Source organism: Cydia fagiglandana, chromosome 7, assembly GCF_963556715.1.
Source record: "Cydia fagiglandana chromosome 7, ilCydFagi1.1, whole genome shotgun sequence".
In the NCBI taxonomy this organism is placed as follows: domain Eukaryota; kingdom Metazoa; phylum Arthropoda; class Insecta; order Lepidoptera; family Tortricidae; genus Cydia; species Cydia fagiglandana.
Window position 1 is genome coordinate 2,286,376 of NC_085938.1, and position 72,089 is coordinate 2,358,464.

Consider the following 72,089-nt stretch of genomic DNA (forward strand, 5'->3'; position numbering starts at 1 on the left):
AGAGACCTCATCAACCACGGTGGGGATGTGCTTTACGAAACTCAAATGCCCAACAGAAGACACATGGATCCCACCAACCACGGTGGGGATGTCCTTTACGAAACTCAAATGCCCAACAGAAGACACACGGGTCCCACCAACCACAGAGACCTCACCAACCACGGTGGGGATGTCCTTTACGAAACTCAAATGCCCAACAGAAGACACACGGGTCCCACCAACCACAGAGACCTCACCAACCACGGTGGGGATGTCCTTTACGAAAGTCAAATGCCCAACAGAAGCCGCACAGATGCCACCAACCACAGAGGCGTCACCAACCACGGTGGGGATGTCCTTTACGAAAGTCAAATGCCCAACAGAAGACACACGGGTCCCACCAACCACAGAGGCCTCACCAACCACGGTGGGGATGTCCTTTACGAAAGTCAAATGCCCAACAGAAGATACACGGGTCCCACCAACCACAGAGGCGGCACCAACCACGCTGGGGATATCCTTTACGAAAGTCAAATGCCCAACAGAAGACACACAGGTCCCACCAACCACAGAGGCCACGCCAACCACGGTGGGGATGTCCTTTACGAAAGTCAAATGCCCAACAGAAGACACACGGGTCCCACCAACCACAGAGGCGGCACCAACCACGGTGGGGATGTCCTTTACGAAACTCAAATGCCCAACAGAAGACACACAGGTCCCACCAACCACAGAGGCCTCACCAACCACGGTGGGGATGTCCTTTACGAAACTCAAATGCCCAACAGAAGACACACGGGTCCCACCAACCACAGAGGCGTCACCAATCACGGTGGGGATGTCCTTAACGAAACTCAAATGCCCAACAGAAGACACACAGGTCCCACCAACCATAGAAGCCCCACCAACCACAGAGGTCCCACCTACCACAGAGGCCCCACCGACCACAGAGACCTCACCGACCACAGAGGCCCCACCGACCACAGAGGCCCCACCGACCACAGAGACCCCCCTGTACACAGAAGTCCCACCGACTACAGACGCCCTGTCGACCAAGGATGAGATGACAGACCCCATTAAAGCAGGTATTATAGACGCCATTGTTCACAAAATGTCTCTGTCCTAGTCGGTCATTTAAAAAAATTACAACTATATAGTTATACTTCTTCTTCTTCCTGAGCGAGTATGCGCCCCCTGTTGGGCATACGCCTCTCCAAATCCTCCAAGCAGCCCGATTTGCTGCTTCTCTCCTCCAGAGTGGGCATGCAATATTTTTAATGTCATCCTCCCATCTTGTTGGAGGTCTGTGATCTGGTCTTTTTGAACGCGGCCTCCACGCTAGGATAAGCTTGCTCCATCTACTATCATCTCTGCAACATATGTGCCCGGCCCAGGCCCATTTCAGAGTAGCAATCCGTCGACCGATGTCTACTACTATGGTCCGTCGCCGGATCTCCTCGTTTCGGATTCTATCGCAGAGAGATACGAGTATATTGAGCACACCGCGTTCCATCGCTCTTTGTGCAACTTCATTCCGCACATCGTTAGTCCACGTCTCGCGATCGTAGGTCATGGCTGACAGGCAGTACGCACGGGTTAAACACCTCTTCAGTAAAGAGAATAGAGTATATAGAGGCGGATTGTCCTCGTTTTCTTCAGTGATTGTGATATTTTGGCCTGAAACACATTCTTTATTTTACCAAAGGCAGCCCAGCCCATTTCTATCCTCCGGCTGATCTCCGCGATCATCGAGTCCGCCCCAAGCCAAATTTCCTGTAAAAAGAGGTAATGGTATTCTGTCACTTGTTCTAGAGGCTGTGGGTATCCAATACGGCTTTGGGATAAGTCTAGTGTTGTCATAACTTTTGTTTTATCCATATCCATTTCCAACCCAACACTTAGCGACGCGGCATACAGTTCCTCCGGCATATGTTGTAGGTCCTGTGCATTTTTGGACATGATGACCAGACATAAGAATCCGCGGGGCAAATTGTGAATTAAGACTTTATGTTTGTGCACTTATGGTACTAATTACAACAAAATACCGTTTTAAAACAGCCAAAATTTTGTTGTAATTAGTACCTACCATAAGTGCCAAATGTAAAGTTTTAATTCACAATTTGCCCCGCGGATTCCTAATATGTCTGATGATGACGATGTCAACGACATATCGGAGATGATTGAGGCGTACGCCGTTGACATTTATACCTCTATCAGAGGTTGAGGGTTTTTAAAATGTTTTCCAAAGCACTTGTAAACGACTTTGGCGAGATTACGCCTCCTTGACGCAGTCCTCTCCTAATTGGGATAGGATCTGTATTCTCCTTGAGCTGGACTGTCATAGTCACTTGGCCGGTTTTTCTATAGTATTGCCTACATAGTCTAATAAAACATGGTCTTCTCTTCCCAGAGTGACACAAGCTTACGTCACAATAACATTGCCACTTTGTATAGCGCTATTCGCTATTCAAAGTGGCAATTCGCTAGCGCTGGTCGAAAGAGAGTACCAGTCGGAGTATGTTATTATACCATGTATTGCCTATTAGTTTTACCTATTACCAATAGGTAAAACTAACCCGGGACCCGGGTATGACCTTAAACTACGTCCAGGACCCGGGTATGTCCTTAAACCACGTCCAAGACCACCGGTGGACGGGCAGCAGCGTCCCTCAAATTCGGTGTACTCGACTGCGATCGCCAACCCGCCTGCCAAGCGTGGCGATTATGGCATTCACTCCCCAAAAAAGGGGAGGCCTATGTTCAGCAGTGGATGTCTTATGGCTGAGATGATGATGATGATGATTACCAATACATTTTTTTTTCAGAAGAACCACGGAAATTGTCATTTGCCAAGTACATCAGTAATTTAGTCAGCAAAAAACTCAAGTGCAGTAAGTAAAAACTATACTTCTCATCAAACAGAACCCCTATTGTAAATTTCATTCTATAGCATGACGAGCGTTCGCGTTATGTCTATTTTTGTATGGGATTTTGAACAGCGTGCCAAGCAGGACGTTTTGGACACTCAAAATCCCATACAAAATACTTAACGCAAACGCGTACGCCACGTCACGCTGTCGAATACTATACAGTAGGCTCTACTGAGTAGGATAATATGACTTAATAATAATAGGTAAGATCATTGTCGACATAGTCGTGTCAGCGAACGGTCTCATAGCGAAGAGTCTCGACCAACACCTAGAGCGACTCTCGCTGGGTGGTTGGATCAAGGGTCAGATGCAGAAGGCGGTAATTTTGGACACGGCGCCTATATAAATATAATATAAATATAATATAAATAAATATAAATATTATAGGACATTCTTACACAGATTGACTAAGTCCCACAGTAAGCTCAAGAAGGCTTGTGTTGTGGGTACTCAGACAACGATATATCGACGCTTATCATGAATAGTGGCACAACTCAAAATGAAATCCTATTGCATTTAATATTCTATCTTTTACTGGTAAGATTTAAAATCGAACGGCATTTAATTTTGTTTTATGCCACTATTCATGATAAGCAACGATATATAATATACAAATACTTAAATACATAGAAAACACCCATGACTCAGGAACAAATATCTGTATCATCATACAAATAAATGCCCTTACTGGGATTCAACCCAGGACCATCGGCTTCGCAGGCAGGGTCACTACCCACTAGGCCAGACCGGTCGTCATATATAGTTAGGCACCCTAGGTTAGGTTTTTTATAATGTGTTTATTTTTATTGTTTTTTATGTGCTTTTGTATTTTACTTTTATATTCATGTTATTTATAAATCAATCATAAGACCTGTCGTCATGTATGGATCAGAGTGTTGGGCCCTAAAGGTGACGGATGAAAAGAGATTGCATGTAGCGGAGATGAGAATGTTAAGATGGATGTGTGGCGTGACGAGAATGGATAGGATAAGGAATGAGTATATAAGAGCAAGCCTGAAAGTTGCACCCATAACAGAAAAAGTAAGGGCAAATCGCCTAGCGTGGTAATAACAAACAAACCACCATATTGAAATTGTCTCTGAATTATGAATTTACTAAGTGACTTCTGTTTACATAGATAGCAAGTTCCATAGAATGACACTTTAATAATCAATTAATCATTGTGTTTTAACCCAATTTTCTGTAAACGCAGTGATAACAATGATCGAAGAAACGCCTTTCCAAGAGTTATTTAGGGGCCTGAATGACGATCCGGAGTATGACGACACGTGCTGCCAGACGTCTGGCAACGTCGTCGCCATCAAGGGCACTGAGGAGCCCCAAACCCTGAAGCCCCCTGTTCAAGTCAACCGAGTTTTGGGTAAGTACAGTCGCCATCAGATATATCGGAGCGGTCAAGGTGCAAAATATCTCAACACGCGCTCTAACGCTGCTGCGTCTTACGTAAGCGAACAACTCGCGAACGCGACGCGGCGCGGCGCGGCGGGCCCAAGGCGTTCGCGTTCGCAACGAGATCGCCCGCGTAGGACACTTAGGTATCAAAGGATTGATTCACCCCGCGTCGCATCGCGTTCGCGTGTTGTTTACCTTCGTAGTACGCTACGTAACGCTTTGACCATAATAGAGGCGTATGGCGTGTGGTGTTCAGAGGTGTAAACAGGGCCGCATCGGACGCAACGGATTTTAGCGTAGAAGTGTGTTAATAGGCGGAGCGCCGGGATGGAAGGGTTGTTTCACCAAACACAGTATACGGGTTAATAGATGTAATATCTCCAAGCTTGTACACTCTAATCCTCCCCAATACTTGCTATTCTATCATTATATATAATTATTCTACGTGACAGAAGAGGAAATCCCTTATCGGGTGGAGGCGCTGCACAGACGTGCCAATATGAGTGTTTGCCTATAGCAAGTGCGTCCACAATAAGTGCACTGAGGCCCTGTGGATGTCATTTTAAACTTCAAAAAATTTGTAACCTAGGTACTGTAGCGGTGAAATGATTTGTGTTTTGGTTTCAGTTACTCTACCTCGTCTGCCGGAAGCAAATACTTACAGACACCTACCCAATGCCATTTCAATATGGCGCACCTCACTCTGCGCCACGCGTACGATAGAAGAGAGCGAAACCAGCTGCGAGTCCGCTAACACCTGGTGTGTTGAAGTGGGACAGAGCAACCGCAACAGCGAGAGCAGCTGTGGCTCCCCCCAAACTTTGTGTGTTAGAGTGGGACAGAGCAGGGTCGACCGCGTCTTCAGCGTGACGAACATTAGCAGCGGAAAGGAAATGGAGAGACTGAGATTGGCGTATTTTTTGTTAACGGCGATGGAAGGGCGAGTTAGGAGGGTCAATATATGTAAGGGTTATAGGGGGAGTTTTCATGATTTTTTGAATAATCAATAATTGAAAACCTGATTCTCACAGATCCTGGTGTTTTTGGGCTCATTCAACCCCGAATCGCTAGCATATTCAATCGCGGCGTAGCACGGTCGCGTTTTTATCCCTTGTCACCATGCTACCCTCCTAAGCTAAAAAGCGGTATTTGTATAAAATTTTAATTGAAGATACGTCCCGTCCTTTTAGCTTAGGAGGGAAGGACGTATTTTCAATGAAAATTTTATGCAAATACCGCTTTTTAGCTTAGGAGGGCAGCATGTCTGTCGCGTTCTAACAAGTACGTAAGTGCGAAAGGGACGATAAAAATGGAACCGTGCTGCGCCCGCTCATATACTTACATAGGGACCTATTTAAAAAAAAATATAGGTACTTTCCACTACGTCACGTAGGTTACAGTCAACTGTAAAAATATGGGTAGGTATAGACAACTTAATCAAAAAAATGTCTCATAGTTCTTAATTCACAAGAGTCATGGGACATATTTTTAAGATGATTTGTACACAGTTCATTTTTACAGTTGTCGTACATACAGATGAAAGTTTTTTTTTGTACACTAAAACGTAACGTAATGGAATGGACATTTCGGGACATTTTTTTAATGGTAGGTTGGAGAATGCTGTCATTTCTGAGTAGAATGAGCCAATGTCCCGATGTGAAAGAATCAGATTTTCAATATTTATTTTAGAAAATGCGCGCGACTTGTTACGATAAACGTACCTAATATAGAAAACTATTGTTACCAGGATACCAGAATGCCGCTTCATAATCAATTGAGCTAAAGTAAGAACGCTGAGCAAGAAGAATTTCGTACATTGACACACCATTTCCTGCCTCTATCTCGTTTAATTATGCGGTCCCGCCCAAGATGCCGGCGGTCAATGCCACTGTGCGAGCAGTATAGCAATATAATTTATGCGCGTGTGATAGATATAGGAAATGTACGTTCTCCGTGCTTAGCGTCCTTACTTAACCGAGTCAAAATCAAGCAAAGTATGTAGCTTATAGGTAGGCAATTTGGTGATAAATATTATTGTTTATATGGTTACCTGTTTATACTTAATTGTGTACAAAGCAAGTTTTACTGTCTGGATTATAATTAAATTACTGTAATTGATACATTCATAATCATAATAATCATTTATTCATCATCATCATCATCTCAGCCATAAGACGTCCACTGCTGAACATAGGCCTCCCCCTTGGACCTCCATACGTGCCGGTTGGAAGCGACCCGCATCCAGCGTCTTCCGGCCTTAACAAGGTCGTCTGTCCATCTTGTGGGTGGACGTCCTACGCAGCGCTTGCTAGTCCGAGGTCCGTGGTGATGGTGGTTTATTCTTTACATCCATGGTATTTTACAAAGGTGTATTTTACATTTCACCCGTATTATATATATTATGTATAATTCAGTAAATATTTACATACTCGTAGTTAAGGTTGTAACGATAATAAATTATTATTGAACTAGTCGCAATTTTCATGTTTTTTTTCCCTCGTAAATGATGACTCAAAACACAGGCTTAAATTTTTTCACCACACCAGCTCGGAAAAGTATACTTTGTACTTCAAAAACTAATAGCAAAGTTGCATTTTATTCACATGTGAGGCAAAGTAATCAAATGCAAATTTTGAGTTGTTTTCTTATGTTTGCTGGTAGAATTGACTTTTAAATGATGATTTTGGATGATAAATATTTAATAACATTCATTTGGATTTGATTTTGTTTGATATTTTACATTTAATATTTGCTTCGGGTTGGTGTGGTGAAAAATTTTGTGTTTCACTCGGGGACAAATTTTGTTTAACCCTCGTGCTTTGAAACCCTCGCAACGCTCAAGATTCCATTTTTTGAATACTTCGCTTGCTCGGGTATCAATATTCGCACGAGCGGTTAAACAACAACTTTGCCCCCTTGTGAAACAAATAACTATTAACTAATACGAGCCATATTCTACGTAGTGACTACTTATATAGGTCATACTGGACAACTTTTATTATGGGGCCAATGCCAAATTGCAAAAAAATTGGCTGTTTCATACATCCCGGCTGTTTATCTCTTTCACACTTTTATTTCATAGGTACTCAGACGCACATTATTAATTCATACATACAAAACATCCTCCAGACTGAGCATAGTCGCGCTACCCCCTCTCATCATCATCAAACATCATCAACATTTATTCAGCAAATAGGCCACAAGGGCACTTTTACACGTCAACATTGAATTTACATAAAAGCAAAAATAATAACATCAACAATTTTATAAAATAAAACTAACAATTCAATCTAACGTATTACAATTACTAAGAGATGTATATGGTCTCTTAATGTCGAATTACATACAAAATACAGATAAAAAAACACACAAAAAAAATCTATAATATTTAGAGGTGTAAATGTCTCTAGGTGTCAGAACTATAAGATTATATAGTTTATCAAGTTATCCTTAGAGATGTATAAGGTCTCCAAGAGTCAATATCCTGTATAATTAATACATTCATTAAAAGAAAAGAAACATACGAGAACAGAATGAGGCGTCTCACTGTAATTAATTAATAAAAGTTACTAAGTATAATAGCTCGTGTTAGCTTAACAGACCACCAGACTCTGCCACGCATACGGTAATTTTACTCTATGTTCGAGTCGAAAGTGTCTGTGTGACGTCCGTGTCTTTGAACGGACCAATCACGGCACGGGACTTCGCTCACCTCGTCCCGCGCACCCCCGCATTTTTGGCATCATCGGTTGCATGAAATAATTGCTCTAAACTCGGTCTAGAGAATTCCTAGTCTATGATACATACACATATGTGACGTCCCACGGGTAAAAGTACCTTATGGCGGTTGGCGCTTACGTATGTAATGTGTGTGTGTGTGTTGGTATTAATGTCGGCGGCAGATCGTAAAATCGGGCATATCGAGATATTCCTAGGCATATCATGAAACGCCGCCATTTCATGATCTGACTAAGATTTGCCCAGGCATATCACGATCTGCCTTATAAAAGAGGCGGCAGATCGATCAGAGCATTGGCATTCGTTGATATTCCTAGCTTCATACCGGGCGTATCGTAAAATAACCTCGTGAGGATTGCACGATATGGCTGGTGTTCTCTAGGCATATCATGAAATGCCGGCGTTTCATGATCTGCCTAGGTATATCATTCTGTGAGGTTGCACGATATGGCTGGTGTTCGCTAGGCATATCATGAAATGCCGGCGTTTCATGATCTGCCTAGGAATATCACCCTGTGAGGTTTGCACGATATGGCTGGTGTTCGCTAGGCATATCATGAAATACCGGAGTTTCATGATCTGCCTAGGAATATCACCCCTTGTTGCAAAACGACGCGGTTTTGGAATGAGGTGCAATGCTAATTCACAACATTCAGGATCGAGCATAAATATCTATACTCGCCGTTAATAAACGGTACAACACGATTAAATAACCAAAGGATATCACGAACTGGACTGACCTGATACTGCAGCAATGGCGGAATCCTCTCGATGCCACTAGTTCTTTTTTTACGTTCAGCACCTTCTCCTCTTTCACACGCCGGCCGGCGGTACGTTAAACAGTCTTAGGCCTTTTGTCACGCACGATATATCACTAAAACACTTAGTTTTGGAGGCTTAATACATATAATGTGATTTAAATCGATAGCGGTCGATCCGCATGCCGCGGCGTCTCGCTAGTTCTCTTTTTCGCCAACAGAGGCGCTACTGAGGCTCGTCCTGAGCGTGCCGCCCGAGAGTTTTGGACGATCCTATTGGCTAAAATGTCAATATTGTATCGTTGTGAAGTGCGTTTTGGCTTTGCATCGATAAACGGTAGAAGCGCGCAGAAATTTGATTAATTACTTAAAAACTAAACATTAAGAACGGAACACCCCTTGAGGCTTGCACGATATGGCTGGTGTTCGCTAGGCAGATCATGAAATGCCGGCGTTTCATGATTTACCTAGGAATATCACCCCTTCAGGTTTACACGATATGGCTGGAGTTCGCTAGGCATATCATGAAATGCCGGCGTTTCATGATCTGCCTAGGAATATCACCCCTTGAGGTTTGCACGATATGGCTGGTGTTCGCTAGGAAGATCATGAAATGCCGGCGTTTCATGATCTGCCTAGGAATATCACCCCTTGAGGTTTGCACGATATGGCTGGTGTTCGCTAGGAAGATCATGAAATGCCGGCGTTTCATGATCTGCCTAGGAATATCACACCCTACTTATTAGATATGCCTAAACGTAGCCAGGCAAATCGTCAAACGTTGAGGTTTGAACGATATGGCTGGTAGTCGTTAGTCTGATCATGAAATGGCGGCGTTTCATGATATGCCTAGGAATATCTCGATATGCCCGATTTTACGATCTGCCGCCGACATTAACACCGCTCCAATATTATTGCGGCGCTATGCGACGTAAGCGCCAGCCGCCATAAGGTACCTTTTGCCGTGGAACGTCACATGTTTGGGGCCCAATACATTCCACGACTCTTCTCTTTCCATGCAGACTCTACATCTTTAGAGTCAGGAAAAGATAAGTCTGCAACAATTTTGTAAGCGCACAAAGTGCAAGTTATTTTAAACGTCAAACTTCTATGAAATGATGACGCAAAAATAACACTTGCACTGCGTGTGCTATCAAAATCGTTGCAGACTTATCTTGATCTTGATATCTTGATGCCTATTTTTTAACATGTTGAAAATGAAATAACGTTTTTTTACTTATTTGATACACTTTATTTAACAGTATTTTTTTTTATTTACGTGATGAAGCGTAAAAAACAATAACTATATTAGAGTTAGACCATAAAAAGTCTGCAGCGATTTTGATAGCCCACGCAGTGCAAGTGTCATTTTAAACATCAAACTTCTATGAAATTATGACGTATAAATAACACTTACACTGAGTGGGCTATCAAATCCGCTGCAGACTTTTATTGGTGCGACTATACTTGCCAATTACAATATGACTTTTGAAGTTATTATAATGTATTTACATTGCTGAAGAAAAATATTTTACATCATAGAATACAACATCTCTAAATATATGTACAAAGTAATAAAAATTGCATCTTATAACTAAAATAACAAAAACATTATTATTTAGTCTAAATATCTAAAGTCAGATCAAGACAACTCTGCAACGATTTTGATATCACACGCAGTGCAAGTGTTATTTACACGTAATAATTTTAAAGTTTGACGTTTAAAATAACACTTGCACTGCGTGTGCCGTCAAAATCGTTGCAGACTTGTCTTGGTCTAACTAAAATCTTTTGTTCTTGCAATAAGTAATTCAATCAAATGTTCAAAACAAAACTAATACTTAGTATATGATGGTTGCGCTTTATTATGTTATTTATAACAATTTAAATGCGAGAATGATACATGACACGACAGATATAAAAGTGCAACCACAATGTTTTTTTACATTATTCAAAGATTACAAGACTTATCTAGAAATAAATATATTGCGTTGTAACAATGACCGTACATTTATATATAACTAGCGACCCGGCACGGCTTCACACGGGTTACACGAAACCTTAACAAATTACGGGTATCGTCTTGGGTCGTCCCATTCTTTTTTCGTCAAGTTATTAAATTAGTCCTATTCTGTTTTCGTCACCCATTCTACATTCGTCACAATCGTCGGTGGCTTTCAATGTAGAATGAGTGACGAAAGCAGAATAGGACTAATTTAAGAACTTGACGAAAAACGAATGGGACGACCCAAGACGATACCAAATTACACACCTAAACCTTCCGCAAGAATCTATTATTTATAATTCAGGCGGCATGTACATGGAATGTGAAAATTTTATGATTACTGTTCATAACAGCCCTTTGGCACGTTTTGGGTGCGGAACCCTAAAAATAGTATCAGTTATCATACTACTTAATTCCGTTACTCGATGCTTGATGTCGACTGCGAAAATAATACATATTCGTTCTGGTACCAAAACGGATGCACTCTATTCTTACTATATTTCTCTATGTGTATGGAGTATTGCAGCCACCTGTGGGATGGCTCAGCTAAATACCAACTTTCCGCTTTGGACTCAGTGGAGCGCAGAGCCAGGAGGATGATTGGCGACAAGAAGCTAACGGCTAAGCTTCAGTCTTTGGCCCATCGGCGGAAAGTCGCCAGCCTGTCGGTATTCTACTTCGGGGAGTGTGCCCAAGAGCTACACGAGCTCATTCCGCCGTCCCCATTCTACCATCGGACTTTTAGACGCACGGCTGGTCTCCATCCTTACTTGGTAGATATTCCACCAATTCGCACGAAGCGCTTTGCTTCTTCTTTCCTTATGCGTACTGCCAGGGAATGGAATTCCTTGCCGGCGTCTATATTTCCGTGTTCTTGTAACCCGGCAACCTTCAAATCAAGAGTGAACAGGCACCTTCTGCGCGAGCTCGCTCCATCGTAGGCCACGTCTACCCCTCCGCTAGTCTGTGGCCATGAGTACCTAAGCCCATACATAAAAAAATAAAATAATGTCGGAGGTATCAAAAGCTCATTATCTCTTTATTGGCCTCAGTAATAATCCGATGCTGTGACTCACCGTTGGGATCACTAAATTTATATGAGGCGTTGGGGGCAACACTATAGGTGAAAATGGTGGGCGGCCAACGGGTTAAGCTGTCAACTTCGTGAATCCTCACGTATAATAAGTATGTGATTCCTCTATAGTTACAGGCATTCGTATGCTACGGTGTCCATTTACCATCAGCATTCAGCTTTTAGCCGTTGTCTTGCCATAAATTTGTCCACCTCCAAGCAAGATGTTTCCTTTTATTGACTAGTCCATTTCATCTGAAATTAAAGCAATGTTTATATTAGATTACACCAGAGTTATTGATAGCCTCCAGCCATACAAATGAAAAATCCAGAATTTGCCACTGAAATTTGAACCTTTAGCGCAGGGAATAGAGTTGATTTTGGTTTTGTTTGAAAATTGAACGAAACAAAAATGCGACTCTGTTCCAATTGAATATGATTAAAATTTCATCGAACTGAATAATGGTGAATCAATTTTTTCTTGTTACTAGTTGCCATGGTTACGGTCTCCTGGGTCACTCTTAACTAATTATTTCGTATTTAAATGCACCAAATTTGAATTTTTTGGTAGTTATAAGGCCTTTCCATAACGGGACATCTACAAAGCACGTTTGTAGAGCATGGCACAGCAGCTCTTCTAAGAAACTATGCTAATATTGTCTCCTGACTGATGGGACAGAATAACAACAAGAAATAGTTGATCGACCCATGAGTACTATATGAGGATAGTACACTTGGAGGATATAACCGAACGGAGTAGCCATTAACAGGCGTTCCCCTCTGTTGAAAATAGGCGGCCAATGGTCATACACATTGTATGGACTGACGTTTATCTGTAATGTCTACTTTTACGTTACGTATACATTTGACGTGCCCCTCGGGGCTATTCATAAATTACGTCATTTCAAATTAAGGGGGGGGGGGGTCTGGACATCGGATGACGGTAGCATGAAGTAGGAGGAAATGGGGTCATTTGAAGCATGATTTTTGGATGTTTATAGGGGGGGCGGGTCAAAAATCGTCGATGACGTAATTTATGGACAGCCCCCCCCCCCCCCCCGCGCAAAAATCGGCAGACTGTTTTGTACAGAAAATTACAGACAAGGCGTCTCCGTTTGGTCATATGAGTCATATCCTCTAAAGTAGATGTGTAAAGTTTAAGAAAAAATGTATCTCCGAGTTTTAAAACCGAAATAGACGGCGCTATATTCATGTTTCGTATCCATGTAAGGTCCACCATAGTAAAAAATCTATTTTGAATTTGAAACTTGTTTCTTTTAAATGCTCACCTCACTTTAAACACCTTGGTGTAAACACGTGCACAAGCGAGTCCCACCCACAATCGGCTATTTGGTGCGGCCGCAGCGAGCTCCAGTCCAATCCGTAAGTAAACTCCGAGTGGTGCCGGATCGTTTCCAAGGGGTCACAGCCTCTCTTCAGGTCCCATATCCTGTAATAAACACAGTCACAGAATAAATAGTAGAACTAGGTACAGAAGAACAGGTACAGAAGGTAGGCACAGAAGGTTCGTCTGTTACGATTAGGACAGATATGGCCGCTAGGTGGCGACAGCGCCACGCGCGACTTATGGCTAGCCACCAAAATTGGTGTGCAAAGACATATGTAACTTCGTATAAGATGAACAAAGTCTAAGATTTTTCTTACGTGCCTCGGAAATCAAGAAAGTCATTCCCGGATAGATGACGCACACAGCTTTAGCCTATTCTCGGCTAGATGGCGTGACAGTTTCATATTTAACAATTTTAACACATAGATATCAGTGAATGAACATGGGTCAAAATGATATAAAAATAATAAAATAATTTATATCCATTATATATTCATTTTTTTGATAATTTTATACGTGTTTATTTTGAGTTACAGTCGTGTGTCGATAGATGGCAGTAAATTTACAGTGACTACAACATTTACTATGACAGGACCCCTCTATACTATCTATTCTTTTTGTTGGTGTGGGACGGATGTACTTGTAGCTACCTGTTGCAAAGCGACGAAATCGCGGAGTGAGCCACGCCTGACACAGTTAACTTATTTAACAAGAAGTTATCAGTTAATGGAAAATTTCTATCTAAATCTTCGAGCAACACCGAGAAGGGAGACGACATTCGTACTCTTTCCCCTCTGCCAAAGCATAGGTATAACTGTACCTATGGCGATGCGTGTAGTGGCTCATCCGTACACAAAAAGAGATCGAGGTTTGCAAGATTTGAAGAAAATAAATTATACACCTAAACCTTCCTCAAGAATCACTCTAATGATATGATAGGTGAGTGAGGTTGATGGTATCATCTTGGGTCATCCCATTCGTTTTTCGTCAAGCTCTTAAATTAGTCCTATTCTGCTTTCGTCACTCATTCTACATTGGAAGCCACCGACGATTGTGATAAATATAGAATGAGTGACGAAAGCAGAATAGGACTAATTTAAGAACTTGACGAAAAACGAATGGGACGACCCAAGACGATACCAGGTTGATAGGTGTAAACCGCACGCAAAATTTGTTCAGCAGTTTTCGAGTTATCGCGAACATACTACACACAAACGGACAGACGCGGCGGGGGACTTTGTTTTATATTATAAGGTGTAGTAGTGATATCTATAATATCTACAATCTACATACCTTGTGGTGAAATCGTACGACACCCCCGCTATGACGGACGGCGCATGCGGGGAGAACTGCACTCTTCTCACTGCACACTCGCATCCTGGAAATAGTTATTTGTTTCACTCGGGGGCAAAGTTGTTGTTTAACCGCTCGTGCTATTATTTATACCCGAGCAGGCGAAAGATTACATAATTGAACCACGAGCGTAGCGAGTGGTTCGAGAAATGGAATCTTGAGCGTTGCGAGGGTTTCAAAGCACGAGGGTTAAACAAAATTTGCCCCCGAGTGAAACACAAAATTTTTCACCGCACCAACCCGAAGCAAACATTAAATGTAAAATATCAAACACAACCAAACCAAATCAAATCCAAATGAATGTTATTAAATATTTATCATTCCAAATCATCATTTAAAAGTAAATTCAACCAGGAAACATAAGATAACAACTCAAAATTTGCATTTGATTACTTTGCCTCACATGTGAATAAAATGCAACTTTGCTATCAGTTTTTGAAGCGCAAAGTAAGCCTTTCTGAGCTGGTGTGGTGAAAATTATATTTACATAGTATTTAGACAATGCTTGTATTTAGACGCCGGTATTAGACAATAAACGGTCTCACTCTCATTGACTCACTCATTAAAGCAAAATGTGAGACGCAATACACATTGGACAAAGATATTGGACAGATAGAATACCCCCCCTTAGTTACCTTTTAAAGTAAACATGGGTGACGTGAGCCTCCTGAGATCCCAGCCTCTGACCAGTCCATCGGAACCCGCGGTAGCGATGGCGTGTGTCTCTATCCTGCTCCAATCGCACGACAACACCTGAAACAACAATATTACGTTGATATCAGATTAATTTAATGTATCAATGATTGTAAAGTCGGTGCCCGAATATAAGTATCTATACAGTACTATAGTTCGTTTTTAGGGTTCCGTACCCAAAGGGTAAAACGGGACCCTATTACTAAGACTTCGCTGTCCGTCCGTCCGTCTGTACGTCTGTCTGTCACCAGGCTGTATCTCACGAACCATGATAGCTAGACAGTTGAAATTTTTACAGATGATGTATTTCTGTTGCCGCTATAACAACAAATACTGAAAACAGAATAAAATAAAGATTTAAATGGGGCTCCCATACAACAAACGTAATTTTTGACCAAAGTTAAGCAACGTCGGGAGGGGTCAGTACTTGGATGGGTGACCGTTTTTTATTTTGTTTTTTTTTTCATTATGGTACGGAACCCTTCGTGCGCGAGTCCGACTCGCACTTGCCCGGTTTTTTTTAGCATTAGAAAGAAGCTCGTGGAAGTAAGCTTGTGGTTCTAAATCCGGCACTTTTAGCGGTAATAATTTGAAGTAAATTATATGTATTAACCATGCTACATTAGATAATTCAGTAATTATTAACAATTAAAGAGCCTGATAAAAACTGCATGCTTGCTTCTGTGGAGTTCTTACTAATGCTAAAAAAAAACTATAACGACCCTTCGGCTTTGCATGAATTTCTTTTGATATACCGCGATCATACATACATACAAACAGACAGACGCGGCGGGGGACTTTGTTACTAGATGTTTAAGTCAAATACAAATTCATATTTCGAATCAGTCAGGGTTTCATTATTTTAAATGCACCTCAACCATACCGTAAAGTCGGGTCACTTTAGCCCTGGAGGGTAACTTTGGCCATTGAGATTTACTCGGTCCAGGCTATAATTATGGAAATACGCCATGAGGTTGGTTTTAGCTAACCTTTGACGTCTTTATGCTTTTTATTAGACCCTTTTAAATTAGGTTTTCATGTGGGTCAAAGTTACCCTCCATTTGGGTCAAAGTAACCCCAGTTTAAGGTATTTTCACACAGATTGTTTCGAAATTCTTAACCTTTTCCAATTTTCCTATTCCTCAAGAGATTGAGTCATGAGAATAAAGCTTGAAGTTACTGTATTCGGCGTGAGGGCGTCGCTAAATAGGTCCCTAGGATCCCTACATTTCATTCAATAGCGTGAAGCGACGTACCGCGTTTGCGTTAAATCTCATTTTGTATAGGATTTTGAACAGCGCGCCAAGCGGGACATTTTGGAAACTCAAAACCCCACTTAACGCGAACGCGTACGTCACGTCACGCTATTAAATGAAATTCACACTAGGGGTTCTGTAAGTAAACGTATCCTCCTATGATTCAGGCTCCCGCGGCCAATCGTAAGATCAGGCATATCGTGAAATTCCGAGGCATATCGTGAAACGTGAAAATCTTTGACTCGTACCCTGAGTCGACGGAGCCCCGCTACGCGGGGCTCCTATATCTGGGCAGTTTACCCTTCGGGCATCTGAAGCAACCTAACGAACCTATCCTACCTATTTATTGGTTTAATGTGACTAATCGCCAAAACATTACACAGGAACATTACGATCTGCCTGATCTTACGATCGGCCGCCAACAGATATAAGTACCTCGGCGTCGTGGGCTTTGACAACAGCTTTCGGAGAAGGGTCCGTACACGACCATAACTTGAGGTGGCCATCTCCGGACACCGAGGCGAAAGTGGCTGGCGAGTGCGGCGAAAAGGTGGCCGTGTACACCAGCGCAGAGTGGCCGGAGAACGTGCTTATGCACGTCTCGGATTCGGGGTCCCACTGGAATGATACAATACAATACTCTTTATGTCACCCTAGGCCCGTAAGTGGGATTTCCTTCCCGCTACACGAGACGAAAATTTCATTTCCTGGCCAAGGCAAGACATAATACTTTAGAAAAACCACGGGCAGTAGAATTACCGCCCGTGGTTTTTCGCTCTCGAGGGCCATACATGCTTTACGAATTCGTAAAGCCCCAGATCGTATTATGGCCCTCAAGCGAGTAAATGCGCGGCACACCATGGCGTGTGCCGCGTGTTACGGTTTTGCGTTGGCCCAAACACTACGTAACGCTAACTAAAGGATAAGCCTTATCCCAGTCTAAGCCTCGCTTGTATGTGTCCAGAATGACCACATACTGTTAACACTAAGTAACAGACGGTAGGTCATCGACGTATCATATCTAAGAACGGGCTAATGGGGCACTAAAAATGGTACTAGTTCAGCGGTGTTACTCACAAATTCCAGCCAATCGTGTAGACTAACGCAACTAGTTGCGACCAATAGAGCGCAAAATGCGAACTCGTCAACCAATCGCGCGCGTGATGCGAACTCATCAACCGATCGCGTGCTGCAACGCTATAAGTCAGGATAGGTTCCGCACCGCTCGTCTGGTCCCTGTCGTGCCTCATTATTATTGCCCGTAAAGCCGGGCCCTAGATATCTATGTCAATGCGGGAGGTTCATCAGACTCACCAGTTTAACGGTAGTATCCCAGCTAGCACTGAGCAGATGCGCTCTAGGCCAGTCCACCGAGCACACCTCGCTGGTGTGAGCCCGCAGCACCCGCAGCGGCGCGGCGCACCCCGCGCGGAACACGAGCACGGCCCCGTCCCCCGCCCCGCACGCCGCCGCGCCCTCCGTCGTGCCCGACCATGTCTGGAACAAGCAAAAAATACAATTATAAAGATAAATTCCAAATTGAAATTGAACAGATTTTTTTACGTGATCGCTTAGAGCATTTAAGAACTGGAGTGGCCATTAAAAGCTTACCCCTCTGCCGAAAAACTTGCATAATTGTGCAAACTTTTGTATGGACTGGACATGGCTATTTGTACGTTACGTACAAATCATGTAGAAATAGCAATACATTTGACGTCCCCTCCCCCGCAAAAATCGGCAGACTGTTTCGTAAAGAAAATGACACCGACCTCCAGTTACTAAATACTTTAAGGATTGCAGAGAAAGCCAAATCACTGCTTCCAATTTTACCATATAAAAGTACAATAGTACATCATTTATGATAATAAATTATTTGTAACGTGTGTACAGCGCTTTAAATACAAATATTCAGTTTCTTAAAGTCCTAGCTGAAATAGACTTTTTATCTTAGATCATATCTGTATGTCATCAGGGCTGACACCCTTTTAAGTTTCCGCTAATTTGTCTTAGACTATACTCTTAGTTTTCAAAAGCCTCCACTAAAGTCCGAATTCTTTATGTGTCCGCGAAGCCAGGGACCTACAAGCAATTTTGTATTTTTGTATAGTAGCAAGAATAAAAGTTCGATTCAAATCTTCTGGGGTTATACAATAAGCTACTATGTCAACGCAACGTAGGTACTTAAATTAGAACCCTTACTGTACCATCTTTTACTGTTAACAAAAATTATGTAAACCTTATAGCAAAGAAATAAAATAACGTAGGTCATCACATCACCGATGCAGCACTGTACGACATATAAACATAAATAAATTATGCAAGCCAAGACCCACCGCTGCGCTTACATAAACAGCCAATAATTTAAAGAACACGCCACTAAGTCTTAAGTCAATATATAAATAAACAGATCCAACTAGATATAAGCCTGTTAGTGACGTTGTGCACTTGTGGGGCTACGGCGCATATTTCAATGTGTAAATGCCAAGTTCTTTTAGTTCAAGGTTGAAGGTGTGGCTCCAATATTAATAATTACAAGTTTTTCAGTAAACTAAGCCCTGTTTTATTCCATCTATCTATTAAGCCCTTTTATTCTGAGTTCAAGTATGTATGTGTAAATGCCAAGTTCTTTGAGTTCAAGGTTGAAGGTGTGGCTCCGACTCATACTAATCTTATAAACTAATAATTACATATTTTTCAGTAAACTAAGCCCTGTTTGGTCCAGTCACATGGACCATAACAAGAAACAATATTAATAAACTTACCATTTCTCAACGAGCTATGGAAAGAAGTATGCTAGGGATCAAGATGATGGACAGAATAAGAAATACAATTATAAGGAAAACAACAAAGATCCAAGATGTAACCCTAAAACTTAAACGGCTAAAATGAAAGTGGTCCAGACACATGATAAGAGGAAAAAACAAATGGAGCAAAATAATCACTCAGTGGTACCCAAGAGAAGGTCAAAGATACGGAGGCAGACCGCTGAGCAGATGGGATGACAACATAAAAAAAGTTGCTGGAGTAACATGGCATCGAGTGGCAATGGAACAACAAGAATGGAATAGATTGGAGGAGGCCTTTATCGAGAGACAAACGGATCTACAGAAAGTGGCCAAGGCCCAAATGATAGAATACATATAAAGGAAAAGAAATGTTTACTGTAGACTCCGAAATAAAGGCTATAATAATAAAAAAATAAGCCCTGTTTTATTACAAGCTTTTATTTAGTTTCACCTGTCTATTTGATCCACTTTGCGGTTTCAAATGGTTAGGTGACAATGCAATATAATGGTATAGTCAACTGTAAAAATATGGGTGTAGCCAACTTATTTAAAACCGGCCAAGTGCAAGTCGGACTCGCGTTCCAAGCGTTCCGTATATTACCCAATTTTTAACAATGTATTTTTTATATGTGAAAGCGAGTGAATTGTTTTTAAAAAATCCATAGGGGTCTGATCAAAAACTAAGTAATTTGTCCGACTCACTCTTGACTGCATATTTCTAATAGGTTTTCCTGTCATCTATAGGTAAAGAACTATTTAGTATATTTTTTTTCAAATTTTTAGACCCACTAGTGTCGGAAATAAGGGGGGTCATTTTTGGCTCATTTTTAACTATTTATTTTAAAATTACAAAAAAAATTTATTTGAAATTCTCAAAATGAGCTCTTTCATTTGATATTTAGGTAACACAATATTTGGACTGCGTTATGTAATAACGAACTAAGTAGTTCGTTATAACGAACTAAGTAGTTCGTTATTCCATAACGCAGTCCATTTAAACCTAAGACCTTTAAATTATCCAAAAAAATAGGAGTAACTACAAACTTCAATAATAAAACCTATTTACATTACAATACTTTCCTTTCCGCAGGGGCCTTTCGCGAGGCCCCTTTGGGCGCGAGGCCACGGGTGACATGGGCCAAAACAACATTTGTGGCACTTTAAGCTTCCTTAAACTGGTGATTTCTACTGCAGTTGGCTCTTTTTTCACAAAAGTTTGTCGACCCCTGTCTTAAGGCATTCTCTACTGGTGAAATTCAACAGAAAGATTTCCTTTTGGCAGTAAAACATCATTCACAAACAAAGAATGAAAAGTCTAAGTATAAAGTATGTCATGCTTGAGTAAATAAAGTTAATTACCACATCAAATAGTCCGTCGTTCCATTCTAATTTCTGTACTTCAACTATCGTAGCCCCGTCAGGAGCAAGTTCCAAAAAGAAAAGGGTGCCTCCGCCAGCCAGCCCGTAATATTGACTAGTCGCCACCGCCAGCGCGTCCGGTCGCGTCCGGGAGAACCGGACGGCGTACCCGTGCCGGCCCGGCGTCAGGAACGTCGGCATACTGATCGTATAGCTAAAACAAAACAATTCTGTAAAACTACGATACTTAAATGTCAAATGAAATAAAAAACTGAGTAATAAACTTACGTAGTTACGTATTACACGTTGACAACTTATCAGTGCATAGTGGGATGAGTCTAATTAGATACTTATAAGCTAATTTCATTGTTTATCAGCATAAACAAACCCTAAAACAGCAGCAATTAGAATAATCCGATAAAGTCGTAGCCTAACCTAGTTTTTCTGTCAAAACAAAACGTCAGTGTGACGTTTCGTTTCACTACGACATTTTGCTCCGTTTCAAATAGTGGTGTGACATCAAAATCGATATTACGATGCGTCACACGATTTTAATCCTATTTGGACGCCCACATATATAATCTTATTAGAATACGTTCCGCATGAAACCTCACATGTTCCTATATAAAAGGAAATATCGCAGCTACTAATCATTTCTGGTCAATCCTCACAGAGACATCACAACTCCATAAGGAGACAGAATCTCATATTATTTAACCCTAGTCCGTTACATCCAAAAACCTTAATAAGAATGGTCGTCGCTGTTAAAGTATTTAAGAAAACTACACCAAATGGCAAAGTTACGGTTTACCTCGGCAAGCGGGACTTCATTGATCATATGGATTACTGCGATCCCGTCGATGGAGTGGTGGTTGTTGACAACGATTACCTGAAAGGAAGGAAGGTCTACTGTCAGGTACATAAGTGAAGTGTTAATGTGAATACTATGAAGTGAATTCCAAAGGATTTATTAACGCAGTGTTTCTCAAACTCTTTCATGACGCGAATCCTTTGCTATGAAAAAAAAATTCGCGATCCTGTGCCAGCAATGTTATGCACAGGATTGTTGGATCCCCGTGACCCTCCTATAGGAGCTTGATAATACTAAACTACAATAATCATAGAATAAAGAAAAAAATATGTGTTCAACTTGTGTTCGTGACTGAAAGTTGTTTAGCTTCCAGTGTATTAGGTCAGCTTTTCAACCACTAAATCACCGAAACAATCAAATCAGTTTTTTCCTTTTGCTTTGCACTAACCTACGGGAAATGTTTTTGAAATTATAAATTATATTAATTTACTTTCTCCAGCTCGTGACAACGTACCGCTATGGTAGGGAGGAAGATGAAGTGATGGGAGTGAAGTTTTCCAAGGAAATGGTGATCGGTCAGGAGCAAGTTGTTCCCATGATCAACTCGAAGATGGAGCTTACTTCGGTCCAGGAGAAACTTATTAAGAAGCTGGGCCCTAACGCCTATCCATTCACCTTTAACTTCCCTGAAATGGCTCCTAGCTCGGTAAAACTAACTAAAATGTAGTGTGCCTTAATAAATACCTACTTGTTTTATGTTGCCAGTGTTAATAATGGTAATTAATAATTCAGATCACTCTGCAACCTGCTGAAGAAGATCAGGGCAAGCCAATGGGAGTTGATTACAGCGTTCGAACCTATGTAGCCGAGACCGAAGATCAGAAGAGCCACAAGAGGAGCTCAGTGACTCTTGCCATCAAGAAGGTAAAGAAAAGTACTGAAAATGGTCAACAATTTTTAAAATATCGTCAAAATTTTGAGTCCACTACTGGACAACAACGTCAGACTTTTTCATCTAACGTTTTTCTTTCGTTCTTGCTGATGGACATAGAGAACTCGGTGTCACCGTAGCCTATATATTGATAGGCTAAGGTGACACTGCTTCTACCATAGTCTTCTTCTACTTTAATTTATGCATACTTATACTTTTGTGTGTACAGCTGCAGCACGCTCCTGCTAACCGCGGCCGTCGTCTGCCAAGCTCTCTCGTGAGCAAGGGCTTCACTTTCAGCAACGGAAAGATCAATCTGGAAGTGACTCTTGACAAGGAGATCTACTACCATGGCGAGAAGCTAGCGGCCAACGTCATCGTATCGAACAACTCCCGGAAGTCAGTCCGCAACATCCGCTGCATGGTCGTCCAGCATGTTGAGATTACGATGATCAACTCTCAGTTCAGCCGTCATGTTGCTTCGCTTGAGAGCCGCGAAGGCTGCCCCATCACCCCTGGGGCTAGTCTGTCAAAAACCTTCTATCTGGTGCCATTGGCGCGTACCAACAAGGACATTCGTGGTAAGAAAACATTCTAACTTTTGACTTAGGATTGTCATAAGTACTGTTTAACAATCGTGCGACTGCGAGTGCTTTTATCACAAAATATGAAAACCTAGATACAAAACCAGTGCCATCGTGAGCTTTAGACCTCGAAAATCGCTATGGCTATGTGACTTAAAATATTCCCAAAAAGTGAATTGCCAAAAAATCCATTTAATTATCAATGCTTCATACAAAAATTCACGATGACTAATTTAGAAACGCGTCATGTAAAGGACATACGAAAGCAATTTTATCCAAGCTAAAGCTTTGCTCGCGCTTCATGCTCAATTGGTCAATAAGAAAATTAAATTATGTAAAAAATTTACAGGTGTGGCTTTGGACGGTCACCTGAAGGAAGATGACGTTAACTTGGCGAGCTCGACCCTGGTGGCTGAGGGCAAATGCCCGACTGAGGCCATTGGTATCGTGGTTTCCTACTCCGTGCGTGTGAAGCTGAACTGCGGGACCCTGGGTGGCGAGCTGGTCACTGATGTGCCCTTCAAACTGCTGCATCCCGCTGAAGGTACGAATACTATCTAAGCTGAAGGGCTGCCTATTTAGCAGCGGCGGCGCGTGAAACATATCCACAGGCAAGCCGGCGCTAATTTGGCTGACATATTTCCTTTACAACTCTGCTCAAACGTCCAAAAACAGGCAAGCCGGTGGTAATCGGCTTTTATCGACGCGCCGCTACTGCTATTTAGTTTTTTTGCAAATGACTAATTATTACGCAATCGAAAATATTTACTCTTTGCCACTCAATGGCATTTTAGTTTATTACAAGCTTAAATAATTAGAGTTTTTTTTTATATCAAGGTAAATCGAGTATTAGTCTAGTACTTTTTTATACAAAATATGGCAAAACCAAAAGTTGCCGATTATAAGAATAATACCTGCTTTGCTTTTCTTACTCTGACTTTGCATAATTGTAATACCATAACTCAACATAGCTAGAGTCGGACCAATCTAACTGCATAGCATTTCAAATTTTGCAATGTCATAATCATAATGTCTATGAAAATATGAAAGTCGATCCAATGTTATCTTTGGACTCTAAGATTCTACATGTATATTCTATAGGCACTGTCGAGCGCCAACGTTTCAATGCGATGAAGAAGATGCAGAGCATCGAGAGACACCGCTACGAGAACTCTCTCTACACCAACGAGGAAGAAGACAACATTGTCTTTGAAGACTTCGCTCGCCTCCGAATGAACGAGCCTGAATAAACACATTTTAAAAACTAACAAAAAAATAGAAAAACGTACTAAAAACACAAAAATATCGTAACTAAGCAAGTGTCGACCATGAAACTACCCTCCTGTGTATCTATAGTTGGTCAAACTAATTTGTCAGTCAGTAAGAACCAGGAAAACTACCTAGTCATCCTTTCTTTTGGGTGCTAGTACTAGTGTAAGACAAAGATAGTATGATTCTCTCTGTCTATGATTGAAATGAAACAGTCCTTTGACAAACTATATACTACATACTTACTTATTTTTTATTTTTAACCAATTTATTTATCAATATTTCTTTTTTCCTGTGTCTAAATTATTATGTACTAGGTAATCATCTCATTGTTAAATGTAATGTAACTTGAGATAATATTTAGGCAAATTAGTTAAAAAATACGTATATTAAAAATGTATAACTATTTACTATTATTAGGAAAAAACATTTATTTATATAACTTTTGGGAAAATTATAATCACTTACCTTTCCTAAAATTATTGTTCCTGTATTTTATTTACAAATAAACATCACCAGAAAGACACTGTATTTCACTTTGAACATTCAAATTTATTTTGAAGTACACAGTCGAAGGACCTGTGCTGTACTGACATCAAAATAAAGATGCTCTATAAGTCATGTCCCAATTTGCATATCCTATTGTATTCGATTATAAGGGTACACAGGTAGCGAAAGGGATCTTTCCCCGCCCTATTTGCGTTCCTTCATACGGTGGCGGCGTTCGATTATGAAAAGGCGACTTTGTGAACGCAGCGCACTGACCCACAGATAAGAAAGCAGTTTTAAACGAGGGGGATTTCTGGCGCCTTCTTTGCATTTTATTTGAGTTTTAAGTTTGTGTATTTATTATGCTATGAAGTAATTTTCCGGAGCCATAAGATGTATAAACATTATTTTTCCTGATCGTTTCACAAAACGACACGTGCTTAGTTAGTCCAACGTAAGTCTCGTAAGTATTATAGAATTTTATTCATTGGAAAAATTGTAGCATCTAATAATACAGTACATAACTACACATGGTACTTGTGGGTGTCACTACGATTCCTTGGACTTCGTGCGTACCTAAACCGTAGAAAGTCGGCCGGGCAAAACTTTAATTTGAGAATTATACTTGCTCTCTCAATGCCCGATCCATAGTAAGCGCGAGAATCGTGTCTGGAAGCTGAATAGTAGGTGCCTAAAGCTTCCACTTTCTTTGAATAAGACGAATAAAATAGAGGGCCTACCGCGGACCACGTTCGACGTATTGCCTCTCTGTTGCACTTGTAAATTCGTACGTATAACAGGGAGGCAACACGACGACCCTCAGGTTACGAAAAGTGTTTCGATTAGCTCCACACCGCACGCAATTCGCGGACTAAGACAAGTTAACAACTTCCGAGTACTTTATTCGACTCTATCTTGTAAAGTTGTAATGTATAGCTGCCTACAAAAGATAAAATACCGGTAAGTACTTTAAGGGAAAGCTGACTATATTAACCGGAGGATCGTTAACAAAGCTAAACAAGTAAGCCTACTTGTACGGATTAAGCAAATCAAGGCAGATAAAAAAGGTAGGTTAAAGCCCTTTTGAGCTCAATATAAGAATTGGTTTTAGTCGGCTTCATAGGTGGAAACACTAACCAAGAGTTAAACTCTGTGTCTACTAAAGTAGGTACATTATGCCTAGGACCCACTTCACTTCCAATTCCAAGTGGGATCAAGCCGTGCGTCTCATTTCATCAAAATATGTATATGATTCTGGAAATTGCCTAAGGGTTGAGTTAGGTATACCTAATTAACGTTACAGACGTTATACCAGGTAGCACCAAAACTACTCGTAGAACTTCGAGCGTCGACTTTCAAATAACAGTTTGCAACAGACATCCAATCTTTGTCCAAATCTTAAACTACATACCTATATTATCTTTAAAAAAACAATTAAAACCAAAACTCTCATGGCCCAAAACTGGTCAGACCACTTTGGACAAAGGACGCAAAAGACACTACTATTGTCCTGTCCGTGCGATTGCGAAAAGGGTTCGTCCAAAAACAGGTTTGACCACTTCCACGTGAGAAAGGACAGCAAGGAATGACCCTTTATTTGCATGAGAGTGCAAAAAAGGGACACACACTGTTGGTGCGTTCAGGGAATGATGCGCTGTTTTGTCACTTTTTCTATTTATTTTTATGGATTTTTTATTTGGATGGATACATACGTCTAAACATAATTTCGCGTCAACGTCTGCCCCAATCAGGAAGAAATATGGAATACTCATTAATCTCCGCAGTATATTTGCGAAAAAATCCTAAACGTACGTTATTTATAGGTATCTTTAGGTATTATAAAAGTAAACAAAAATTTTGTACATTTTCGGGTAGTTGTAACATTTATTGGTTAACCGACCAATTACAAAACCGCCTGGATCAGTCACTGAACGACCTGACTTTAACCTACATTATTTGATCGTGTAATGTTTTCATGGCTCGTAAAGCCAGTTGAGGGTAGATTTTGTTTACTTTTATTTAAATACCTAAAGATACAGAGTATAGCTATGTATGAAGACTTCACTTCATTCTGAATTAGGGCTGAACTCTCTCCTCTATAGGAGTGGGAGGCTTAAATAAGTAGCTAACAGTAGTGACATGGACTTATTTTCCGAGACATGTAGCATAACGTTTTCAATGGTCACATACGTACATGTCGTGGCGGGAATTCAATTCCAAACGACCTATGACTTACAAAGCATAAGCTTGCCATCCCTAAAATCAGTATAACTCAAACCCGGAACACATCCCGTTGTATTCAGGCCCAACAAGTGCATAACCATTAACTACCCCAAGGGGTTCAGTGGCCAATGGTTCCCATGGAACTGGTCAGACAGGTTTCCAGTTGTGACCCTTGCTGCCCTTGCGGGTATTGCATAATTTGTATGAAACGTGAGGACTGTCGTCTTGCAAGGATTATTGGTGGGAATTCGCAGTAACGGTGTAGACAAGAATGGATTAAGGGACGGTTGATTCAAAAAGGAGTAGTTTTTTTATTTGGAAATATTTTGTAGGTACGTATTACAATTTAAAGGTAAAAAATTTGTCCATAGTTTTCTTCACCATGGTATTTGAAAAAAATATCTTTTAATTACGTAAGTAGGTATAAGGAAGGATTACTTATACCTACTTACCTAATTAAAAGATTTTTTCACCACACCAGCTTGGTAAAGCTTACTTTGCGCTTCAAAAACTGATAGAAAAGTTGCATTTTATTCACATGTGAGGCAAAGTAATCAAATGCAAATTTTGAGCTGTTATCTTATGTTTCCTGGTTGAATTGACTTTTAAATGATGATTTGGGGTGATACATATTTAATAACATTCATTTGGATTTGATTGTGTTTGATATTTTACATTTAATATTTGCTTTGGTTGGTGTGGTGAAAAATTTTGTGTTTCACTCGGGGGCAAATTTTGTTTAACCCTCGTGCGTGCCTTTCAACGCTCAAGATTCCATTTCTCGAACCACTCGCTACGCTCGTGGTTCCATTATGGAATCTTTCGCCTGCTCGGGTATCAATATTAGCACGAGCGGTTAAACAACAACTTTGCCCCCTTGTAAAACAAATAACTATTTAGTTTTCAAATACCTAACTTTGGTTTCTAATAATTTCTCTTATAGGTAGGATAGATACAATGGCAGTTCGGTTGCCCCTTGCCTCATCATTTCAGTGTCATATAATTAAATCGGTTCCTTACTCACCTATGTTTCAATTGGTGTTCCCAATAGGTAACTCAATATCTATCTTTTGCATTTTCACACATTCACACTTCTCTCGCAATGATTCGATGAAAACATTAACAATACCAGCATCACTACCTGTTTTTACTTCGTCGCGTGCCGTTTTTGCATCTGTATGGACCCCATTGGACCCTACGGGTCCTTGGAGCTCCATTGTCATCTCCCCTAATGGACCCCGTATCTGTTTATTTAAAATTTGCATTTAAATGTTTCATAATTTTCTGACGCAAGTGTAAGTACCTACGTTTGTATTGTTTATGAAAAATATATAAATTACCGCGCACCTCAAATGGTTGTCGATTTGCGGAAAATGCTCAGCAAATAAACTAACTTCTTCAATTTAAGAGGTATCCTCATGTCGGTGGAGTATTTTCCATTTCTCCCTCTCATAAGCCATAGCTTTGACCTCTTGACGACACGACACCAGCTTTTTCTTTTATTTGGTCTACATAGCTACGTCTTGGTCTGCCCCTGCCTCTCTTTCCTTCTATCTATGGTTTTAAATAAGTTGTCGTGCCGTAACAAAAACTAACTAAATTTTACAAATTAAAAGAAATGAGGTGTTGTACTTGATTTTCTGATCAGGACATGATCGACATAATCTTTACCTTTCTGATTTCTCGAACTATATCAGACTAACCTAGGCGAGGTGGTTGTACCGGTGCTCGGCGCGGTCCCAGTACCTACATGTAATCTTGAAACTTATAAGTAATTGTAAATAGAGGTGACAGCAAGATGTCATCTATTGGGTATTAGCATGTCGAGCACTAGTACCGCTGTTAAACTATCATCACGTGTTGAATGCCATTTGTGGCAACACAAATGAAACAGGCGCTAGTAGGCTAGTAGGATGGAAGTAGCATGGACGATTTTTTGCTATAAGTATATTAATTTAGCATGTCTTTTATCGTTTATTTACCACTATTATTTTTGTCCCAATCCTAATCCAACCGTCTTTAAAAATGTCTATTAAATTCCCAAAATTCACATGACCCAAAACTGGTCAGACAAGTTTGGACAAAGACCCCGGAACACATTGTCCTGTCCGTGCGATTGCGAAAAGGGTTCGTCCAAAAACAGGTTTGACCGCTTTGGACAAAGGACGCAAAAGACACTACTAGGTATTGTCCTGACCGTGCGATGACAAGGGTTCGTCCAAAAACAGGTTTGACCACTTCCTCGTGAGAAAGGACAGTAAGGAATGACCTTTATTTGCATGTGCAGAAAGGGGACACAGAGACGGTGTGTTCGGCGCTTAATATGTTAGGACCTATTCTGTAACTTAAAGATACTTGGATCATTGAACAAGTTTAGGTTCTGTTTTGTCTTTTCTGTTGCCAAAATTTTTGGACTTGATAACAGATGATAAAGGCAGACGCATCGCATATGACGCGAGCGTCCATATACAGGCGTAAGCGCTTACTTTTATATTGGCATTATTGGCTGTAGTATAAAATGACAGGATAAACTAGACGCTAAATGTCATGAACCTGAAATTAATTGTCCATAAGTTATTCAAAATTTTCGTAAACAGTTTTTTTGTGTGTCCCTATTACCTAATACCTACCTACCGATAAAATAAAGTTTTGTAAGCTCTGTGAGTACTACAGTATCCCTACTAATAAGCATCTAATAATCATTATCATCAGCTATATGCAACCAAAATCCAAATATTTAATAACTACATCTTTAGGTTTTTTGACACCCGACTTCATATCCTTTAAAATCTTACCATCCACCGCACCCGTATACCACGCACCCGGAACAGGACACTACCTATTGTATTGGAGCCCTAACAAGTGCATTTCAACCCTTACGCTTAAGGTCCTTAAGTTAAGGGTGACAGTGACAGTGGACAATGGTTCCCACGGACGATCCGGTCAAACTGGTTTCTAGGGGTTGCAACACTTGCAACGGTTCTCCGGGTCAAACGCTGGGGCACAGAATAACTAATAGTACTGCGTAGTGACACCCCCCTGGCTGGGGTAGAACTAGAAAGAACGTTAAGATACTCGTAATACTAACCATAGGTACGGGTCTCAAGGGTTGTACTGTTGGAACTGTTGTGAGTTGGGTCTTGACTGTCTCGAAATTGTAGTGAGTTATGTTATAAGCTAAGCCTCACAGAAGAGTTAAACAACTAGAGGGCGTTCCTATTAATCATATTCGAGAAATTACAATCAGAATCGACGCAATATAAATAAAGTTGGTCAAGCAGATCTTGTCAGTAGGAAAAGGCGGCCTGAAAAAAGTAGGCGCGAAGGGTTTGAATTTCGTTCCTTTTTCTACTGATAAGATTTGCTTGACCATCCATATAATCTCTAGTTGCATTTACCCAGGTTGAACTTACATTATATAATCTAGCAAATCAATGTGATACCTATAGTTCGTTTTTTTAGCATAAAGGGGCCCACTGATTACCAGTCCGCCTGCAGTCTCTGGCCTTATCGGGCGACCTGCCGTCCTAGACCAATAACGTCCACAAACATAAGCGATTATTGCCGGCCGGCAATAGTCTGCTGCCACCTCTGCGACTACAGACGAGTCGTCATTTTCCCACCGTACGGCCGCCTGCCGGCAATAGTCTGATATAATTTTGACAGATCCCTACAAATTGACAGTTCGCCGGACGATGTTAGCCTGTCAGTTAACCGCAGCAGGCCACACATTAACAGTTCTAGTTCAGATTTTGGACTGACGGCTATTCGGACTACGGCTCGTCGATTCCGGTCAGCGTCGACAGATATCTGCCGGACAGTCCGTGGCCTGCAGGCCAATTTACACACACATTATCAGATAGCCGGCCGGTGGCCTGTTGGCCGTCATCTGTTGTCAGTCGAGAGCCTTCAGTTTCGTGTTTTTCAACTAGTTTAATTTTTTCCTTAAAATGGACTGTCGACGTCAAAGATAATGTTTACACTTTTGGACCTTATTCCTTTGTAATAAGGCAAAAAATGTAAACCTATATTTTACTACTACAGTGAAACCTGGTTAATTGGTTACTTGGATAAATGGAAAACCTCAATAGTTGCAACTAAAGCTCTGGTTCTGGTCCTTTGGAACCAAAGGTCCTATATAATTGAAATTATGAAACTTTTTTAGTTATTTTATTAGTTACATGAAATTTGACTTTGATGTTTTTCTTATGTTTGCCTCCGTAATTAAACAGATTGCATAAAGTAGTTACCTACTCTATAATTGTAACAGTTCCATTGTTTGGTCCTATTTATTATTTCTACTAGTAAAATAGGATGTACTTTAAATATTTATTTATTTCATTATTTTATACTTTATTGCACAAAACAAGTTAAAGGTACAAAAGGTGGACTTAATGTTTTAAGTTATTCTTTACCAGTCAATTACTGGCCCAACCAGAAACTATTTTACAAGCTTTTATTACCTAACTGACTTTCAAATCTGAGAAGGACGAAGGTTATCAATAGGGAATATTACGCGAAACTCTGCGTAGTAGGTCAGTAAATGAATGCTCAAAAAACGTTGTAGAGGGAAATGCTAGGAACACAATTTTTGACTCCGTAACTTTGTTTAGACTAGTTAGGAGGTGAACATATCAAAAGTCCCCGGCTGTAGCCCCGGTGCTGCGGGGTAGAGGGGGGTAAGAAGGTCGAATTTTTCGGTTTTTCATTGATATCTTGGAAACTTTGCATCTTAGCGACATGACTACTAAGACAAACCGAAAGCTCATAAAATTAGTTACAAGTTTTATCTAGTCAAGTTTTTCGATATCTTGAATAGTTTTTGAGATACCCGCTCTTGAAAGTTTATTTAGTGATTTTAATTTTATCTTGATATCTACATCAGTGATGCTGTTAGGCCATGTTTGGTATCATTTTCGTATAAATCGGGGGTGCTGAATTCATTTATGGTATCACATTGACACTATTCCGAAGTAAAACCAAAAATTAATAAAAAATATTTTTAAAAATCCCTCTTCACGCTTAAACCGCTGAACCAATTTCGTTGAAATTTTGTATAGAAATAGTTTCAGTCTCGACACAGGACATAGGATGGTTTTTATAACCAAAAGCATCTTTTGAGGATGTCAAAAGTGGGGTAGAAGTTTGTATGAAGAGTCAATAACCGCTGAACCGGTTTAGGTGAAATTTAGGATGGTATACATGTGTGATTTAGATGAAAATGATACCTAACATGACTTCAAACTTTACCTTAAGCAGTATTTACCTCAGAAATTCAGTTTCGTCGACGAAGTTGAATTCCCCCCATACTCCATTTCACAACTTTAAAGGATGATTATTGAGATAAAAAGTATCTTATGTCCTGTCTTGGGACTCGAAATATCAGTATACCAAATTACAATTAAATTGGTTGAGCGGTTTAAGCGTGAAGAGGAATTTAAAAAAAAAGGTATTTGTTTAAAGTTTATATGTTTTTTCTAAGGAATGGTGTCAATGTGATACCAAAAATGAATTCAGCACCCCCGATTTATACGAAAATGATACCAAACACGGCCTAGCAGCTTCTCTAATGTAGATGTCAAGATAAAATTGAAAGCCCTAAATAAACTTTCAAGAGCGGATATCTCAAAAACTATTCAAGATATCGAAAAACTTGACTGAATAAAACTTGTAACAAATTTTATCAGCTTTTGGTTTGTCTCAGTAGTCATGTCGCTAAGACGCAAAGTTTCCAAGATATTAGTGAAAAACCGAAAAATGAGACCTTCTTTCCCCCCTCTTCCCCCCAGCACCGGGGCTACGGCCGGGGACTTTTGATATGTTCACCTCCTAACTAGTCCAAACAAAGTTACGGAGTCAAAAATTGTGTTCCTAGCATTTCCCTCTATAACTTCTTATTTCTTGGCCTATAGGGGGCGCCAGACCGTTACAGAAACGAAATACAACCAGAAAAAGGTGACGAAGTGGATTACTATATCTGGTGATGTACGTATTTTTTTTTGTTTGATTTCTTGTAAATTATAAAAATCTATTACAAGGTATCAAACAAAAAAATCACTCGTAAACCGCCCAAGTGAACCTAATATTATGTAGAAAAGGTTTTAAAGAGTAGAATAAATAAAACAAAAACATAACAGTAAAGTATTTTCATCTCTTTCAATTTGGTATACAATGATAACACCTAAATGAGACGGTGTAAGTAAAAGTAGGTTGAATCCACCGCTTGCAGCTTCTAACTCCATATCCTTTTTTTGTAATAATTGTCACATAGTAGGAGAATTGCAGGTAGGTAATATCGCCACGCCACGCTCTGTAACGCCGAACACAGTTTGCTCCAGATATTCTTTTAACTTAAAACGGAATGAATTAATGTTGTCATAATTCGGATCCAACTTGTAGCTGAAGAATTTCAGGCATAGATCTTATCTCTTGTCTAAGCAGGTACTTCGGTTAGGTTAGGTGAGGTATCTCCATACTTGCGCTAGTGTTCCTACCACGTGTCTTTATAGCGTACTTTATAGAATCAAATCGCACAATTTTTGCAGAATGTCAGTCATGAAAAAAATCAGAACTGTGATATTATGTTTTCGATTTTCTTATACAGGTATTTTTCATAGCTAGTCTTTTCATTGCTAGCTGCCGTGAACGCCAACGATGGTATACCTCCCGGCGTTATCTTGAGAACTATTAAAATTTTAACCAGTGTTTTAGGTAATATTGGGAGGCTAATTTCCCTATTTGAATCTTTGAATGCTTGCTCCTTTATTTCTCGGTTACACTTCCAGCAATCAATAATCATGTCTGTATTTTCGAATATATAAGCCACGCAAATACAATATGTCACATTTAAAATTAATAGAGAAAAAATAAAAAATAAGTTTAAAAACTAAAACCCGACTACTGCAAATCGCGCTCTAAAAAGTATGAAAGGGCTACGCCCGACTCTTTTAGTATGAGGGCGCCGAAGGCGCCCGGCTTTGGAACGCGTACGTCGGGTTACGCTCGACACTTTTAGTATGAGGGCGCCGAAGGCGCCCGGCTTTGGAAGGCGTGCGTCGGGCTACGCCCGACACTATTAGTATGAGGGCGCCTTCGGCGCCCGGCTTTGGAACGCGTATGTCGGGCTACGCCCGACTCTTTTAGTATGAGGGCACCTTCGGCGCCCGGCTTTGGAACGCGTATGTCGGGCTACGCCCGACTCTTTTAGTATGAGGACGCCGAAGGCGCCCGGCTTTGCACCGCGTACGTCGGGCTCCGCCCGACTCTTTTAGTATGAGGGCGCCGAAGGCGCCCGGCTTTGGAACGCGTATGTCAGGCTACGCCCGACTCTTTTACTATGAGGGCGCCGAAGGCGCCCGGCTTCGGAACGCGTACGTATCTTGTAAAAAAATTGACTGTTTCATACATTTTGGCTGATCAGGACTTCTATACCTATTCACGTTATAAAATGTTGCAGGACATTAAAAAAACACCATGTATAGCGGCCAAACAAATTTCTTTTGCAAAAACCTTCTTGTATCGCCGTAGTCGCGTAACACGCGGATAGAAACCAGAGCGCTTGTAGCTAACCGAAAATTTAATGTTTTATCTGGCGCATGCAAGCAAAGCCGGGTGCAAACGCTAACAATATTTATATATTTGAAATGTGCTAATTGAGCTCTTTCCAATGATGTATAACACATCATCATTACTTAATTTTGGTTTTTTGGTTTGTGACTTTATGACCTCTAGAGGGCGCAGTGTTCATTTTTTTGGGACGCCATCTAGCCTATAACCAGCGGACGATTAAGACGATTCGAATGACACATCGTTTGTTAAATTATAATTAGTACTTTAGAAGTTATGAGGGAACAGATGAACATACATACATACATACATACATACCCACATACATACCGGTCAAAATCATAACCCTCCTTTTGCGTTGCCGTAGTCGGGTAATAAGGTTTATGTCATAATTCTCTTTACGACATTTATTTTTGACTGACAGTAAACAACAGTTGCGAGGTAACAACATGATAAATAAAGAAAAGTCTTGACAATCTAGATACATGCAACTTTCGCATTGTTGTAAACAGGCCTTAAAATTGTATAAATTTTAAACTGACATCTGGTGACATAGTTTGCACATTCGGAATAATTTTATTTCAATTTGACAGAAGCCCTACCGTATTTAAGATTAATAAGGTCTACTAGCCGTAAATTGTGTATGAAATTACAAGCAAATATCAGCCTCAAAGAATTAAGTATTGGATCCGTGATGTTCGAAGACAAAAAGTCGTATGCTTATATTGCTTATTAGGGACTATGAACTCTTAAGTATTAGGAATAAAATAGAATTTACTAATGCTGTAACGTGTGTCGATCGCCGGCCGGCTACCTCATGATGTGTGTTTGACTGGACTCGAGGCCACGGACTGTCCGGCGGATATCTGTCGGCGCTGACTGGAATCGTCAGGCGGCCACACACGATCAGTTCGTGTAAGTCGTCAGGCCGAAAACTGACAGAAAACTGTTAGTGTGTGGCCTTTTGCGGTCAACTGACAGGCTGATATCGTCCGGCGGACTGGTAATCAGTGGGCCCCTTTAGAAAGAACTTGCAAGAAGGTAAGCGATCTTAACATGTCATTGTCTTTTAATTGAAAAACGCTTTTTAAAAACCAAAAACTATTACTTATGAAAGCAGAAGAATATAAATGATCGTATTAGACTCATAATTGTTACATATTTGCCGTAACTTATTTTTAAAATGTGTTTTTCAATTAAAAGACACATTAAGATTGTTTACCTTTTTTGTCATCACACAGCATTCTTTAATTTTAACCCGTTCAATAATATCAAACTTACGGTACAGCCAGCTGCAGAAGTTGCTAAGCGGGCGAGGTGTTCAAAATTATCTTGACGTGACTTTATTGTTAATAAGTGCGTGTCAAGGTGATTTTGAACACCTCGCCCCTTTAGCAACTTCTGCTGCTGACTGTTCTTTCTTACCTACCCCGTATTTCCGCATTCATACTCTATCTGAATAAATACACCGTTGAAAACATTTTCGATACCAGCATCTCTACTTATTACTCGTACCTGTTTTTTTCTTGGCGCGTGCCATATTTGCATCTCTATGGAACCCGTATGGATCAGGGGTCCATTGGATACTATTGTCATCTCCCCTTCAATGTTGGACCTGTCTTTGTGTCAGTTCATTTAATTTGTTTAAAATGTTTAATTTGTCGTTAATTTTTCACACAATATCTTTTGTTATAAATTTAACTAATATAAAAGGTAAATAAATATTATGGGATAATCTGGCACAAATCAATCCTTTGATGCCCATAGAAGTGTCCTACGTAAGCGATCTCGTTGCGAACGCGGTGCGGCGCGATTTGCACGCGAATGTCAGGCCGCGCCGCGTTCGCGCGTTGTTCGCCTACGTAAGACGTAGCGTAAGCCCAATAAGGCTTGTGTTGTGGGTACTAGACGACGATATTAGATATAAAGTACACGGTGGCTAAAAAATAACTGCATTCCCTTTGCCAGGAAGGTTTTCGGATTATATTGAGCAACTTTTTACTATAGGACCAACCCCGAAATCACGAAAAAATTATTTACCCTTCAATCCCAAAACCTCCCTGGCAACAGGAACACACTTATTTTTTTGCCACCCTGTATGTAGTAGATCTAGATAAATATATGTCCGTACGAGGATTCGAACCCGGGACCTCCTGACTTCTGACCCCTTACTGCATTGTAATAAAACATATTTGTTTAATATGAACTTTAATAGCCGTCAATAGAGTTGAATATCATATTGTGACTGGCCATATGCCTATTACATAGTATTAAGCTTAATTATCAATATAAAACTTACATTTTAGCGGTGAAGGAAAGCTTCCGGGAGCTTTCTTGCCGGTCGTGTGTTTACGTTCACGATTTTGTTTAAATTTCTAAACAAAGGTAACTAAAAGCACTTGATTTCACGGTCTAGTCTTTATCACATGTATCCACTATTAAATTAATTACTAAACAACTTCATAGAAAGACAAGATAACAGCAAGAATCTATTAGAGAAAATAAACAACATATTTTTGTTGACATAAGGATGACATTGACATCATTGACAGTTGTGTGCGAGGAGCCATCTAGGTATCATTTTAAACTGTAAAATTCAAAAAGCGTGAGGTAGATAAAAGATTACAATAATTAAATAATTAATTTCTTTTATATGTTTAAAAGAAAATAAACATTATTATGGAGGAAAATACGAAATACTTCAGTATGAACGTAATATTTGGAATCATAATGGGAAAAATCTTAACTCAAACATACTTTGGTTGTGCATGCGCGTACGTAAATACGATTTAAAACTACCCTCATCAGCATTTTATTATGGATCTTAACATGTAGGACATAAGGTTTAAGTAAGAAAATCATATATGGCACCGATTAAGGTCATCATGGTTAATCAAGAGTAAACCTTAAAGTATGAGACATAGGAACTACGTGCAAAAACATGTCGAGAGTCGGCATTAAACGGTTTTAAGCTTTAAGTAAAGTATGTAAGACTTATATTTCGGTAAGGTAAGTGGGCATATTAAGGGACGGTGGTTTGTCTTCACTGAAGACAGGGTGAATGACCGAGAACAATGGGTTGTCTTCGCTGACGACATTTTTGTCCTTGCCAAGGTCATTTTTGTCGTCACTGACGACACTTTTGTCTTCGGTGAAGACAGGGTGAATGACCTTGGACAATGGGTTGTCTTCATTGACGACATTTTTGTCTTCACTGAAGACACTTTTGTCGTCACTGACGACAAGAATAATAGTATAAAAGGATTGAAGAGGGGCGATGCGAATTAGTCTTTCACTAGCGTCCGGACCGACAACTGACTTTGGTTTTTGCATAGTACGCGGAAATTATTGGTGAGGAGTGGGGAAGCTCTGTCCATTTTGTTCTAAGTGCTTAGCTTTATCGAGATTAAGACGCAAGTCCCAAATCTCATAGAGTAGAACTTGGAATTGTGTCTTTGTTTTGGCATGGCGGAAATATGTGTTTCTGTTATGTTTGAACTTAGATATCATTGGATAGAGTGTGTCCACTTTGCTAATAGTTTTCTATAGGAGTTTTCAATAGAAATGTAGTTGTTTGGAAAGTGTTTATTTGACTTATATCTGAGAACTCCTAATTTTTATTATTTCATATGATTCAAAACCAAATCAGTGCCTAGACATACAGTTTAGTCTAGCCTTTCATCTGCTATCCTAACGGTGACAAACAGCGGATGGAAGGAGGTCTATTTTGTTCCAAGATGAGGGTTGTCTTGGGGTCTGCTTTTTATCAACATAGCAGACTTAAAACGTCTCCCTCCCTAGCTTTTCGATGTCCAGCTGTAGATGAATAGCAAGGGCGTCATGTGTGCGCCATCCGGGGTAACCTGGGCTTGCTTGAAATCTACAGTATTCGAAGGCTTTGTATTTTAAATATATTTATTTATACCAATTATATACACAATAGGGACCTGTCCTATCCATGTTGCATCCCTGCCTTTGTGCAAAACGCCATGGAGGGGGGCAATAACTCGAGTTGATAGGTTGCAATCTCGGAGTCACTCGCCGAATGCTTAGCTTATATCTAATAGGGACACACTTGCGTATATTCCAAAGTACCAGGGTCGATGGTAAGTACGAACTGTGCTTTGGTTATACTAGAGTAGGGACTGAGGATAGGATTAATAGGGTAGAATCGCACACTATTACTAGGGAATTAGGGTTTCTTTAGAGATTTAGGGTCTAAGATTGAAACGGCTGATATTTTTCCATTTATAACTTTCGAATATGGTTTCTTCATTATGCGGAGTTAACTGTTACTGCTAATGAACTTATAATTTAACTGGGTAAAAGGGTATTCTCTATCTTATTCTAATTTTTCTATTAAAATTCTGGTCGTCTGGAGTAGAGATGAAGTACTGAGTAATATAATCAGGTTTCCAAGGTATTTATAAAACAAATTCTAAAATATCAAATTGAGTTGCTAGGAAATGCAGTCTATTCTGAGATGGAATATCAAAGAATAGCTGTTTTAGGGGACCTTTGGCAGACAAGAGTAAACCAGAGGATACTTTGAGTGAAATAATACTCATTTTGATATTCATAGTTCGTTTTCAGTTTCATAATAAATTTAGTACTTCGTTTATACTACTAAGAGACCAGAATTGCAGCTTATATTTTAGTTTGGGGAATGGAAATGGGATTAATATCCCTTAGCTTTTGAATGTAAAAAAGATTAATTTTGATGACTGATGAATATTTGGCACTTCTCTTCATAGTCATCTAGATATGCATAAGTTCCGAAGTGTTGGTAAAAGCCCGTCTGGCTAACAAGTTAGGGTAGGTGTTCCGTCTAACCTTGTTGACTGGACTAAGAGCCTTCTTTCCTGCATCGGGCATATGAGTAGCATCTTCGCAAGAACCTGGTAGTTAATTTAAAATCTTGAAAAGTTAGGGTGTAATTGGGCTTATCCCAGGAATGCTACTTATATGTTATCCCGGAGGCTTAATAGGCGTGGCAGGTTTTTACCAACAAAATTTTTAAACTCATTTTATCAAGAATATATAACTTTCTTAATATTTTATATATTGCATTACCATACCATTCTAATATTTTTAGCAATACCATTTATATTTTACCTTAGAACACGTTGAATATGCTGCGACAATAACTTAATAAAATATTCCTGAAAATGTTCTTTAATAACATAATAAAAAATATTATCGGTAATAAAATCTCTATTTTATGAACTAGGTAATAATAAAATAGAACAGAGTCCAAAATAAGCATTACTCATTAAAGGATCTAGGTTTCCGCGGTCCACTTCGAGGGGTCCTAACTGTTAACTAGACGATTACGAGGCCAAATATTACGAGTAGTTTATTAAGGGGATATTTATTTATTTATATATATAGAGGGGGAGGGTACATTTTTGGTGCCGTGACCAGGATATAGTTTACCTGGATTACTACGGTTTTTCTAGAAATATCTACGTATAAGTAGCCTCTATGGCTTTTGTTGCGTGTGAAAAACGGAGTGAGTATGCTTATTTTTGGGTAGTTCTGTGGTGTCTTAAATAAAAGTCGTGAAACATTAATTTTATTATTCAATAGTTATTATTTATACGTAGTAAGGTCTTATAAAAGTCATGAAACATTGAGTTTATCATTTCATAGTTACTATGTACACAGAAAATAAAACTCGAGTAGCTTATAAAATATATGGTCTAATATTTTATTATTATTCTATTGTAGTAAGGGTTACTCTCCGCATTCGAAAACAAGGTAGTTATTTCAGTTAGCTTATTTATTACAACACTATGTAAAAGACTACACTGGTTACGCACAAGCCTTGACAGGGGTATGCACTTATGCAGCCAACAGGTACTAATCTTCTCCTAAAAATTCTAAACCGATCGGCAATTTGTATCTCGGACGTCATGATTCTACGACGACAAATCGTTGGCGCGTTCTATCTCGGAGGTGGCGCCATCTCTTGACGAGTTTGGTACTACATTTTTACTCTTTCTCTGCTCGCGGTGTTAGGGATTTGTGTTATCACAACAAGGAATCCATGTTCTTGTGTCATTGATACCTGAAAAATAAAGTAACAAAATTCAAATAGGTACATGTATAACAACATTAGCACTTATTACGGATATTTTCATCGAAAAAGGAATTAGTTTCGTCGTAGGTACAATAATGAGATAAATAAATAAATATATTTAGGGCAGACCTTCACATTCAGGGAAAGGTTGTGCTGTTTTAGATACCACGCGGCGTAGTACATACTTGTATGAATAAACACATATTTAAAAGATAAATAAATAATGTCCATGATTCGTGGTAGACACGTCTGGCCAGGGTTTCTATAGATTGTGTTAGCACGCCGTTGCAAATAGACTTAAGATAATATTATCTAAAATAAGTATCTAGTTGTGTAAGAAGTCATGCTTTAGTCGAAAGTTATGGGGGCGTGTAACAGTTCATTTACACGGGAAAATACCAAGGTACAGGGGGCGTAGTTATTCTGCGACTTTCTTATTTCCCACTTTAAAAGTCTGCAAAGTTTGCAAACTATTAGAAATTTAGTGGAACATACACATGTTAGAAAATTTATCTACATACTCTTCGATACGGAACCCTAAAAGTCACAATATTTATCTAGAAAAGAGCTAAAGTATGTGTTACTGTTTATTGTTTTGTCATTATAGTCTAAAGCCTCAGCGAGCTACTTTGTGTGGGCCTCCTCACTGATTATCGAAGCTACACAATAAATTTCATTAAAATCGATTAGGATAGGTAACACGCTAAGCACCTGGGTTAGCAGTGTGCATACATAAGCATATTTGTACTAAACAAAGGTATGTCATCATAAGTTTGCCTAGGATTACAGTACTGTTCTACTAACGTTACTTCTAAATCGTGTTCTGATTGTGGTCAAATAATAGTATACAGTTGGTTAAACTACCTAACGTGAAGAAAAACGGGGGGTTCAATTTTTTTTGTAGCTCTTCATGTAGACAGCAGCCAATTTTGCAGCAAAATTCTTGAGGTGAAGCCAGCAAACAGGAGTCTTCATGTATCAGCAGTGTCTTGGTAGGCTGAAATGAGTTAGACAAATACATTAGAAAATTCAGGTAAAACAAAGTAGCATAAGTAGTTTTAGATTTTGTTCTCTTTAGAGTCAGTTTTAGCTGGGCAATACGTCAACATTTTTCTTAAGACATCCATTCGCGGGGGCGCGATATTATTTTTAGTGCATGTGTAGTGTATTGAAATATGTGAGTACTTCAACAAAACCAGTCTGCGGTTGTCAGGTACATAATCATAATCATCTATTCGTCGCAATCTATAGTATTATTACAGGTGCTTTAAGTTTAAATAAGTACAGCATTACATGTGCTCTCCAGAATTTCAACAATATTATCGTCAATATAATAAGATAGTAAAAAAAAATAGGTATAAATACATCCATGGAAGGAGGATTAAAAAAGGAAAAGTAGACAGTATTTCATATTTTTCAAATTCCAAAAAAGTTTAAGAATCTTTGTCTTGCGGAACATTCTTCCATAGTTAGGTCACAAATAAGCTAGATTAAGTTTGCTTAGTCAATAGAATTAGAATAGGGTACGTAGGCTAAGCATAGGTTTCAACTCGACACTCTTTCATCAGGAACTCTCCGCTCAAGCATTTGAAATAGTAGTGTCCAACATAAATCATGAGTTGGTTAGTTTATAATGAGTTATGTATTTATATAATAAGATACCTGTCATAAATGGAAGCAGTCAGTAGATGTACAGTGAAGGCACCTTGACACTCCGGGACAAAGTCAGCCTCCGGGAAACTCTGAAACAGGAATTATAGAATAGTTAGCTAATGTAGGGTATATTTAAGGAAATCTACTTATAAGTCTCATTAACAGTGTTTATTATTTACTACAGGTAGGGTCTTCACAGTTAAGAAAACAGAAAAAAATAAAAATTTTAAGTTTTTTTTGTAGAACAAATGGAAAAATTTCAACTTATTTAGTTTCATAGTAGGATTAAGTCTAGAAATTGCTTTTATACTTACTAGGGTAGTGTCGAAGCACTCGGAGGGGCCTTTGTGGGCAACAATGGGAATTTGCTCCGCTCAGCTTGTCACCGGGTAGCAGACAGCCATCAAGTTGGTTTTGTTTGCTGAAAAATTGAACATACATAGTAAGTAATGTAACTCACAGTTTAGGGGTCCAAGCACATGTACAATACAATACTCTTTATTGTACATCTCACATGATCGTCGTACAAGTACTGGTCCGGGTTCACAGGTTCTGTTTTATCATAGCTACCACACTTTGTACACAAATGTCAAAAGCTGCCCTCATTATTTATACATAACAGTAAGGTTTATTGGAACAATAGGAATAATTATGGCAGGTCCAGATTTATGTTCACATATTTTTGTTTAAGTTACCAACATCTACGGGGTCATTTTCAAGAGAAAAATACATATTTAGCATCAATTGCCATTAACATGCAAAGGAACCGCTTTATTTTAGCTGACGTTATTATATAGTTATGATTCTTATAATACATTGTATTTCCAAGTTCGAGAAACTCTTATTTCAGAAAATAATTTTAGCTGAACCATTTCTTAGAATGACAACATTTAAAATTCAAAGTACAGTAAGGGCAAGCCTAAGGGTATTTATATGGTAACAGGGTAGTTATACTTACTAAGGGTCAGGAAACATTCTTCAAAATCAGCAAATGGAGTTTCCCACACCATAATTTCAACTTATTTCTCTTCGATAACAGTTGTGTATATCAGGCACAGGGAATCTTTTAAATGTAGTTGTCAGCATACTGAAACATCAAATATAGCTTTCAAATCTTATTGTAATACAAATAGTGTAGTGGAAGATTAATATTATGTTGGTTAGTCAGAGTAAAACGAAAATCAACACGTCATTTTTTTTATACAGTTTTACTTTGATCTCTTTCAGTTTTCTAAAAGAAATGCGTTTATGTTGCTGAACAAACGCTAAAAATAAGGAAATACAATTCCATTCCAATTACAATTACAACTAGGCATCTATGTTAAGGAAATTTTATTGCCATAGATATAGTCAGAAAAACAGATTTAATGATAGATAGGTCAAATTGCGAACAATTCTTTCCTGATTGGTGATATTTAAGAGTATTTAACAGGGTCTTGATAGCAGTAACTTGTCTAAAGAAGAAGCAAGAACATAATCTTACCTTGTTTGTAGAAACGATTCCCAACTTTGGATTTATTTCACTGACACTGTCACACTCGCATTGTCGATACTTAGGAACGTAAAATAAATAAGTAAATAAGTACGTTGGACCAGAAATACGGACACTAGGTTTCCTGACCATTTAGTTTTATGAAATAAGTAGAAGCAAATTCGTGTGATGGTCTGAATTCCATTTTCTTCATCTTGTAGGTTCTTTGATAGATGGAAATCATTATGGGCGCTCTCGGAGACTTTCTTTTTATCGTACCGTCTTTAAATTTAGCTCAGTGATATAATTTTGCGTTGATATTTGTTAAAGCATCTTTTTGCATGAAAAAATACAACCTACAACGGAACTTAGGAGATTGACAGTTGGTAAAATTGCCATAGACAAAATTTCAGATCGCCAAATGTAGAAGTTATAGAACATTCAGTCTAGATAGCTTATGGTTTGGATCAATCAATAGATCGATTATTTAGTTTTTCACATTGTAAAAATGCGTTTTATCATTCAAATCATTCTTCATAAAAATAAAAACTTAAATGATAACATATAAGCGTTTTCATTTCAATTTTGTATTATTCACATAAATTATTGGACACTTGCCGAGTTCACTAAAATTCATTCATAGGTAAACAAATGAACCCGACCAAATTGCGTAGATTGTGTTTCGAGTATTGTAGGGGCTTTAAGAACGTGGTTTTGAATTTCGTCGCATTGCGTAAGCACGCGGAGGCCCGTTTGTAAAAATGAATTTACTTACACGATCGTAATTGTGGCGCTACTGTCACTAGGTGACAGAACGGGATGGTCATATGTATCTTTCAGTAGGAGTAACAGCGAAAACGCTATTGTTGTTTGTCCTTTTCACAATCTTGTGCAGTTGCGTATGTTTTGTCTCTCACAGACGCACACGTTTAGCGCATCTATAGAATACTACCATCTATGGCGGAAGATCATAGATATCGGAAGATAATAGATAACGATCGTAATGGTGTTGCTACTTACAAAAACAATTATTGAAAAGTTATTGTTAAATTTACTCGTATAACATTAGACATTAGAAATAAATAAAAGGATAAGTTCTAAAAATCCATAAAATAAAATACAATTCATCGCTATGTGCGGGGTTAAGTTATTTGTAATGGGAAACAGTTTTTCACGCATACATTTTCAAGTTTGCCGCCTTTGCTACTGACGATCGCGGTTTGCCAAGTATAGTTTAAGAAAATACGTCCTTGTAAATTTTGACAGTTCTCGGAACTTGTGAACATGGAGTAGATGTTTTGTTTTTAAGTAATCGTTAAATAAGACTGTAGATTGGTTTTAATAATGGAATTCTTTATGTGAGACAAATAAGAATCATAGTGAGGTTTAGTGAAGTGCATATTAACAAGCTAGGACCATGTTTTCTAGTCAAATCGTGTTAAAATAAAATATGTCGAAAAACAACTTTGTTTTGGACGAAATTGTGGTATGAGGCAATGATAAAATGAAATGGATAGTGTTTTGAACGAAAATAAATGTAGATTCTACCCCGGGAAAGGTTCATAAATGAGTGCAAACGCGTATTCGAGTAAAAATTGGGTTATTTTACGTGCATTTTGCAGCCGCAAGTAACAAGTGCATTTTGTAAACAATGAACAATAATCATGTGTTTTCTGTAGTAAATCTTTATTAAAATAGTGAATTAGTGTAGTGAGTGAATTCAGTGAAGTGTAAAAGTGGTGGGAATAGTTCTAATTATCAAGGAATGTGCATTTAACATGTAAGTACTAAATTTTCTCAAGCCTGGAACATTTTTAGGTTATCTTAGTATAATGAAATATGTTATCACTTGTTCACAGTATATAGGATTAAAATATAATCTTTCTAACGTTCCAAAATTTTAATATAATGCTCTTTTGATTTTTCTATCTACATTATTCTCGATTAATAGCGTTTATTAAAGAATTTCGTGAAGTTTGGTTGTATATACATGTGTAGATATTTGCGTACCGTTTTAGCTTTCTATCTTATAATGGAAAAAATGTATTCATTATATTTATGAGACGATACATTTAAATAAATAAAATATTTTCAAATTGTAATTGCTAAATTTGTCAAGCCTGTTCAAGCAATGCTCTTTTGATTTTTCTATCTACATTATTCTCGATTAATAGCGTTTATTAAAGAATTTCGTGAAGTTTGGTTGTATATACATGTGTAGATATTTGCGTACCGTTTTAGCTTTCTATCTTATAATGGAAAAAATGTATTCATTATATTTATGAGACGATACATTTAAATAAATAAAATATTTTCAAATTGTAATTGCTAAATTTGTCAAGCCAGTTAACACTCTGATAGACTAGTGGTCTCGACTGTGTGCTAAAGTACGAGAATTAGATGTTAGAGGTCCTGGGTTCGATTCCCGCATGGTGAAAGCGTTTTAATTTTTAATTTTTTTTTGTGAATTGGTTTTAATAAATTAGACAATTTTGAAATTTTATTTGGATTATTTTATGGCTTTATTTTATTTAAATTATTTTTATTTGGTGGTCTATCTTTCTTAGTATCTTTTCTAAGTATATTATAGTAGTAGAAACTGAAGATGGAGTTATGAATAAAAGATTTACGGTCAGTAGATTAAGAACACCTACTTAGTTCGTAATAAATATAGATTGTTTAATATTATTATGTTTCGGGTTTTATGCTAAGTATGATCAAATTAAGTGAGTTAACGTGCGTTTGAATACAGAAATTACAGAGTACAGTGAAATTTCGGGATAATTGGCTACTTTAGTCACATCGCTCGCTGGCAATCGGATATTCGTGACAAGATGATTGTACTACCAATTTGTAGAAGATAAGAAGAGGAAGTCTTTAGCTGCAAGTGAGATCGCGAGTAACAAGAATCACTGCTACAATTTTTTTAAGAACTGCCGACAGGAATTTCAAGACGCAAGAGTAATTTCAAGATACAATACAATACAAAGATACAATATTCCGGATAGAAGAAAGAAGAGGAAGTTAAGAACGATCAAATGTAATTTTAAAACTTAATCATTATCATATCAGTTCTTTTTGACGCTTTCTGCGGAGCATATGCCTCTCTTTGAGTATGCCAATTTCAAAACTATTTTTATTATATTTTAGTATGAGGTACTTAGTTAAGATCAAATAAAATTAAACCCAATGTTTCGTAAAGGGAAATTATTCTTGTATATTTTGTAGGTATTTTTAATTGGCGTAATGTAATAATGTGGCATGTCAATAATCTTTAGGTTACTTAATGACGTTTTTCAGTTTGTTTTGCTGTAGGTTGCTGGTACTACATCAGGCGACGAGGTCGGTCGGTGCATACGTGATAGCGTACTATCAACGCCAAGCTGGGGGTAGCTGGACTGAGTTAAAGAGGATCTCGGGAGCGGTTCTGGCGATATTTGGTCAAAATAAATAGCAAACAAAATTCCTGAAGTAATGTTGACAGTTTTTTTTTAATCGCTTGAGGCTCAAAATAATTAACGGGTAGGCTCAAGATAAGTGCCAATAGTTTTTTTATTATCATATAGGGATAAAATTAAAAGGTTAATATTGAATCAAAACAGGATAGGGGTTGTTTTTTTTAGTTTAAATGTAATAACATGCACACTTAAAATTATTTTTATATTATTTGGATTACTTATCAGAGCATTGGCTGTCTGTATGAATCGTGTGATAGCGTAGTTGAGGAGGAATAAAAGTTTGTGTGCATTAAGAAATTAAAGTGTATGAATCGTGTGATAGCGTAGTTGAGGAGGAATAAAAGATTGTGTGCATTAAGAAATTAAAGTTATGAGGCTTTACGCAAGAGATGTATGAATGCTAAAATGTTTAGTGGACGAATGTACTGGCTTTGGAAAACTGGATTGATGCAGATAGACAAAGGCTAAAGGGTAATCCAGACTAGATTTGTCGGATTTTGCTGGGAAACAAAAGGGGGGCGGGGAATACACAAATAGCCAGAAAATTTTTATCAGTAGGTTAGAATCCATTGGATTAAGGCCCGTTCCAAATGGGTATTATTTTGTGGCTATATACTCTACAAGGTAATAAACCCCTTACGAATTCTACACACCTTGTCTTGGATGAGATATATTCGACATTCGACATATTATCATGGGCCGTGAGCGTCTAGAAGGACGAGGCCCTACTCAAGATTTAATTAAATATATATATTTTTTTTGTTTTCATTACTATACGTAATTATGATTTTTCTATTACTTGATCAAATGCTTCTTAGGTTTAGGTCAAAATAATTTTGGTGTGCCATATTGAGGTACTTTATTGTGTCAATTTTAAGTTTGTTTAATTAGAAAAAAAAACACACCCAAACAAACTTAAAGGTCGGTATATTTTATTCAAGTATGAGACACGCACCAAGAAAACGTGGCTGAGGGTGATAGGGCAATGAAATTTGGTTTGAATTCTGGCAATGGAGCTTGAAAGCTTCGTACTTATAGAAATTAAAGGTCTCTTCGTTTCGCTTGGGAGGTTTTTGCTGCCTCATCTTATGCTCTTCTACGGAAGTGTGCGGCGCAAAGAGTAGAGACAAGAGTAATACTCGATGCACCGGGTTAAGCTGGCAAGGACGAGTTAACTATTAACTTATTAGATTCACAACCTAATATCTTTGGCGAAGCGAGGTGGCTGGGGAAAGAGCGGTCATGGTTCATTGACAGAGTTCTAATGGCCTAATTTCAAAGCTGAGTCGCTAACAGTCATTTAGTATTGGAATACACACAACACGTTTAAAAAGGGAGGGAAATTATCCGACTTATCTAGGGGAAATTGAAGTTTTTTATAAATTCCTGAAGTAATTCATAAAACACTTAAATTGGGGGCGGATGTGACTGGCCATATGCCTATTACATAGTATTAAGCTTAATTATCAATATAAAACTTACATTTTAGCGGTGAAGGAAAGCTTCCGGGAGCTTTCTTGCCGGTCGTGTGTTTACGTTCACGATTTTGTTTAAATTTCTAAACAAAGGTAACTAAAAGCACTTGATTTCACGGTCTAGTCTTTATCACATGTATCCACTATTAAATTAATTACTAAACAACTTCATAGAAAGACAAGATAACAGCAAGAATCTATTAGAGAAAATAAACAACATATTTTTGTTGACATAAGGATGACATTGACATCATTGACAGTTGTGTGCGAGGAGCCATCTAGGTATCATTTTAAACTGTAAAATTCAAAAAGCGTGAGGTAGATAAAAGATTACAATAATTAAATAATTAATTTCTTTTATATGTTTAAAAGAAAATAAACATTATTATGGAGGAAAATACGAAATACTTCAGTATGAACGTAATATTTGGAATCATAATGGGAAAAATCTTAACTCAAACATACTTTGGTTGTGCATGCGCGTACGTAAATACGATTTAAAACTACCCTCATCAGCATTTTATTATGGATCTTAACATGTAGGACATAAGGTTTAAGTAAGAAAATCATATATGGCACCGATTAAGGTCATCATGGTTAATCAAGAGTAAACCTTAAAGTATGAGACATAGGAACTACGTGCAAAAACATGTCGAGAGTCGGCATTAAACGGTTTTAAGCTTTAAGTAAAGTATGTAAGACTTATATTTCGGTAAGGTAAGTGGGCATATTAAGGGACGGTGGTTTGTCTTCACTGAAGACAGGGTGAATGACCGAGAACAATGGGTTGTCTTCGCTGACGACATTTTTGTCCTTGCCAAGGTCATTTTTGTCGTCACTGACGACACTTTTGTCTTCGGTGAAGACAGGGTGAATGACCTTGGACAATGGGTTGTCTTCATTGACGACATTTTTGTCTTCACTGAAGACACTTTTGTCGTCACTGACGACAAGAATAATAGTATAAAAGGATTGAAGAGGGGCGATGCGAATTAGTCTTTCACTAGCGTCCGGACCGACAACTGACTTTGGTTTTTGCATAGTACGCGGAAATTATTGGTGAGGAGTGGGGAAGCTCTGTCCATTTTGTTCTAAGTGCTTAGCTTTATCGAGATTAAGACGCAAGTCCCAAATCTCATAGAGTAGAACTTGGAATTGTGTCTTTGTTTTGGCATGGCGGAAATATGTGTTTCTGTTATGTTTGAACTTAGATATCATTGGATAGAGTGTGTCCACTTTGCTAATAGTTTTCTATAGGAGTTTTCAATAGAAATGTAGTTGTTTGGAAAGTGTTTATTTGACTTATATCTGAGAACTCCTAATTTTTATTATTTCATATGATTCAAAACCAAATCAGTGCCTAGACATACAGTTTAGTCTAGCCTTTCATCTGCTATCCTAACGGTGACAAACAGCGGATGGAAGGAGGTCTATTTTGTTCCAAGATGAGGGTTGTCTTGGGGTCTGCTTTTTATCAACATAGCAGACTTAAAACGTCTCCCTCCCTAGCTTTTCGATGTCCAGCTGTAGATGAATAGCAAGGGCGTCATGTGTGCGCCATCCGGGGTAACCTGGGCTTGCTTGAAATCTACAGTATTCGAAGGCTTTGTATTTTAAATATATTTATTTATACCAATTATATACACAATAGGGACCTGTCCTATCCATGTTGCATCCCTGCCTTTGTGCAAAACGCCATGGAGGGGGGCAATAACTCGAGTTGATAGGTTGCAATCTCGGAGTCACTCGCCGAATGCTTAGCTTATATCTAATAGGGACACACTTGCGTATATTCCAAAGTACCAGGGTCGATGGTAAGTACGAACTGTGCTTTGGTTATACTAGAGTAGGGACTGAGGATAGGATTAATAGGGTAGAATCGCACACTATTACTAGGGAATTAGGGTTTCTTTAGAGATTTAGGGTCTAAGATTGAAACGGCTGATATTTTTCCATTTATAACTTTCGAATATGGTTTCTTCATTATGCGGAGTTAACTGTTACTGCTAATGAACTTATAATTTAACTGGGTAAAAGGGTATTCTCTATCTTATTCTAATTTTTCTATTAAAATTCTGGTCGTCTGGAGTAGAGATGAAGTACTGAGTAATATAATCAGGTTTCCAAGGTATTTATAAAACAAATTCTAAAATATCAAATTGAGTTGCTAGGAAATGCAGTCTATTCTGAGATGGAATATCAAAGAATAGCTGTTTTAGGGGACCTTTGGTAGACAAGAGTAAACCAGAGGATACTTTGAGTGAAATAATACTCATTTTGATATTCATAGTTCGTTTTCAGTTTCATAATAAATTTAGTACTTCGTTTATACTACTAAGAGACCAGAATTGCAGCTTATATTTTAGTTTGGGGAATGGAAATGGGATTAATATCCCTTAGCTTTTGAATGTAAAAAAGATTAATTTTGATGACTGATGAATATTTGGCACTTCTCTTCATAGTCATCTAGATATGCATAAGTTCCGAAGTGTTGGTAAAAGCCCGTCTGGCTAACAAGTTAGGGTAGGTGTTCCGTCTAACCTTGTTGACTGGACTAAGAGCCTTCTTTCCTGCATCGGGCATATGAGTAGCATCTTCGCAAGAAGCTGGTAGTTAATTTAAAATCTTGAAAAGTTAGGGTGTAATTGGGCTTATCCCAGGAATGCTACTTATATGTTATCCCGGAGGCTTAATAGGCGCCAGGTTTTTACCAACAAAATTTTTAAACTCATTTTATCAAGAATATATAACTTTCTTAATATTTTATATATTGCATTACCATACCATTCTAATATTTTTAGCAATACCATTTATATTTTACCTTAGAACACGTTGAATATGCTGCGACAATAACTTAATAAAATATTCCTGAAAATGTTCTTTAATAACATAATAAAAAATATTATCGGTAATAAAATCTCTATTTTATGAACTAGGTAATAATAAAATAGAACAGAGTCCAAAATAAGCATTACTCATTAAAGGATCTAGGTTTCCGCGGTCCACTTCGAGGGGTCCTAACTGTTAACTAGACGATTACGAGGCCAAATATTACGAGTAGTTTATTAAGGGGATATTTATTTATTTATATATATAGAGGGGGAGGGTACAATATCCGCCATATATGGCTTCGAATGCAGTAAAGGGTATAATATTTCAGTTAAAATATCATTTTACTATATTTTCTCTTGTTACTATTTTTACTTTCTAGTTTGCTCTCTGTGATTACTGATTAGTAATTGTATTTCTATTATAATAGGTATATATTATGTTTGTAGCTCCTACGATTACTTTTAGTTGTTTTATTGCCTTGCTCGGTCTAACAACGTGACGGCATCTTAGTGAAAGTACTGGGAGAAAATTAAACTAAGCACTTAGATAGTGAGCGTCAGGATGGCGGGTGGACCTCAGTGATTTCAACGAAATATTTAGAAATATATTGTACCTTCTGTATACCTCAGTGAACCTTTAATAGAAACCGATGTTCCTCTCCCTAAAACGAGATACTTATATAACAAAAACGGGCCACCCGTCATTCTGACGTCAGGGTGGAATGTGGATCTATGAAAAATTGCATTATTCCGCACTAAAAGTACGCAGTTATATTGTACCTTTCGTGTACCTACTTCTGTAAACCTTTAAAACCTCTGGCGAAATTCATTAGACTAATATTATTAGATTATTATACTGGGGCCCTTCTCGTACGGTATTAGACCAATAGTATTAATTCACGAACTGTCAAGTCGTATGGGTTACCATGGCAACACACCAATAATATTAGACTAATACCGTCCGAGAAATGGGCCCCCTGTTGTATTCAGACAAATAATATTGAAATATTAGTCTAATACACTCGAGAAATAGACCCCTGTTTTATCTAAATTTGATTATTTTTTCAGTATGTAATTTTATGAGAGCTAATCATAATTCTAGCTATAATAGAACTAGGCCTAAGACACTAAGGAATCCTTGAAAAGGTAAAGGTAAAGCTCCATTGCACACTTTGAGAACAGCGGGTATAAACGAACCATAAAATTTTGTGGGAATCAGAACTCGTTGCCCAACAGATCCTCCTTTCACTTCTTATGTATCTGTACCGATACATAATACGGCTATTGGCTGCATTGTCTTCGTTTACATAATGTACTGTAATTAAATTCGTTATGATCATATTAGTAACTTTGTTAACGTACCTACCAATCTCTACATATTTAGTTCAACTAGTTCGTTTTTTTACCATTAGAAAAAGACTACGCGATCTTGACGTGTTTTTTAATGGAAAAACGCTTTTTTTTAATCAGTAACTATTACTAAATACGAAAGCAAAAGAATGTAAATAATCGTAAGTATATGATTCATAATTGTTACATATTTGTCGTGACTTATTTTTCAAAAGTGTTTTTCAATAAAAAGACTTGTCAAGATTCATTATTTTTTTGTAACGCTAAAAAAACGAACTAAATAAAAAATGATTGCTCGTTGCTTTTGGTAAAAAGAACCTTGAGGGTTTCAATTTAACATCCTAGCCTACACACATTTCAGTCAACAAACAGTCATTATATCAAAAGATACAAAGGATGGATTACAGAAAAGACAAATAGTGCCGAAATCAGTATTGTGTATGTAATGCACAGTAAGTCCGTTTCTTTTTATCGACGTGTATCTTAAATCAGTGACGGTTACTACTGATCCGGCCACAGATAACTACCCCGTATGTCCCTCATACGTCCTTTGTTGGGTTTTAGAACAATTACAGACAGACAAATGAAGATTTTGTCACCCTTCTGTCCAAAACCTGTCACAGAAAATTGAGATGACGGTGGTATTGACCTTCGTGAAATCTTTAGGAGTTAAAAGTTTGTAATAATTATATTTGCTAGTGGTAAAGTCGTAGTAGAGTTAGATGATTTGTTGCTAAAATAGCATTTTAACCCCGGAATACCTTTTCACCAGTCCGCTAACTGGATCTACTACGGACGCTATCCGTTTATCTACATAACTGGAAGTAGGTACAGTCACCTGCAATAATATGTTCAACAACGAAGGCCGCAAAAATATCTGACACGATCTTATTTGTAGAGCCATAAGAGCGTGTCACATATTTTTGCGGCCTTCGAAGAGTAACATATTATTGCAGGTGACTGTACTTACTTAAAAGCTAAATTATCAGCAATATATATCAATACTTCGATACACCATTAAATTCAACACTAGTACCTACTAAAGGGCTCATTCAAAAAGTAAACCGTATGCGAATGGTATAAGGCTCAAAATTAGCAAAAATACTCCAAGCCCTTTGGCTGTAATCAAGCTAAATCGTTTCAAGGAACTAAAACGAACAGCCAAGTGCAATGCCACTATTTGCGTTTTCATCTGGACACAGTGCGTAGGCAATTCACAAAACTTCGTTCTGCGCTTTGAAAACCAGATGAATTAACTAAACCATTTGTCACAGTCACAGTGCGGAAATAGTACAGTTACCTATTAATTAATATTTATAATGTAAATAATACAAACTTAATACTTAAGTAATATGTCTTGTCATGGAAGCCGATTTGACAAGGCACCCATTTTTCGAATGGTTAGACTAATATTATTAGTGTGTTGCCATTGGTAACCCATATGACTTAACGGGGGCCCATTTCTCGAACGGTATTAGACTAATATGTGACGTTCCACGGGAAAAGGTACCTTATGAGGGTTTCTAGTTTCGGAGATATGAAATGTTTTGTAAAGAGGTGAAAAAATGCTCAAATTTTTTTTATTGTGTGATCTGAAACCTTAATGCGTAACGATTGTTTACCTGTTTTTATTTTTGTTATAAGTTAATTATAAGCCTAGTAATGTCGTCTCAGTTTAGTACAAAAGGTACCTTATGGAAAAAAGGTTGAAAATTACCAAAAAAACTAGTCAATACGGGAAAAGAAGTTTGGTAGAGAACTGTATTAGCATTCCGCAAAACTAATTTGATAATTTCAGTTCTGGTTGGGGCGCCTAGCAAATATTATAACCGTACATCGACCGACATTACAAATCCAAGTAGCCTGCTATTATACCAAAGTTACTCTCGTCAAGTCTTTCTTAACTAGAATAATCTTCATTTGGTTTGGTCGCATGCAATAAATCAGCCATTGGTTTGCTGAAAAATGCCAATACCCGACGCATTACCTTATGGAATATCTGAGGTCATTGAACCTCAATGTCGCTTGTCTTCAATGGCCACCAAAATATATTATTGATAAGAAATAGACGATTTATACCATCTTTACCCCAAAATATTATAAGTTTATCCTAACTGTTCCATCATCATCATGCCTCATCATGTAACTTAACCACAAGGTACCTTTTCATTACATACAAATTATTGGTCTTTTTTAAGATTATTATGACGAAGAACTAATTAAATTTGTGGCAGTTTAATGTAAATTAATATTTTCTATTCATAAAAGATAAACTTCAATGTGATTGATGTTTTGTAGTGATGTATTATGAGATTTATTTCCATAAGGTACCTTTTCGTAAATGTATGGAGCAAATACTGTTATTGTTATGTAAGTTTAAAGTGGCATAAGGTGTTAAATATAGTATTTAGTTGGGGTTTTAGGATTTATTTCATTTGAATGACAGAATTTCTTTCATATGTGCTCAGAAAAATTGATTGTGTGTTACATTAAAAGTAAAAATATTCAATTTTCTGATTTTATATGAATAAGTTAAAAAATAAATTTTTACCTCTAAATCGGTATTGTTTTTTGCTTAAACTGTCTCTCAGTGTCGTTTTCTAATAGATAAAATTTAAATCTTGAGAGCTCATTGCAATCAATCGTGAAAATGAAATAAAACTTTATTTTCAAGAGATTGGTTAGTATACATATAAATCAGTCGATATCAAAGGTTTCTATTTGCATTACAGAACAAGTCGCAACATTTTTTTAATCTCAGATATATAAGGTATTATTATTTGTAGTCAACTATGTAACTTACTTCAGGAACATAGTTTTTTAGGCGGCTAAACTTAAAACTTCTCTATCGTAAAGTTGCTCAATTCACAACATTATTTTCAAAAAATCATATCTCTGTAACTACGCAACTTAGGAGGTTGATCTTTTGTGTTATCGATAGCTTATTTATTGTAGATTACTGGGGTATGCATAACTCCATACCCGCCATAAGGTACCTTTGACCGTGGGACGTCACATATTATTTATTAGTCCACGAACTGTCAAATCGTATGAGTCACCATGACAACACACTAATATTGTAGTATTGGGCTGTATAATACCGTTCGAGAAATGGGCCCCGGTTCGTGGACTACAACCTAATCGATATTAGCCTAAATGCCGCTCTAAGCAGACTTTAAGATGTCGGTTGTCATTTCTTGATATTATTATGTAATTTTGTATGGGTCATCTTTACAATTATATTATAATGAGTATGTCAATAAATAAATTAGAGACCAAATTCCAATAGTAGTGAGCACATGATACGTACTAATCAGTATGTGAAAAGGTTGGCTGGTTACCATAAAATAATCTAGTTAGAATGCCACCAGAATGTTACACAGCGAAGCGCTGTGTGGGCATTTAATCCTATTTGAAATCACCTGTGTACCTGCCCACATTGTTTGCTGTACATTGGTAGACCTTACGCCTTTAGTAATAAGGTCCACCGATGTACAGTTAGGAGTGGTGCTGTTAGTACGTTGGACTGGTTTTACTAGGCACTTCCTTCTTAGCAGGGCCCCCCCACATCTGGCGTCTTTCGAGCGCCGGCGTCTACAGTTCTATGGCCGCTGCTCGACGCAACGTCGACGCAACTGCGCAGCGACGTCATTTTCCATAGCGCTGACCAGACGCCGACAGACGCCGACGCTCGAAAGATGCTAGATGTGGGGGGGGCCTTATAAGGATGCAGCTATGCTAACGATTATCATTTATCTAATTCTATTACAGGTTTTCTCCTCATGGTGGGATGTTTTAGTACCACATAATGAAGCAATAATGAGGTTGGCAGGTTTAAGGTTTTTATCGATGACGCCAGCTTAGGTTTTGCTTGTGCCTAAGTATGTTTGTTCTATGAGATTTGGCTTAAGGAACAGATAAAACCTATGCTATAGAAATCACAAAACTCTCTAGAGTTAGACCAAGAAAAGTCTGCAGCGATTTTAATAGCCCACATAATGCAAGTGTTATTTATACGTCATAATTTCATCTACTTTTAGAACTTGCGTTCTAATTTTCAACCCCCATTTCCAACCCAATGTGCAATATCAACCCAAACCGATTAGCTGTTTTCACTCTACTCAAATCTAAATTGGCAATACGTTCATAGAAATAAATGTGTTATCTACTTAGAAATGTGGTATAAAATGGTGGTAACATGCACTTTTGTTGGTCAGCACATCATGCTAGTAGCACGTGTATAAAAATTGTATGTACGTAATTTTTTTTGCCAAAATATTTACAAAGTACTTAATATTTAAAGGAACTTGTGACATCCCAAGTAGCACAGATTTGCTGTATAGCAGCCGCATAATGAAGTAAGAATACGCTTGAAGCTGAAATAAAAAAGCTGCATAAGAGCTGTATAAGCGTCTTTTCAGCTTTTATTACTCTTAAATGGGCACAAATTAGGCAGCCTTAAGTTCACATAGCTACTTAAGAGCGCTGTAGCAGCAATTTAACGGAATTATAAGTGGCAACAGGAGTTATAAGAGGTGTATATTGACTGGGTAAGAGACCACCAGTTACCCTTTATTCAGCTAATATGTCACATGTGCACCCTAATACCGGGAAAGATTGACGTTGGGCTGAATAAAAGATAATTAATAACATACTTTTACACCTCTGCCTTAAAAAGCAGCTATTATTTAGTATAGTGACACTGACGATGAACGCAGAGGTGAACATATTTATATTGAAGTAAAAACGTTAAGCGCAACGACGCCATAAGTCATTTTGTTAAAGTGTTTAGTTGAATGTTAATACATGATCTTTTATATATTTACGCGAGAAAGATGTTTGGGAATGCAAGTTTATTGACATTATATATATACATTATCTAAGAAAATTTCAGTGCGCCACGAATATAATCAGTATTTATTTAATTTAATGATATAAATAAGCTATGTGTAAAAACTATTTCAGTGGTTTGGGCAGAATTATGAGATAAAAAGTTAATAATACGTTATAGGAAGTACTAAACTAATGATTTAGGTTAAGAACTCATGCACAAAACCTTTTTGTTACCCTTAAAAGTTGGAAAAGTAATTTCAATTTTGTAGGTTATCTACAATAAAATGGCGATCAATGTTAAAAAGCAACGTGAACCATTAAAATTCTAATATGCAGCATAAGACTGTTATATATCTGATAAAGATACTTAAGTGAACCACTATAAAGTCCAAGTCGTTATTTCGATACACTAGTGAACCTCTAAACAGTTATAAGGCATCTTGTGAACGTTTAAACAGCCGCTATGCAGACAGTCTCAATGGTAGTATAATAGGCTGCTTAGCGGTAAACATGTTCAGCGCTAAGCCGTATTATGCGCCACATGTGTTCGATTATACTTCTATTGGTTTCATAATAGTTCACTCGTTCTCCCTTATAATAAGTCAGTGAAATAAAAGCTGCTTAGCGGTAAACATGTTCAGCTATAAGCTGTATTATGCGCCACATGTGTTCCATTTATACGTCTATTGGCTTCATATTAGTTCACTCGTGCTCCCTTAAAGGTCAGCGTAATAAAAGCTGCTTAGCGGTAAACATGTTCAGCGATAAGCTGTATTATGCGCCCCATGTGTTCCATTATACGTCTATTGGCTTCATAATAGTTCATTCGTGCTTCCTTAAAAAGTCAGAATAATAAAAGCTGCTTAGCAGTAAACATGTTCAGCTATAAGCTGTATTATGCGCCACGTATGTTCCATTATACGTCTATTGGCTTCATAATAGTTCACTCGTACTCCCTTAAAAGTCAGCGTAATAAAAGTTGCTTAGCGGTAAACATGTTATGCGACAAGCTGTATTATGTGCCACATGTGTTCCATTATACGTCTATTAGCTTCATAATAGTTCACTTGTGCTCCCTTAATAAGTCAACGTAATAAAAGTCCACAATTACCTCCTTATACAGCACATGGCGTAATTTTATCCACTAAACAGACCTTATAACGGTTAAAGCATTTGATAACCCTTAAAGCTGTATAAAGTCGTAGCAAATATACCTTTATATCACTCTTTGCGTATTAATGGTAGTTTTCAGAGCCGTAATGCAGCGTTTAATCAGCCCTAAGCTATATAAATATCACTGAGATCTATTATACAGCTGTAGGACCACGAGTGTGCTCTTATAAGAGTCTTAATACGCACAGAGCGTTAAATAGAACTAAAAGTGAGTAGTTATAGAGCTATCTGTGCCACTTGGGATGTGACATATTTTAGATAAAAAGAGATAGAAAGTTTATTTCAACAGTCCTTTTATTAACAAAATAAATTACCTATTTGTAACACTAACACTAAATAATCTAATTATAATTATTGACAGCTATTGGCTGTAAAACATAGGCTTGCCCCGTGGCTCTGTCCACAACATGTCCAGTGGTGGGCTCTAAGAAGAGTCTTGGGGCTGAAGCGGCCGGTGTCAGCTCAGGATGCTGATGCTGTCTCACTCCTGCACCTTGTTCGTACGGTACAAACTGATTTTCTGTCCTTTTCACGTAGTACTGTGGTTGCTGTTCTTTTCGTTCCTCATTCTTCACGTAATACTGTGGTTGCTGTTCTTTTCGTTCCTCATTCTTCACGTAATACTGTGGTTGCTGTTCGCTTCGTTCCTCATTTTTATTCTTCACGTAATACTGTGGTTGCTGTTGATTTTGATCTTCATTTTTATTCTTTACGTAATATTGTGGCTCCTTTTCTGATTGACTTTGTTCCTCATTATCTTTGACGTAATACTGCGGTTCTTGCTTCTGTTCTTCCTTTTGATTAAGAGCAGCCTGTTTTGCGGCGTTATCTTCTTCGTTTTCTGGTCTTCTTTGCCTTCTTTTACGTTTAGGTTGTTGATGTTGTTCGGCTTCTTTTACCGTATCTTCTTGAGGAGCTTGCCGTTGTTTAATTTTTCGCTGATACTTCTCTTTTGGTGATTCTTCGTCGCTTTCTTCTTTCCTTACAAATTTTCTTTCAGTCTTGATTCTAGGGTGAGCTCGTTTAGCTCTGCCGCTTTCATCATATTTCGCTGCCTGCTCTGGATCGTATTCTTCAGTATCATATGTGGGTTGTGGCTCACTAGGTTCATCATATGTGTCATGGCCGTTATGGTCATCATGGGCATGGTCTAATTCGTGATTATATGAACCATCATCATCTGAACCATCATATCCGTCATTGCCATGGTTAGCGGCGTGACCGGCATGGTTCAAGTCCCAATAATGCTCTCCGTATCCCCCATGTTTGTCACCCCAACGTACCTGAGTTATAAAAAGGGTTAGACAACGAAATGGTGATGTTTGACAATGAGGTTAAGTTTTTGGTTAAACATTAATATTAGATATTAGTTAAGAGAAATGAGAAAGTTACAAACGGAAAAAATACTGAAGACGGCAATAGCAGTGGTTAAAGTCGCTTTCCCGCAGTTAGTTATTATATTATTGATAATTTCTTATATTAGAGTATTTTAAATAGGGCACATGAGAAACAATAATATTTTGAAAATGTTAAGAAAACATTAAATCCATTAAGAAAACAACTTTCGCGCGCTATTATAGATAACCGCTTGATGGATAAAATGTTTTCTATATAGTTAAGCAAGGTCACGCAGAGATTTTGCTTAATGTTAGGTCAGATAGTATAGGTAGAGGTACTGATAATCTCAGTAGAGGTTAAACAACAAAACTTTTAGAAACAGCAACTTTTCTTAAATTTTAACGCAAATGTTTAGGAAAACAGTACACCTTATTATTATTCACAACGATGAGACTTAATCTCGTAAAATTAAGTTTTTAATTTTAGGATGGCGTTGTCCGCGTGGTCTAGGATAAGACTCCACGGACCACGGGGACAACGCCGTCCTCTAAACGTGGGAGGTAAATTTAAAACTTAATTATACGCGATTAAGTCCCGTCGTTATGAATAATAATCAGTAAAAAATCATGAAAGTTTAAAACAGGGCTATAACCGCGACCGGCTACCGCGAAAACCGAAATTCGCGAATTGCGGGGATTTTTCTCTGTAACTCTAATTACGCCTTCATTGGAGTAAAAGAGAAGAATCCCCGCAATTTGCGAATTTCGGTTTTCGCGGTAGCCGCTCAGCCTCCTTACAGCAACCTTATATCAGCCGCTACCCATATTTTCCTAAATCTCTGTTTAACCTGTTGATTATTAAAGCAAAGCATACTTTAGCAGAAAACAGTCCATCAGAAGGCTTGGCGCGCTCGTGTCTCTCGGTGAAGTGTCGCTCGCTGCCCTGTCTGTGGCCCTGCTCGTAGTCCTCGTGCGTCGGCAGATGCCTATACCTTCATGCAAGCAAGCGAAAGTTAGAGACAGAAGAGGTTAGCAAGAACAAGAAGTTAGAGGACAGACGGAGAGCACATACCAGAATACGAAGAGATAGGGGAACGAATTCAATGACCGTGGGTCGCGAAACATGTCGTAACTTCGTTTTTATAGTTGCCCAATAGATGTCGCTATTCTATAGGCTACTTTGCGCTGTTAAATTTTTCCACAGCCCCTTATACGGTAAATTTGGTTTCGGAATAAATGAGTATTAAGTTGTCAAGTGAAGTGTTCCATGACAAAAGCTAAGAAGTGCAGTGTAGTGAGTCAGCGAACAGCGATCAACCCATTAAAAGTCGTTAAGTGACATCACTAACAAGTATGGGAAAAGGTCATTGAACTCGCCCCCTCAACAGAGGGTGCGTTACTTTGCCCATGTCCCTGTGGTTCTTAAAGTCCTTCTTCTCGTATCGCTGCTCCCACGTGTCGGGGTCCTCGCACACGTGCCCGAACTCTATGTTGTACGGACTCAACTGTACTGAGAAAAAATCCCTATAAACATAAGGTTTATTCAATCATCTATCTATAAAAACGTAAGTTTACGGAAAGAGTGAGTGAATTTGATACCTTATTTTAAACCATGATGCGTGCAACGTGCATTAGGTATTAAGAACCCCCTTACATGCGCGTTGCGTTGCGAACCCTTTTAAAATCCGTACCGACTTTATTTAAAGTAAGTACTAAGTACCCCATACTATAATCTTTCAATTTTACTCGCACATACATAATTTATTTGTCCAGTAGATATCGCTTTTTGGCAATAAGGCCGTCCATTGCTTTATCTCTGCTTTGAAATATTAAATTTAACGTTTACCTACTGGGTCTTTTATTTGAGATGTGCAATAAAGAGTATTTAGTTATGTGAAGTTTTTTACGTAAACACTTAATTCGGCAATGTCCGAAATGGACTGGACATTACCTTTGACATTCTTTATGCATTTATCATATCTATGTTCCTCTCTTTTTGCATAAATCATTCCAACAAACGAACATACAATAGGTTTGAAACTTTGAACGCATAACCTTTCGTGTTTGTGCCATGCCATAAATAACTTAAATACGTACTGGAAGAATTTCGCCTGAGCCTCGATTGTTGTAGGGTTCTTAGGTGGGGTCCGAACCGTCACGGCTCTGCCCCAGCCTGGTCCCGCGTAAACGGCAAAGAGGCACCATAGCCATTTCTGAAAAAAACATTCAAAAATGTCTGAAAACGCTCAGATCAGAAGCCTATTTCTCGAACGATATTAGACTAATAAATCTAATCATATTAGTCTAGTCGTTAATGGTATGGGTTGCCATGACAATACTCGTATATCAATAATATTAGACTAATATCGTTCGAGAAATTGGCTCCAGCTCGATGGTACCATAATATTGCGCTGTCACCCTATAATTACGAGTATGTACTTATGCGAAGTTCCAGTTCAAACGAATCATGGAATGTGGTTCTAATTTAGCTTATTGACAGATTTGAATTGCAAGTACATTAGGGCTCATTTTTGATTCGGTATCTATATTAGACTAAAATTTATAGCCCACTAACTAAGGCCCCCATGGGCTCATTTCTCGAAATATATTACTTACTCTAATATTATTAGTGTGTTGTCATGGCAACTCATACGGTTTGACAGTTCGTGGACTATATAATAATATTAGTCTAATACCGTTCAAGAAATAGTCCCTTGTCAAACTTTATAGGTGTCCATGACACCACACTAATAATATTAATCTAACACCGTTCGAGAAATGGGTCTATATACGCAAAATTATCATCACATCAGAAATTCCGCCAAAAATTTTATTTGACTACTTAATTAACCTCCCATAATATTTTTGTTCACACATAAACAAATGTAAATAAGTCTTTATTTTTAAAAGCACCCGTTAAAAACTTGCTCCACATTAAAACAATAGTATAACTCTAAAATGACTCATTATTGCACTAAAGTCTACACAAGTGTTGACTAAAACACTGCTTAAAATTCTCACTAGAACAATACTAAAACAAATGAAGATACTTAAAACAAATGAATAGTTGACGGAACATTGTCCTTGACATACTAGTTTCACAAATCGTCATTAAGGTGGCGTTTTTTAGATTTTTAAGAGTCACAATAACTAGGCGCTTCCATACAATCGAAGTTACGGTCTCATATTAAAAATATGAAAATTCAAGTAACATTAACAACGTTGGCACCTATGAGTTTTATAGCATTTTTCAAACAGGAAAGGGTACGCGCTGATAGATGTCATCTCAATGCGTTTTTCGGTTATAAATTGTATGGAGATGACATCTATAAGAGTACTTACCTACCCCTTCCGTTTGAATAGGTACACTGAGAGAAAAATCATTAGTAAACTAAACCAGGAATTTAAAAAAACATTTCTGTACTGGGGGAAAAAATGAAGTTTAGTAATAATTATAGACGTTTCACTATTTCTGTAAAGTTTATTTATTTCTACAAACAGCTCAGTAATCCTAAATCTAATTTCAACAAACAGATAATAGAAATTGCAAGAACTAATAGAAATTGCAAAAGTCAATTTGTTCCTATTAGTTAACTCTCCTTGTCCCCGGATTAAGTTTATTTTTGTAATTCTAAGTGTGTTTTTGTTATCCTTTTCTCTCAGTGTTTTACATACAAAACTTCAGACAGATAAATAATCTATTATGATACGTAAGTTCATGCCAACTTTCATGCATGTAATTGAATCATGTCGTTTTAAAATGAGAGCTTACCTTCGATTGTATGGGAGCGGCTTTTGATGTAACGTTCGTGTTACTCTTAAACAGAAACCGCAAATTTGTTTCGGGTATTGACTGACAAAATCTAGGTTATTAGAGAATTGTCCGTTAAGTTAGTTCATCTGTTTTTATAAACCGACTTAAAAAAAGGATGTTCTTAATTGGTCGAGACTTTGTTTTTATGTAGGTATGTTCCGCTGAACAGATTTGGAAACTTTCTTTGTTTGAAGGTAAATTTTCAGTACTTGCTCTCATTTTATAAAATAAGGATAAGTACATATAACGATGGTACAATCGTTTGCTCTCGGAAAGCACCAGTATCATTTATTCATAACTCATAACACTACTTATTATTTTATTATATTAAACTATTAAAATACTTAATTTCACCGGTCGCGTTGTTAGTTTTTTTTCTGAAATAATCACTAAATATTTTTACTCACGCGAAACTTATTTTTTATACTTTAACGCTTGTGCTCCCATTATTTTTGTTTTGGACTCCAAAAAAATATCACATTTATAGCATATTTGCAAATTATTATACCTCGACTACCTATCTAGCTGGACTACTAGATTTTAGAAAAATGTGATAAAAAACATTCGTCACAAACAATTGGATCCTAATATTAGATCACTTTTTACAAATCACACTTTCATCACTTTCACGATCACTGAACTCCATTCAATCACAATCACTTCAAATTTACATTTAAATTTAATATTTTTACTTGGTTTTAAGTACATTTTCAAGGATTTTTAAGTAAAAAAGTTATTTATGTAAATAAAAGTCAATACCGTAAAAGCCGGACGTTGTGACATCTTGAGTGATTGACAATGGGTGTCAGTGAACGGTCCGAGTAAGTTCTTTTATAGAAAACACAAGTTGCCGACGTTATCAGGTTCTCGGAACCGAATGGTTCGATCTACATAAATCGGTGAATTAGTTGTTGTTGCTCGGCGAAATTGGGCTTTATGATGAGATGCAACGATTGAAATTGGAATTTAAGTGCCATTTCTTTTACTTCGATTCCGGTGTACTTTGGGAAGTTTGGTTGCTTTACTTTTCTTTTCTTTGGCATAGATATCTATAGACTATAGAGAGGTAGAGGTTAAAGGTAAGGAAACAATACTATGCGACTTAGTCTAATGTTTTTAAAAAGCAGAATATTTAATGAAAAACACATTGGCCTAATAAACAAAAGTTTTGAGTGCAATCTTACCACAGATCACAGAACGAAACAATCCCAATACACCCAATCAATGGTCCCAAACTATAAGCAAGGCTTATTTTAAACTTTATTTTCTTACATGGTCTCAATGGGTATGTATTTATCAGTATGTAATCTGTATTTATATACCTACTTACTGTTGTAGGGCAATGACATATGTATAATATTTTGGAAACTTTTTTACATATTTATATTACAAGTATTATATTTTTATAATATAACAAAATGTTGTCAATCCATGAATATATCCAATAATTATATTAATAATCTCACGTTCGATATTAACAGCAATCATTTCATAAACCCATACAATATAGGTACCTACATATATACCTACTTACCTACTGTTAATAAATTTTTCGTAAGAACATGGTTCGTACTTTCTAGTGACAAGGAGGTACTTAATTGTGGAAATATTTAGTTTTATCTTAAGCATGAGAATGCCTAGGGGTTGTCCAAGTTATCTTGTAGAGGGTTGACATATTAATAGGCATCTCGAAGATCCAATCAAGTGAATTAAGGCCTCTAATCTAGCTTAGATTAGTCTTTCCTCTTCTCTAGAATTTAAAGCAGCAAACGGCCCGATTCGAACGTTAAAATACGTCAATTAATAGGTCTAGAAACGACATGGATTAAATATGTCAGTGTCAATGTGACGTTTCTTCAAACAAAAACGTCACTTTTGACACTGACCCATCTAATCCATATCGTTTCTAAATCCATTAATTGACGTATCTTAAAGTTCGAATCGGGTTTGTGAAACAATAGTTATTTACGATACAAGTGCGAAAAGAAGTAAATTCGCAACGATTGATGATAAATTAAACCGACCGAAACCGAAAGGAGAGTTTTATAGAGCGACCCGAGTTGCCAATTAAACTATTCGCACGTGTATTGTACTACGTTTTACAGTAGGTACCTATACATATGGCCCTTAAAATTTTTGACATACCTATTTAGGAACTGAAGGTCCCAAACTAGTGCGGGAAAGTATGTATGTATGTAAAGGCAAATGTAAACACTTTCGTTATTCAATATACATGGCAGCAAAGTCATTACCGAAACCCTAAACATTCCAAAATCTTATAATCTGATAAGATAACGATAATACCAATTAAGTATTACGCGAATTTCATAACGTTCTCAATTAAAACGGAACGTAATGGCAAATGGAGCATCGCGGCTCACTGGTGTGCGACTCGAGAGAAAACAAGAGACACAGACCACCATTCATAGACTACGGCGGAAAACGCGTGGCCCACAATTAGTGTGGCTACCACCACTGACATTAACGCTACTGAGAACTTCTTACGTTCTCGTTACTTACTTTATAGATATAAATAAATTACGTAAACGTTAGTGTATGTCAGTTTTGACTCCGTGAGTCACGTTAGGATCGTCAACGCGCGTCCATAGGCTACGGTGACTGCTTACCATCAGGCGGGCAGTATGCTTGTTTGTCATCGACGTGGTATTTAAAAAAACAAGCTAAATATAATTATAGATCACACTATGATTGGCGCCGAAAATTCTAGAGGTTGCGGGTTCAAAGTCAAACTCCGGCTCGTACCAATGAGTTTTTCGGAACTTATGCACGAAATATCATTTGATATTTACCAGTCGCTTTTCGTTGAAGGAAAACATCGTGAGGAAACCGGACTAATCACAATAAGGTCTTGTTTACCTTCTGGGTTGGAAGGTCAGATGGCAGTCGTCTTCGTAAAAATAGAGCCTATGCCGAGAATTGTCTCGGGATTACTTGCCAAGCAGACCCCAGGCTCCCATCAGATGTGGTAAAGGCCGGGATCGCGATGAAGATGATGACGTTTAAATAACAATTGCGCAGTACGTCTGTCTGTGCTATTAAAATCGCTGCCATTTTATCTTGGTCTAACTCTAAAGGGGCCCAATGATTAACAGTCCGCCGGACGGCGGACGTTATCCGCCTGTCTGTTGTTCAAAACTGTCAAAACTTTGTTCTAACTGACAGGCCTAAAAGGTTTTAACCGGCCGATACTGTCCGGCGGACTGTTAATCAATGGGCCCCTTAAGGGCCGGTACAAACGGACAGCCATCCCATTGCAACTTGTATGGGAATTGGGAACTGCACGCCGACGTTGCATTTGGCGTGCAGTTCCAATACAAATTGTTGCAGTCCATCTGCATCACCCCAAAAAAAGTCGGGTTACAGTCCATCTGTATCAGCCCTAAAATTCAAACTTTCCCCACAATTTGAAAGCCACCCCGTTTCACGGCAAGTGATCAGTGGTTATCGGAGCAGATGCCGTGTAATTATCCGTTACGTAATGATTAGTAATTAAATCTCGGTAAGATCACAGAATTACATAATGACAGACCAGAGACAGTGACACTGTCACCCACAGACCTTAACCACAACACAAGGTCTACAAGATGTCCCGTACATCTTTCTTTAGTAAGTTCATCGATTCTCTTGACTAGTTGACGGATCTTCTCTAGGGGGTAATTGCACAAAAGATCCCTATGGGTCGAAGTGTATCCGCGAGGGCCCCCGAAAACAATAAGATAAGATAAGATAAGTTCATTGATTCGAAACCTGATTTGACTTTCGTTCGATGGAAAAAAATCACGAAAAAATAGGTCTAAAACACACCTTAAAATTTGTAATAATTCAGCTAAAAATCATTTTTAGCTTTTGTGCAAAAATTATTACATAAATTATTTTTAAAAAATGTGAAAATTGCTTCTAAAAATGTGACAAAATTGTGTCAAAATTATACTGTTGTGAGCACCATATACATACAGCACACTCTCTCACATGTGTACATACCATAAAAGCATAAGTATCAGTCAGAATAAACCTTACACCTTAGCGTTTGTCTTTACGTCCCACATCACAGTACAAAAAATTAAATGAGGTGATTGAAAATTTTACCGGTATTGATTTCGCAAGCCTCTTGTTATCTAAGTTCCGATATAATTATCTAATCACAACAGGTGGTATAGTTTTCTATTTAACGCTAAAAGTGTTGCAATGTCTCGGAAGTCTAGCTCACTTTGTTTATTGAAACAATAGTGTTTAGCTTAACAATGAATATGCGATTTTGATTCTTATTGCAATGAGATATGTTTCAAAATGTCGTGACTACATGATGCTGAAGTATTGATCACAGTGAATTTGTAGGTCTTCTCTCGTAACAAGCCTTGCATTTCGCTTTAAAAGGCGATGAAACCTTTACACGCTTAAATATCAGCTACCTTTTTTCTTCTGTTACTTATTTACTTACTTGGTTGGCGCGATGACCCAAAATGAGTCTTGGCCTCCAAAACAAGAGCACGCCACTTTGATCGGTCAGGAGCGGTATCCCGCCAGCTTTCGCCGACTCCGAGCTCACGGAGATCTGCCTCCACTCTATCTGCCCAACGGTATTTAGGACGACCAACAGGACGGCGTCCATTTGGTCGACCCAAGTAGGCCTTTTTGGCTGCCCGATCTTCACCCATCCTTTCGAGATGGCCAAGCCAGCGGAGACGATGCGCTTTGGTCTCACCTATTATGTTCGGCTCGGCTATCAGATGTTCTATCTCGGCATTCTTTCGGATCGTCCAACTGCCATCGTCTCTTTTAACGGGTCCCAGAATCTTCCTTAACACCTTACGTTACGTTTTTCTTCTGTTGGTATTTTATTATAATTTTGAACACTTACCTACCCCGTAACCGGCAAGTGGAAAGCAAACGATCCGATATGATCGGTAGCTAATTAACTTACTTACCTTACGGACGCTTGTATCTTCTGTAGGAAGGTACTCTAGAAGTTTGACTTAGAGAGCTCAAAATTGGCCTCACGTCACGTGTATTGTGCCGCGACTATACCTACGAGTACATCCGTATCCGTCGGAGGTAAATCTTAAAACTTAAATACGCGATTAAGTCCCGTTGTGCAATTTAATAATATCCGTATCTAGGTACACAAAAAGAGATCGAGGTGTGCAAGATTTGTCATTGAGGTGTGTCATTTTCTATGTATTTGTGTCGTCATGACAGATTGGCTATGTATGTAGTGAGTGAGAAGTGCGACTGTGTGCACATTTGCTTAGGCTTCTCCCTTTCGACGTGTCGGAAGCCGATGTTGCTCGATAATCCTAGCCTTTGAAGGGTTTGTCATTACATAAAGCAAGAATAAATAAACATACTTAATTAGAGCAACAACATACAGGTCCCACAGCATTACAGATACATTTATCACTTAATGATAGCTCCATATTTGAGGACAATAGACATTGGGTAACGTATTGTGTGCGAGAAAGTATGTCAGTTTGGGCCTCTGAGACACAAACATTACAAAGTGTAACATGTTAGGATTATGTAAATAAAAAGCCTCTTTTGTTGGAGATTACCAGCTCGTTACGGAAGGCACTTAATAGTCCATTAAAATACGCAACATGCGTAGATACCTTCGCACAGTCCCATATCCAGGCGACCCGCACCCAGGCCGGCGGCGGCGCGGCTGACCAGGCCCAGGTTCTCAAGCGCCGCAAATATTCGTCCTTACTTAAGGACTACGAGTTTGCGGCGCTCACGGTAGAGACACTGGGCCCTTGGTCAGCCGACATGCAGGCCTTTGTGAGGGCCCTGTCGGGGCGGCTGATTGACGCCACAGGGGACCCCAGAGCTGGCGCGTATTTCTCGCAACGAATCGCCCTGGCGGTTCAGCGAGGAAACGCCGCCAGCGTCATGGGTACCATGCCACAGGCGGACCTACTAGAGGGGTATTCTTTTTATAATTAGGTTTTTTATTTTATAGGTAAGTTTCTTTTATTTTAGTATTAATTTTATTTTGTTTGTAGTTTTAGTTTATTTTAATAAGTTATTTTATATTCAATATGTAGATATTATTATTGAAAATAAAGTAGATCGTTAAAATACTAAACGTCCATTACTCAAACGGTATTGAAGCCTAACCAGGAATATATCACGCGCCATGTTGCGGAATTTCACTAGAACTATTTTATCATACTAAACTGAACTGTCACTTTATACATGAAAATAAAAGCGCCCTCTTGACAATGATCATATACTGGGGCCCATTTCTCAAACGATATTAGGCTAATATTATTAGTCCACCAATAGTCAAATCGTAGCTATGGGTTTCCATGACAATTGACAACACACTAATAATATTAGACTAATACCGCTCGAGAAATGGGCACCAGGGGCCTATTTCTCGAACGATATTAGATTAATGAATTAGTGTGTCGCCATGGTAACTCATACGATTTGACAGTTCGTGAACTAATACTATTAGTAGTCCAATACCGTTCGAGAAATGGGCCGCTGGTCAGGGTTTAATTATACTTACTATAGTTCGTTTTTTTTAGCATTAGAAAGAACTTGCAAGAAGGTAAGCGTTTTTGACATGTCTTTTAATTGAAAAACGCTTTTTAAAATTCAAAAACTATTACTGATGAAAGCAGAAGAATATAAATGATCGTATTAGATTCATAATTGTTACATATTTGCCGTAACTTATTTTTAAAATGTGTTTTTCAATTAAAAGACACATCAAGATTGTTTACCTAATTTCTAATGCTAAAAAAAACGAACTATAATAATGGTAAGGAAATTAATTGAATCCATACGATTTGGTAGTTCGTTGACTAAAAAGAAGTGGGCCTAGTAGTAGGCATTAAAAGCCGCTCTCCTACAATCAAAGTCACGCTCTCATTTTAAAACGATATCCTTAAATGACATTAAACTTGACATGAACATTTTTATACCATAGGTATATAATGGATAGATCTATATCTGGCCGCGTAGCCAAGATGCCGATCGCTTACGCTCCGTAGCGATCGAAACGCAAAGTTGTCACTGTCGCACTAATATGGAAGTGTGATAGAGAGACATAATGGTTTTAGTTGTCGAAGCGATAGCGATTGTAACCTTGGCTAGGCCGGCAGGTCTGGTAATAGTTTTCGTTGCTAAAAGTAGAGAAACAAAGCAATAGAAACAAAGAAAATGGAGCGTGCAGAAGTTTTACATAAAAAATGTAAAAATCATTTAATACAGTCATATTTAGATAAGTCCCAAAAGTAAGTTAGACCAAGAAAAGTCCGCAGCGATTTTGATAGCACACGTAGTGCATGTTTTTATAAAACTTCTATGATTATGACGTAGGCATAAATAACACTTGCACTGCCTATGCCATCAAAATCGTTGCAGCAATATGGCAAAAGCCAATACAGTGGTATTCCAAATTTGCCAATTAGGAACATGTGTATCGTAAGTAGCGTAACATATCAATTTAGCCGACTGTCTGTCAGTCGTTAAAACTTGGGTTAGGCAAGAACACGATTAGGCATCCGTTTTATAACAACTAATCGGGTGTAAAATGCAACAATTAAGTACATTAAAAATCGGTTCCGTGGAAAACTCACGTACAATTGCGTTCACAATTACCTAGATAGAATAAACATGAATTAGCGGGCAAGTGTTTTGTTTTACTATTTACTAATCCTTACTAAATCCTCAATTATATTTTACCAAAAAATGCTAAAATTGAAATATGTGCAAATAACAGGTACACTTTAGTTTTTGTAATTTTATTAAGTACATATTTCTTGTTAAATATAGTATTTATATAGGACCGGCAATTAAAAATATGGAAAATAATATCAGACAAATGTCTACCTCTAACAGAATGGCAGATGTGAACCCTTTTCATCACGTTTTTCATCAAATTTTCTACGTTATCCCAGTGACTGTGTCTCTAATATTTTGTTTTAATTGCTGAAGGTTCACTGGCCTAGACACGTCCCTTTAGATAGCCCCACAGAAAAATATCGTTGTAAAAGAGTTACCCCCTTATTCATAAACGTT

At 38.2% G+C, this 72,089-nt stretch overlaps 3 protein-coding genes across 4 annotated transcripts; 1 reads left to right on the plus strand and 2 right to left on the minus strand.

The window, feature by feature from the left end:
- Positions 1-10,162: 10,162 nt before the first annotated feature.
- Positions 10,163-21,119, minus strand: LOC134665722 (peroxisomal targeting signal 2 receptor). Its single transcript, XM_063522692.1, has 8 exons — positions 20,979-21,119; positions 20,691-20,904; positions 17,860-18,042; positions 16,981-17,163; positions 15,232-15,349; positions 14,537-14,621; positions 13,190-13,345; positions 10,163-12,150 (listed from the first exon to the last, which is right to left on the minus strand). Exons 2-8 carry the CDS (start codon positions 20,889-20,891, stop codon positions 12,147-12,149), a joined length of 930 nt encoding a protein of 309 aa, XP_063378762.1. The 5' UTR covers positions 20,892-20,904; positions 20,979-21,119; the 3' UTR covers positions 10,163-12,146.
- A 207-nt stretch (positions 21,120-21,326) lies between these two features.
- Positions 21,327-24,280, plus strand: LOC134665718 (arrestin homolog). The gene is made up of 6 exons (XM_063522688.1): positions 21,327-21,606; positions 22,001-22,207; positions 22,294-22,425; positions 22,662-23,013; positions 23,366-23,560; positions 24,118-24,280. Exons 1-6 carry the CDS (start codon positions 21,442-21,444, stop codon positions 24,264-24,266), a joined length of 1,200 nt encoding a protein of 399 aa, XP_063378758.1. The 5' UTR covers positions 21,327-21,441; the 3' UTR covers positions 24,267-24,280.
- Positions 24,281-59,165: 34,885 nt separating this feature from the next.
- Positions 59,166-64,903, minus strand: LOC134665717 (putative mediator of RNA polymerase II transcription subunit 26). Of its 2 annotated transcripts, none has more exons than XM_063522686.1 (4): positions 64,800-64,903; positions 62,324-62,439; positions 61,101-61,218; positions 59,166-60,172 (listed from the first exon to the last, which is right to left on the minus strand). In XM_063522686.1, exons 1-4 carry the CDS (start codon positions 64,821-64,823, stop codon positions 59,231-59,233), a joined length of 1,200 nt encoding a protein of 399 aa, XP_063378756.1. In that variant the 5' UTR covers positions 64,824-64,903; the 3' UTR covers positions 59,166-59,230. The 2 variants fall into 2 exon arrangements, with proteins under 2 accessions (XP_063378756.1, XP_063378755.1); XM_063522685.1 differs by lacking the exon at positions 61,101-61,218 and adding an exon at positions 61,627-61,750.
- Between the last annotated feature and the right edge of the window lie 7,186 nt (positions 64,904-72,089).

Excerpts from the sequence above, each read along its gene's own strand:
- LOC134665722 (XM_063522692.1), bottom strand. The coding sequence starts at position 20,891 with ATGCCGACGTTCCTGACGCCGGGCCGGCACGGGTACGCCGTCCGGTTC. Across the intron at positions 17,164-17,859 it reads GGGATACTACCGTTAAACTG|TGGGACCCCGAATCCGAGAC; the intron begins GTGAGTCTGATG and ends GTATCATTCCAG. Across the intron at positions 13,346-14,536 it reads TCGTACGATTTCACCACAAG|GATATGGGACCTGAAGAGAG; the intron begins GTATGTAGATTG and ends TGTTTATTACAG.
- LOC134665717 (XM_063522685.1), bottom strand. The coding sequence starts at position 64,823 with ATGTCACAACGTCCGGCTTTTACG. Across the intron at positions 62,440-64,799 it reads CACAACGTCCGGCTTTTACG|AAATGGCTATGGTGCCTCTT; the intron begins GTATTGACTTTT and ends TGTTTTTTTCAG. Across the intron at positions 60,173-61,626 it reads ACCACAGGGACATGGGCAAA|GTACGTTGGGGTGACAAACA; the intron begins GTAACGCACCCT and ends TTTATAACTCAG.
- LOC134665718 (XM_063522688.1), top strand. The coding sequence starts at position 21,442 with ATGGTCGTCGCTGTTAAAGTATTTAAGAAAACTACACCAAATGGCAAA. Across the intron at positions 22,426-22,661 it reads TGACTCTTGCCATCAAGAAG|CTGCAGCACGCTCCTGCTAA; the intron begins GTAAAGAAAAGT and ends TTGTGTGTACAG. Across the intron at positions 23,561-24,117 it reads ACTGCTGCATCCCGCTGAAG|GCACTGTCGAGCGCCAACGT; the intron begins GTACGAATACTA and ends TATATTCTATAG.